General features: G+C 33.5%; 4 protein-coding genes and 1 long non-coding RNA gene across 10 annotated transcripts; 1 reads left to right on the forward strand and 4 right to left on the reverse strand.

Moving 5' to 3' along the window:
• Window positions 1-17,969: 17,969 nt before the first annotated feature.
• Window positions 17,970-21,396, reverse strand: LOC114405069. The gene is made up of 5 exons (XR_003665169.1): window positions 20,861-21,396; window positions 20,642-20,752; window positions 20,518-20,570; window positions 20,364-20,429; window positions 17,970-18,700 (listed from the first exon to the last, which is right to left on the reverse strand). It is a non-coding gene; the product is annotated as an uncharacterized LOC114405069 (long non-coding RNA).
• A 772-nt stretch (window positions 21,397-22,168) lies between these two features.
• LOC114415910 (transcription factor bHLH140-like) lies at window positions 22,169-27,361 on the forward strand. The gene is made up of 6 exons (XM_028380778.1): window positions 22,169-22,332; window positions 22,426-22,535; window positions 23,811-24,775; window positions 25,291-25,957; window positions 26,046-26,216; window positions 26,763-27,361. Exons 1-6 carry the CDS (start codon window positions 22,296-22,298, stop codon window positions 27,099-27,101), a joined length of 2,289 nt encoding a protein of 762 aa, XP_028236579.1. The 5' UTR covers window positions 22,169-22,295; the 3' UTR covers window positions 27,102-27,361.
• A 1,076-nt stretch (window positions 27,362-28,437) lies between these two features.
• LOC114415919 (G-type lectin S-receptor-like serine/threonine-protein kinase At4g27290) lies at window positions 28,438-38,357 on the reverse strand. Of its 6 annotated transcripts, XM_028380791.1 has the most exons (10): window positions 36,570-38,355; window positions 36,310-36,426; window positions 35,294-35,439; window positions 34,982-35,192; window positions 34,613-34,850; window positions 34,386-34,527; window positions 33,936-34,293; window positions 29,646-29,796; window positions 29,193-29,442; window positions 28,438-28,884 (listed from the first exon to the last, which is right to left on the reverse strand). In XM_028380791.1, the coding sequence occupies exons 1-7, from the start codon at window positions 37,855-37,857 to the stop codon at window positions 33,988-33,990; spliced, it is 2,448 nt and encodes an 815-aa protein (XP_028236592.1). In that variant the 5' UTR covers window positions 37,858-38,355; the 3' UTR covers window positions 28,438-28,884; window positions 29,193-29,442; window positions 29,646-29,796; window positions 33,936-33,987. The 6 variants fall into 6 exon arrangements, with proteins under 6 accessions (XP_028236592.1, XP_028236589.1, XP_028236595.1 ...); XM_028380788.1 differs by lacking the exon at window positions 29,193-29,442; XM_028380794.1 differs by lacking the exons at window positions 29,193-29,442; window positions 29,646-29,796 and having other exon boundaries at window positions 36,570-37,793; window positions 38,037-38,354.
• Window positions 38,358-43,039: 4,682 nt separating this feature from the next.
• Window positions 43,040-43,672, reverse strand: LOC114375925 (uncharacterized mitochondrial protein AtMg00810-like). Its single transcript, XM_028333828.1, has one exon. It carries the CDS (start codon window positions 43,670-43,672, stop codon window positions 43,040-43,042), a length of 633 nt encoding a protein of 210 aa, XP_028189629.1.
• An 11,394-nt stretch (window positions 43,673-55,066) lies between these two features.
• On the reverse strand, window positions 55,067-58,556 carry LOC114415946 (pyruvate decarboxylase 2-like). Its single transcript, XM_028380815.1, has 7 exons — window positions 58,155-58,556; window positions 57,653-58,012; window positions 57,121-57,284; window positions 56,223-56,873; window positions 56,014-56,131; window positions 55,480-55,668; window positions 55,067-55,390 (listed from the first exon to the last, which is right to left on the reverse strand). The coding sequence occupies exons 1-7, from the start codon at window positions 58,323-58,325 to the stop codon at window positions 55,220-55,222; spliced, it is 1,824 nt and encodes a 607-aa protein (XP_028236616.1). The 5' UTR covers window positions 58,326-58,556; the 3' UTR covers window positions 55,067-55,219.
• Between the last annotated feature and the right edge of the window lie 13,533 nt (window positions 58,557-72,089).

Here is a 72,089-nt window from a genome sequence, read left to right on the forward strand (position 1 = left end):
AAGTAGTTGGAAAAGTTGTGAAAAAAAATAGTTAAGAGGTTTAGTGTGAAACCTTAAGAAGAATGTAAGTAGTTAGTAGGATGTTAATTACCAAGCATGAAAGGGTTTGAGAGTGAGTGTTCTTGTGTAAGGTAGGTGACCTAAAGGATTATGGATGATAGTTGTATGATTAGCAAGATAAATCTTAGTTCTCTTTACCTTAATATGGGAAAAGTTTGCGGATGCTTCAAGAAATACCTTAGTACCTATTGTGACCTCTATGTGTACCTGGTCATGTCATAATATGATTGATGCCCATGTGTGTTCGTGGAATGTGTGACAGGATCTCCCACCCTGAGTTAGCTCTTGTTGTGGTTTCGATGATTGGTGTTTAGTATGTTTCCAGTTAAGTTGAATTATGGTATGTATCATAAGGTTGTTATAGACCCTTGGGAATCTTGTTTTGTGCTAAGAGTTTTGTTATACATTTTAGTTAGATGAAGATGACCCTTAGAGTATGTCACGTAGGTGAAAGATAACTTAAAATCCTTCTTGGGCAAAAGTTGTTTTGAGATGAGAGGAAACCTAAGATTAAGATGGAATTTCCTTAACTAGTAGTCGAACCAAAAAGTTAATTTAGGATTCCTTGAATTAACCTTAATTCTTGTTGGAGAGGACTCAAGTAAGTTTGAGTTTTCGAGTGAGATCCCTGTAAGGAGTAAGCCATAAGTTCATAGAGAAGTCAACCACTGTAAATTGTTGAGTGCTATCTTAGCTGCGTAGGTCCTTATTGGAGTAGTAAGATATTTGAAATAATTTTTAAGTTTAGAGGACTGCTTGTATGAGGACAAGTAGCGGTCTAAGTTTCCTTGATAACTCAATATTCATGAAAGGATTTATCGTACGTATGACCTAAAGTTTGTAGCCACGGTTTTCACTTCCACACTTTAGAGGCATTACTGTTAGTTTGATACGTTGTGAGAACCTTAAGAGTTAAATCTGAGGTAAAAGAGATGGGTAGAATTCTTAACAATCTTGTTGTAAGTTTAGTTTCAATCGTTAGAACTAGCTTAGTAGTTGGAGCTTGAGTAGGAAACCGACCAGTGTCCTAGTTATAGAGTTAGACATCATAAACTACAGTCGAAACCTCAACTTCAAGTGCAAAGTTATAGGGTGACATGAGTATAAAATGTGTGAAGATTACCCTAAGTTGAACAAGTTTATAGAAGTGAGAAGTGGTCTATTTTGCTTATTCGATTAGTACCCAGTAAGTATCAGGTAGCAAACCTTAGAGTGGAATCGTTGCAATTTCTTGAACCTAAGTGAGAGTTATGAGCTAAGTATACCAAAGTGAGAAAGATCGTGTTGAAGGAAGAGGCTTAGACCCGAGGGTACGCAAATCATGTATTCTCAATAGCCATTTGTGGACTAGGATTGATAGAACGTGATAGTCTCAAAACTAATTTTTTTTCCTTGAACTGTCCAATGTTCAAAAAAGAGTTGACCATGTGGTGAGTCGCGTTATCTTGTGTATGTTTGTTTGTTTCATATTGTCATCAGTGTCTCCCATGATATTATCCTACTTCAAATAGTATGTCATTCACATTCTATTATTGTTGAGATTTCACTCTCGTGAAAAGACTTAACTTATGAAATACTATCATTGAGTAAACGATGATCGCTGGATTTAGTTGCTAAGTGCAAGGGAGTCTTATGATCGAAGTCACGAAAAAGCGTTTCAATTGGACATACAGCTTGTTATGGTAAACCAGATGTGTAATATCTTTCTCATTCTTTGGGCAAAGTTTCGGGGATGAAACTTCTTTTAAAGGGGGTGAAATTGTAACATCCCATTTTTCGTAAGCTAATTTAAAAAAGAATTTCTATTTATAAATAAATAGAGTTTTAGAAAAAATGATGAGATTTTATAAATAAATAAATAAGGAGATATAATTATTAATTAAAATAATGATTTGAGAGAAAATAAAAAGGGTATTTTATTTATTTGTTTGATAGGGAATAAAATAGAGTTTGTTTTTACAAAATAATAAATAAATAAATAGAGTAAACCTAGCTATAAATAGCGTTAAGTCAGTTTTCACACTAACGGTGCCTCTTCTTTTCCTCATTTTCATTTTTTCCCATTCTCCTCCCCAAAACTCTTTCTTTTTCCTGCAACCCACCAAACCTGTTTTAGAAAAACAACGATCTCTGACTCATTCATTATTAGATCATCATGAAACTTTAGCACCACGTTTGCAACCCAATTCCGAGAATTCTCACCGTTGGGAATTGCAAAATCTTGTCGGAGCTAAGAGAAATACTCTTCGCATCGTAGCTTTCTCTTTTCCCGCAAAAACCCAAAACGGTCTCAGTAAAACTACAATCTAGGTTTTATTAACCGTTGGATTTTCATGAAAATTTGATATGTGGTTGCGATTCAATTCTGCACACCTTCAGCATTGGGATTTGTGAGATAATATTCATGGAGAGAGAAAAAGGAATCGCACGAAGACAGTAAAAATGGAGGCTTCAATCCCTTCTCCGTCTCTCTGACGTTTGAGAACTCTATTGGAGCAGTCAGAAGAAAAACTAGAGGAATCTCAAGGAACCGCTAGTGATGTCGCTATCGCTGTCGGAAGACACGTGAGTCCACTTAGAGGTAAGGGATGAGTTATTCACAATTGGGGGTTAGTGAGAACATGTGTAGGGATCCTTAGAGGATTAAATTGGGGTTTTATTTCGGGATGTTTATTAAATTGCAATTTTTCCTTTATAATTATAAATAAAATATTGATGTTCTGATGAGAATTGCTTGATAAATTATGCTCTTGATATTTGTATATTTTGACCTATGATTTTGATATAATTATGTAATATTATTTGAGGGGTTTTAGTCCTCAGGTTGTGATAGTCTTTTGGATAAATTGTTATATTGAGGATATGAAATGATGATTCAAATTATGAGTATGTGGTGAATTGAACATGTGATGAATGACGGAATACATGTATATTGAGATGTGTATTGTGTTGTGAGCTATGAATTGTGCAATCACACAACTGTAAGACCCCTTAAGGGCGACGAGTATTGTGATGGGATCCATTGTGGGAACCCGACGAGTTTAATCACAAACACGACGAGTTAAAATGATTTTGATAATAATTGAGTAGTTGTGTGTATTGCATAGTTCATAGGTAAAGTGAATATGATTCATGAGGTGTGATAACATGCTATTTTGATATTATACCATTGTAATTGAGATCGAGTGTATGTGATAAATTGAGTATGCACGTGATTAAGATGTTGTGTGCATTGAGTTGTAAACTATGGATTGTATAATCACACGACTATAAGACCCTTTAAATGCGACGAGTTAATGCTAAGACCCTTAAAGGGCGACGAGTTAAAAATATTTGAGAACAATTGAGGAGTCGTGTGTTTTGTACAGGCCATCGATAGAGTCTGTGTGCTAAACTGTTTTATGGGTTGGACCTGAATCAGGAAGGGGAGGCCCTGATGGACTCTTCGGAGTGTAGGCCTTGGGAGTCACCCGGTTTGAGTGCTCCTTTAAGCATATGTTGATCCCATATGGTTGGAGCATTCTCGCAAAACACTGTGACCCTGACTGGTCTCCCTATGATATTACCTAGTGAGAGTGACTTGACTTGCTAGTGTGTGGTTTGTCTTGTCATGTACTCTTAGGCGCCTGACGAGGTTTTTCACTGACATGGTACCACATTGCATATAGGATTGAGTCTTAGTGTATCTGCTGCATAACGCTTGTGTATTGTTCTATATTCATTGATTTGATGATATTTTGTTTTGACTATTGAGTATACGAATGTTGTGAAAATGAATGAGACGTGTGGTGAAATAACGTGAGTTATGCTCAAGCAAATTGTATTTTGTTATATAATATTTATACCTGTATGTTGTCTTATTTTTCTCTATTAGTTAGGAATGTGATAACTCACTCTCTGTGTGTTGTTTGTGTTTGGATCCTGTTATGATCTTGAACCTTGTGTTCGGGGGAGCAGATGGCTAGGTGAAGTGCTTTAAGGAACCTTGTGCTGAAGGACGTCGGGACACAATGCTCTGATAGGATGTAACAGTGGGGCATCAGTTTTATATTAATTGCATGATGTTAGTCTATTTTATTTTATCTCACTGATTTAACAAAATATTTTTGTAAATTTTGACGGCCTTATTTTGAGTCGAATATGTTTTAATAAGTTTTAATTGATAATAGTGAAGTGAATGTGAACATTTTACCTATGTGAATTTGATTACCGATATTTTTATATATTTTATTTATATACATACATACATATATATATATATATATATATATATATGTTGGGGTAAAGGGTGTCACACCCTCTACCCTGACATACATATAAATAAATAAAACATAAAAATATTGATCAACAAACTCAAGTGGGTAAAAGGTTCACATTCACTTCACTATTACAAAATAAGACTTATTAAAAACATACTCGGCTCAAAACAAGGCCGTCAAAGTTTACAAAAAATGTTTTGTTAAATCAGTGAGGTAAAATAAAATTAAATAACATTATGCAATTAAAATAAAAAACTCATCCTCAATGTCACATCCTATCAGAGCATTGTGTCCCAACGTCTTCTGGCACAAGATTCTTTAAAGTCATCCACCTAGTCATCTGCTCCTACTAACACAAGGTTCGAAATCATCATAGGATCCAAACACAAATAGCACACAGGGAGTGAGTTATCACACAAAAAAATAACAAAACAAATAAATAAGACGTAACCAAAATAAATTATTGAAATATTTATAAAATAACTCAACTTAATACAACCCACGTCACTTCACCACTTTATCTTTAAAATTCATTTTTCAATCATTAATTACATTACACATGAATCACACACTCGAGTCAAGATGCAATAACACTCATCAATTTCATAATAAACAATTAGCAAGTGTTATGCAACAATTATACTAAGACTCAAGCCTACATGCAATGTGGTACCATGTTAGTGAAAAACCACCCTGGGGCGCTTAGGAGTACATAACAAGACACACCATACAATGGATATGCCAGGCCACTCTCACTAAGTAAAATCATAAGGTGACCAGTCAGGGTCACTCCATTTTGCGAGAATGATCCAACTATATGGGATCAACATAGGCTTAAAGGATCACTCAAACCGAGTGTCTTTACCCCCAAGACCTAGACTCCGAAGAATCCGTTAGAGCCTCACCTTCCTGATTCAGGTCCAACCCCTAAAATAATTTTTGCAAGCAGACACTGCTCATGAATTATATAATACTCATGACCTCACACTCGTGTTTCAAACACGTTTAACACATTTCGCTACAATTTAACACTGGTTCCTAACTAGGAACCTACACTTTCTCTTTAACACTGCATAAACACTAGTCAGGTTATTGTATAATTCACAGCTCACAATACAATTATTGTCACATCAAGTGTTAAACACACACACTTATTCACAACAAAATATCATGCCCACAATTTAACATCTCATAATGTCACAATCCACCATCACAAGTTTACATATATCTCACAAATTAACACATGTTCAACTTTGTACTTATACTCGATTTCAACAATAATATTATAAGCAGGCACTGCTCATGAATTATACAATACCCATGACCTCACATTCGTGTTTTAAACACGTTTAATACATTGTGCTACAATTTAACACTGGTTCCTACCTAGGAAACCTACATTTTTCCTTTAACACTGCGCATCAACATTTTTCTCAAGATAAACACTGGTCGGGTTATTGTATAATTCACAGCTCACAACACAAGTAATGTCGCATCAAATGTGAACCACACACTTATTCACAACTAAAACTCATGTCCACAACTTCACATCTCATTATGTCACAATCAACCATCTTATATTTACGTGTATCTTGCAATTTAACACATCCAACTTTGCACTTATACTCAATCTCCATAACAATATTATAATTTCAAAGTAATATATTATTCTACAATTCATCATATATTCAATTTATCACTTATATACATTTTCAATCATAATTTCATAATCCCAATATAAATATTTATTACGCTAATCTTATTCAAAATACAAATAAATTATACAAAAATATTTCTCAATCCACGGGGAGTAAAACCCCTCAAACAATTTCACATAATCATACAAGTAGAATTTCAATACAATAAACATCCCAAAATAAATCCAAATTTCATCCTTTAAGAACCCCTACACATGTTCATTCTAACCCCAATTACGATAAACTCATCCTTTACCTCTAAGCGGGCTCACGTGTGTATTGTGACAACAATAGCGGCATCTCTAGTGGTTTCCTGAGATTCCTCAAGTTTTTCCTCTGACTGCTCTGATAGGGTTCCCAAATGTTAGAGAAAAGGAGAAGGGATTGAAGCCTTCATTTCACTGTCTACGTGCGATGAGTATTTCTCCATCCATAGAGGTTATTTTGCAAATCCCAATAGTGAAGATGTGCGGAAATGAATCTCGAACCACATATCAAAATTTCACGACAATCCAACAGTTAATGAGTCCGGGATCGTATTTTTACTGAGATAGTTTTAGGTTTCTGTGGGAAAAGGAAAATTTACGATACAAAGAGTATTTCTCTCAGCTCCGACATGTTTTAGTAATTCCCAATGGTTACAATGTTCGAAAATGAGTTTCAAACTTGTTGTTCAAATTTCACGATGATCCAACAGTGAATGAGTTCGAGATCGTCGTTTTCTAAGACAGGTTTGGTGGTATGCGGGAAAAAAAGAGGGTTTTGGAAGGGAAAAATAGAAAACGAAATTGAGAGGAAGAGGAGGCATAGAAACTACCGTCAGTTTGAAAACTGATTTAACATGTTTCTATTTATAGCTAGGATACTCACAACTTATCATTTACTCTATTTATTTATTTTTATTATTTTATAAAAATAAACTTTATTTTATTCCCTATCAAATGAATAAATAAAATACTTTTTTATTTTCTCTTAAACTATTATTTTAATTAATAAAGTTATTTCTCCTTATTTATTTAATTATAAAAATCTCATCATTTTCCTAAAACTCTATTTATTTATAAATAAAAATACTTTTTAAATTGGTTTACAAAAAAAATGGGATGTTACATTAGCAATATGGCAAGGGAAACTGCTAAAGAAAAGGGAATGAAGTAGTAATAACTAGTGTTAGCAATATGGCCTTAGTGAACCAAGAGGAGACCACATTGGAGCTATGTTAGATGACCCAACACCTAGGAACCCTAACAAGAAGAAATAGCAAACTGGAAATAGCTTTTGAAAATGATATATGAACTTGAAATCAAGGGCGACAGCGAGGACCAGTGCCGGCAACGGCAACAGAGGCCTCCAGACTGGTTTGGCTAGCTAAAATAAGTTTGCAACGGTGATGGACACAAACAGAGTTTGGACACACATAGCAGCAGCGATGGTGACGATCACGATAACGAGGGCAAGATGCTAGGGTTATACATAGTAGGGCTTTGGGTGAGCGAGAGATCTAAAATGAGAATATGAATGTTCTTGTTTTAATGTTAGGAAATTCTTGTGGATGAATATTCACTCTTTTGAATATTTACTCTTTTATTATCAATCAAATTCAGATGTAATGTAGGACATAACTCCTAAAAAATGGATTGTTTTTTGGTTTCTTTTGCCATCCCACCTAACGAAACATTAAGATTTGTTTTTAATAAAATCTTAAGTACTTTTTTTTAGGATCACTGAATAAAATGATATTTTTGTTTCACTTTTTGTCTCTTCTTCTCCCTCTGAATCACATTTTCCTTGCCATAGTGGTTAATTTCCTACTACATTTAAAATTAAAAAAGTCTATTTGGTCAAACAAAGAATCAGAGATTCATTGGATCATCAAATGATACATAGTGAGATATACATCAATTTACATTAAAACCATTGTAAACACGTGTGACACACAACATCAGTTTTTAATAAAAATGATGTTGAGTTTAATACTTGACATCTGTTCTCTTGTAACCGATGTTAACAATGTCCAATTATTTTCAAAAATTCTACCATGCATTTGTTAATATCAGTTTTCATAAAAACCAATGTTAACTGATTGATGTAATACACATATTTTCTAGTAGTGACATCTCTTCTAATATGGTTTGTGACTAGCCCAAATTTTAAGAAACGTGAGCAAAAGGCCCAAACAAGCTTAAGTCCTAGATTACAACGTAAATAAAAATAACCTTATTTTAGAATTCAAACATGGGCTCCTAATTAGAATCAAACAAGCCCATTTATTACAATTAAAATCCATCCAAAGACACTTAAATTAAATCAAATAAAATTTTGGTTGCAAGCCCATGTTGGTGCATTATTAGGCTGGGCCTTCTTCCACTTGAATCAAGTGCAACATCATGAACTCTCTTCTCTCACTTTGGTCTTGATATTATGGTGTGTTGATCACCACTACTACCAAAATTGTATATAACGATGTCAAATCGATGAGGGTTTCCAAAAACCGTCTTAAAATAAAATGCATGATAATTTTGTATGGCATGCTCATATCACTCACTTATCTTCCAGTAACACACATTCAGTCTGTTCACTCGCTCATTCACTCACTCTCGTGGTTTTCTTCACTCACTCACACAAATGGTATTAGAGCAAACCTCCCTCCTAGTACAGTATAGTTCGAGGATGAACCAGGCAGAAGTTGGTGGGAATGTAACACCCCAATCGAATCACATCAAAATGAGAGAGATCCAGAAGTTGTGCATGTATGGGACTATACAATTGAGGATGATTTAAAGGAATTAATTGGTACTACATATACACACAAGATGCATATACTTTTCGATAGTCCATCACTTAAGAACTTCATAGTTAAGCGTGTTTGTCTTGAAGTAGTTATGGGATGGGTGACCTTTTGAGAAGTTTCTCAGAAAATGTGTGAGTGAGGACATAATACACTGAAAAGTCTTAGGTTGGTTTGTGGGATTAGTCATTGATCCTAGAACTAAGCAGAGTTGATTTTCATGTTCTTGAAAAGGGCTACCTATGAAGGGTTTTGATCGGTGGAGGGTTATGACCAATAAGGATGTTGAGTGAAGTGTCACCGCGTTAAATGCCATAGTGTGAGAGCCACTGAGAAGTTGGAAATCAGGGATGTTACACACTCACTCACTAGCAACAACACTTCAATCCATTCATTGCGACATTCCCTGCGATGGCACTTCACTCTCCTTTGTGTGTGTCCTCGTTGTCGTCGTCATGTGCCATCATGGTGGCTTCACTCTTCTTCATTGGAACTCGCCTTCTCTGACAACATCTACTTCCAGGTCAGCATCATCAACAAGAAACTCGACGTTCACTAGGTCAAAATCTTTCAATGTCCAATTTAGGTTCATTCTTCCCATATTTTCTTGTTTAGACTCTCTATTTTTGTTTATTTCTATTTTTTTAGCCTTTTCGAACACTATATTAGGTTTAATTGGACTAGTCCAAAAACTACTTCAAATATAATTAAGTAAACATCAAAGCTAATCTGGGAAGAGTGAACATCAAAAGTTTGTATGTTGCCTTTGTAGCTTTGATGGTGTCTTTGTAGGTTGGGATCTCTGAAATCTACAACTAACTAGTAAAAAATGGGATGACATGTAAAATTTGAAGATATAACATAAGCATACCTTTTTCAGCATCCTTATGTTTTGAATTTTTCCACTTTCTTTTCTAGTATTTGCTCTGGCTCTGGCTTCAATCACTAATGGTTTCTTTGTTATACTCGTAGGAACAATTAAAGTTAATAGCAATCAATATGAAAGTCACATTTAACATTATTATATCCACGTACAGATATTATGTGACGAATGTTATATACATATGTTGTTGGAATCCACATTATAAAGTCAATTTCCATAAATGTTAACATATTACACTGAAGAAACTAAGAGACTAAAATCTCGAACACAATTCAAAATTCCCAAGAAGAACAAACTAGGAAAAGATTAATTTTTGTTGAACTTACTTCTACTTTGTGTATGAAAGCATACAAACAAGTTTGGCTGGATTCCAAAGAGAGTTGAATTCTTAAACTCTAGCATTTGAGCATTCACTTGAGCCATATTGTGCATGTCTTAAACAAGAATATGATTTATAAATGTGGATTGCTCAACCTCAAAACTTGATATATTAGTTTTCCTATTTTTGTGATTAAGAGACCTTTAATCTGATAAATTATCTCAGTTGTTTGATTGGAAGCTTATGACACTTAAGTCTCTAGTTTATTTTTAAGTAATATATTTGTTAGTGTAAACTGAAATACCAAGTTTAGAAGAGTTTTAGTTATTTTACAAAAAGATATTAAGATGAAAATAATAACTGGATTTAGTGGCTTGGCGAGTGATAGTCTTCATGGGATCAAAATCTATTGGATACTTTCATTTGATCACTATTTTGTTCTTTTTAAATTGTAGTTGAAACTTATATGACTTCAATGTACATTTAAGCTTCATACTTTTTGGCATCAATTTTCCTTAGGTTGGTTTTCTTAGTTTACTTTAATCATATCATCAGTTAAGAATATTATGCTTAGGTTTATCTTTTCTTATTGGACATATAATTTGTATTGGATCAATTAAACTACATTACCTTTCTCTTTCAAGTTTGGCAAACCATTAATATTTGTTGTTATTTATGAGATTATCTATTCTAAACTTAGATTGGCTACAGTGAACTAAGGTGCAAAGCATTTCAGAAACTTGTTTGTATGGCTTTACTTGTTTTTGTCTAAAATATGGCTTAAGATCAATAATTTGATCATCTATTAAGTTTTGGGATAGCACACATTGAATGTAAAATATATTAATCCATTCAATTGTTTTGCTTCTGCTTATGTTTTAAAACTATAGAAATTTACTACACTAATACTTTTACTATTATAGGCTTGTTAGATGCACTAATAATTTGATTTGTATGATTAACAAAACTTGTGAAATTTGTGGCTTGAATTCCTGTGTAACTTGAGGATGAAATAGGTTAAGATGATGGAGGAGGGGGGGTTAAAAGGTTATTAGACCAATCTATGACTCTTAACACAAGTATCAAACTCAATACCTACGCATGCTTAGTTGGTTAGGATTTGTGTATTTCTTTCCATATGATATGATGTTCATATGTGTATTTTTATTCGGTGCATTATGGTTGTTCTTAACACAGGTATCAAACTCAATGCCTATGCCCAGATGTTTATCACTATTTTCTTAATCAAATTTTTATATCATTCTAACTGCATCTTGTAAAAATTGTACTTGAATGGATGGTCAAACTCTTGGACATTTCTACTTTCTACAATGCACCTAAAATTTTTGGATACATTAGTGCACCACCTAGTTTTAACCATTAGCTAAAATATTAGTTTTTTAATAGATAGATTATATCATATCAGATCTAATAGCTTTCAAAATTACATTGTTGTCCTTTGTATGAAAACTTATTTCTTGTTCATGCTTGCTCCAATTGTGGTCTAATTTTCTTCGATATCTAACTCCAAGCAATAAAGAACATGCAACACTAAAAATAGAGTGCTCCAAGTATGGATACAAGTTCGTTCCCAGGAGGTTTTTTTTTTTACACATTCAAGGAAGCTTATACTTGATAACCTTGAGCGATCCATAAGTTAATTTTTCATTAGGATAGATTAAGGTTCGTTTACTTTATCATCAAAAAATTAGTTTTCTTATTTTTTTTAAGAGACTTGTAATCTAGTTATAGAACGACAGGATAGAGTTTTTTCTTGTTTGTTGAGCTAAAAATAACTGATGTTTGCTATGACTTTGTTTGTTGAGTTGTAAATAACAGTGATCAATTGGATGTTGTTATAACTTTTTCTACTCGACTATTTTTGCTACTTTTTTCTATTGATATATATCTGCTGGATAGAATTTTATTTTTCATTGTTTCCTCTATTGTGTTGTGCTGGTGCAGGCAACGTTCAACTTTTGTATAAGTCTTAACTTTTGTATAACATATCACCATCATCACCATACTCTTTATTTTTGTTAGTGGGCATCCTCTGAGGTCGGCATCTTTTTGTGACACATCTATGCTTGTTACAAGTGTGAAATTAATGCATAAAATTTGTGTCTAGTAGTATCTCAATCCTTAACTTAATGCTTTATAGCGTGTTTGATGATAACTGAGTATTGTTTTATATTAAAGTTATGTGCATTATGAGTAAACCTTAGTTTTCCGTTTGAGATTGAATACAATGATTAATGCAGATAATTTGGATTAATCATTGTATTCAATCTTCAATTGTCCGTTTGGGCAGTCTGAAAAGAGTCATTTTTTATACTTGATTCTTCTGTGAAGGTCAAGTCTCTTGTTAAATTTAATGAACCTTACTTGATTTTTTTTATAATTGAATTTAGTCATATTGAAACCTGAGGTTGGAATGTGGTCATTATGTCATGCATTGGATGTGGACCATAGTCATGGGGGGTTTGAAGAATGAATGGAATACAACGCACTATTTTACTTTAAAAACTTTCAATTATTAGACTTTTAATTATAAAATGTCATTAGCTTGTATTTAATTTTATGCTAATTTACTTTGATGTTTTTAATTATTACATTTTTCATTATTTTATGAGGTTAACTTGTGTTTATTATATGTTGCAGTGGTTTAGTGATGGAATATCATTGAAATTGGAGAACATTACAACAATTCGTAAGGAATGGGCAACAAGCTTTTAAAATAAAAATTATGCATGTATTTGAACAATGTTCGATATTGTACATCATATATCATATTTATTGATATTAATTAATTAATTAATAATTTGGTGTGGACTGTCTGAGTATATTTCCTATATTTGTTTTGGATTGGATTGCATGTATTTGTTAAATTACAGGTTGAGTGTTCTTTAAAACAAAAGAAACATTAAAAAAAATTAAAAATGATGATGGTTTCAAAAAAACCGCCAAAGAAATATTGATATTAATGATGATGATCCAGAAAACCATCATAGAAACTCCATGTTCTATGATGATTTTGTGGAAAATCGTCATTGATGTTGAGCTTTCTATGACGGTTTTCTTTCTATGACAGTTTTTTGAAAAAATATCATAAAAGTACACGTAATTATTTTTTTAAAAAAATGCAACATATTCTTTGACGGTTTTTAAATCATCTTCAAAAGTAGTCCATATTCAACAACGGTGGATTCCATGACGATTAAAAACCATCATGGAAGGCCCTATAGAATTGTCATCGAAGGCCTTATTTGTAGTAGTACACCTCTAAGTGCTCCATGGGTCTTTTTACTCTTTTCCTCATAGGTATTCCAAGTCCAATGATAAGCCATCCTCTATAGCTCTTTTCTCCTTAAGTTCTTTTGGCTTAATTTAGGGATCATTTATCTTAGGTCTTCCTTCTATTCTTGGAGGACTTCCTTGATCTTTATCATCACCTTTTGAAATACTCAATGTTTATGGTTGTAATGTCATAAGGCACAATGTTTATGTCTTTATGAGCTATGATATATGAATATTCAATTATTTTTTATGTTTCTTATTTAATTTATGCAATGAATTTCTAGTTGATGGATGCACGACGAATGCAGAAAGGAAAGCCTAGTGCACAAGCATGATGCTGCAAGGAGAAAAAAACATCAAGAACCTTCACAACCTTTTTAATAGAAAACCTCGAAAACTATCAAAGTTTCAAAAAATTCCTTCCTTATGACAAGAATTCCCACCATTGTTACAAAGCCCACTCTATACAAATAAATAATAAAAAAATATCAAATTTTGACACTAAATTCAAAGATATGAAACTAATGGAACTAAACTAAATTGGAAATAAACAAAACTCAAAAGGATTAAGGGAAATTCTTTGAAACAAAGAAGTGGGTAGTAGAAGATTTCTTATTTCCATAATTGACAAAGTCAACGATTTAAATTGAAACTAAACCGACAGCTTTTATGTAAACATACCCCCATTTATCTCTAGTTTAGGTTTAAAATACTTTCAAGGTTTAGATTGAATCCGCAATGTATGAACCCACAACATCAATTAGAATTGTCTAAACTAAAATTATGCATATAAATCAAAAAAGTTTCGGCAAATGCTATTTAAAATTTGATCACTGATTATAAAACTGGAGCAAACACTATATCTCACATTCAAGGTTTAGAAATGTAGTATGCACAGGCTCCACCCAGAAGCAAAAGAGAACAATGAAAGGGTAAAAGAAATGGGTGTAGGATTTGTGAAACTTAAAACTGGAGACAATAAACCTATTTGTATTGTTTTTAAAGGGCTAAATATCACTTTTGGTTCGCTATGTTTTGTAGTTGTTTCATTTTGGTACATTAAGTTTTAAAAGTTTCATTTTGATCATTTCTTTAATTTTTTGTCTGAAACATTAGTATTTTGTTAACATTTAAATTTTAAAATAATTAATTTAACATAATAATTGTTAAATGTCACTATCTTTATTTCACACAGTATCACAATCCCATAAAGTTTCCATCAGATGCAAGATGCACACACCAGCACAAAATGCACCGGATCGAGTAACACGACAAGAGAGAAGCAGTACAATGATGAGTCTTCGTGTGAGAAAGAAGTATCACTACACATAGAAACAACACAGCAACAAATGCGCACACAAGAGAAGCAACACAATAATGACTTTTCACGCAAGAGAGAAATAGCACAATGCCTCTTATTTTCATGGCCTACACAGTTGCCGCTTCATTGCACACACACGCACACAGTCTCTGTGTGTGTGTCATGCTTCATCATTCCCAAATCTGTAACTTGAAAAAAAAAAACTTGATTTAGATTTTTATCTCATGCTTCAGATTTGCCACCAACGGTGACATCGCTGCTAGGCACGACAGAGGGGATGACAATGAGAAGTGAAAGGAAGGAGAAGAGTGTGGATCGAAGGTGGTGGGTCACGATATCATAGAAAAAAGAGAGAAGCCAACACCCTCCTAAAACCACCAACGAGCCTACCCAAGTTTGTTAAAGTTGCAAAACTCATTTGGCCACTCCCCATCAAAGAGCTTGAGCTAGTAATTGCTACAAACTACATATATCCCACCACATACAATGAATTATAACCCCTAAATAAATACTTGTACCCATGACGGTGGTGTTAGTGGTTATGAAGATTGGGTGTTTGGATTGTAGTTGTGGAGATTAGGTTGGAGGAGATGATTTTTTTAAGTGGATATAATTTTTAAAATAAAAAATAAAGATAATAACAATTTTTAATCATTATTATGTTAAATTGATTATTTTAAAATTTAAATATTAAAAGAATACTAACATTTCAAATGAAAAATTAAAGAAAAACCAAAAATGATATGTTTTGGAAACATATAAGATCAAATGAAAATTTTTAAAGTTAAAGTACCAAACCGAAATAATTGCAAAACATAATGGACTACATTAAGCCTTTTTAGAATCAAGTAAAGGCATTTTAAAAGTAAGTAAAAAACCAATTCAGCTAAAATTTATTCAAACACATTTTGATTTTGAATTTTTATTTTAAAACAAAAAATCAAAATCTCCCCACCACTAGAACTAAACCTTATTTAAGTGTTAATTAATTAACATTACTTGTACAATATTTTCTTGAATAATTAATGCTTATTTATTACTATCTTTTTATTTATACATAAGAAAAAAAAATATCAATTCATCAACACCAATAAAAATAGTTAAATTAGTTTATTTTAATTAATATTGTCATCAACTTAAATTTTATTCAAAAAATACCAATAGAAATAATTGATTTAAGTGGTAGTTAGATATAATAACATTACTGAGAATCCAAAGGATAATTTTTTTCAACCAAAGAATATGAGTTATATATATTGTTAATAACTTACTAAATGCATTTCAAAATTTGTGATATTTTATAATACATATAGGGGTATCTCAGGTTATACCAATCAAATTTCTTTATACTTTTATGGGGAATGAATGATATCTCATTAATAGACTTCACAATAAACTAGAGGTATACAATGAAATTAGAAATTAGTGTTTTAGAAAGTGATCACATGTTTCTTATAATTAGAAACAAAATATACTACCATTTGTTTCTTATATATAGAAATAGAGGTAGTATTATTCAAGAAATTAATTAAATACATTAAGGATACAAAAAAATTAGATATTATCATTTAATCATATACTATCAATATAAAATTTATTTATTTTAAAAATTATATCACAATAATTTTTTTTTATTAAAATCATGTAATTTGAATAAATGATCACTTTAATCCCTATAATTTGTAGGGTGTTGTGACATTGGTCCTTGAACTATGAAAAATTAAAAAGAAAAAAATATTGAAAGTATAAAACACATAACTAAAGTGATAATATTAACATGTATTTAAAATGATAGTAAGTATTTATGTTTAGATACTTTTTTAATTTAGAAACTTATTTAACATTTTCTTAGTTTTCCTAAGTAATGCATCAACCTACCCCTTTTAGGAATTAAGTGACTATTTATTCAAAATATATTTACACTAATAATCATTTTTTTTTTCAAAAGATGACTTTATGAAATTTTTCGCTTTATTTATTTATTTTATTCAATTTCATTCCACTATTAATTTAAGGTATAATTAAGTTGTCCATAATTTTCAAAATTAAGTCAAATGTTATTCTTTGTTACTTCAATAACGTTCATTATTTTCAAAATGCGGTTACTAGAAAGGGTCACATTGATCAGGTTTCAAAAATTATGAGAACTAACACTACTAGAAAATAGGCTTTCTACATCGGTTATCAGCGCCTTTTTACATCGATTATCACGCGTCGTTGTAGCCCGATGTCGTTGAAACACAACAACGGTCGAGGGACCGATGTTGAAATCTGACATTCTACATCGATTATTAGGACAACCGATGTAGAAATCTGCCTATTTTAAGACGGGTTGACCTCCAAACCCGTCTTAGAATGCCAAATTTCTACATCGGTTGTCCTGAAAACCGATGTAGAATGTTAGATTTCAACATTACATCAGTTGTGGCCTGAACCGATGTAGAATTATTAATTATTTTAATTTTTTTTGCTTTTTGGAAGCAAGAATTATGATGACATAAAAATTGGTGACATGGTCATTTCTTTAAAAAAATATTTCTACAAACTAACTAGTAATTACTAAACTAAATTGTTCATACGAAGAGAGAACAAAAGAATAAAATTAATCAAATTTGACAAGATTTCATAAGTGTGCCATTCAAGTTTTACTTCGACAAAAAATTTAGGTGAATGAAACAAGAAAATAGCAAAACCAGAACTGTATAGCTTTCCATCTTAGATAATCAATATTTACCTTGAGCATGGAAGTTTGAATTATATCAATCAAATTTATACAACCGAGTAGTTTCAAGTTGAATTCTCTCCTGCAAGAAGACAATATATAAATCTTCATATTTGAACTATTTTATAGAAATCCATTGGTTAGAAATTTTCCTTATATAGTTGTATATTACCTAATATTTTTTTCGTTGAAACACATGGTCAAGGGACACAGACTCTCCAATCATTTCTGATCGGAGTCACCATATCCATAGTCAAAAGGGAACCTCCAACTTACAAAAATAAAATACCAATTAAAATATATGTTACTACCAATTAAATATGTGTTATTATACAATTAATTATGCAGGTATACTATGCATGTATATTTTTATAATATCACATTTAATTCTTAGAATATTTCTTATATAAAATTAACTCATAAAATACTTTTTATACACAATTAAGTTTTATTTAACAAAAAATTTAGGTGAATGAATTTAGAGTAAGTCTAATGTTCATTCAATATTCTCAAATCGAAAAAAGATTCAAATTCATTTTCTTATAAAATATGAGTCTGATATTTGTAAAGTATAATAATCATGCAAAAATAGTTTCTAAAATTTAGAAAAATTGATCAGTAAATATATAGAGTATAGACCAGATTTGCTCATATTTTTTTAAAAATGAAATTAGAGTCTCAAACTTTTTAATTTTATAAAAATTACAAATAGTAAGGACAAAAAGGAGATGAGAAGTGGGAAAAGAAAATGTACCATGAAGTTGTCAAATTCTTGTCTAAAAATAGTAGGCACAATATTTTAACAAAACTCTTTCATAATTTCATTTCTCAAGGACACGGTTAGCTTTGTTCCAGTGATTTCCTCCTCATCTTTATTGTTTTATGTTTTTTAAAGAGTAAATTTTATTAGAAGGAAATAAGGAAATAGGAGGAAAAGAATAAGCCATCCTATGTAATGAAAACTGATTCCAACATGAATGAGATAAGGTCAGTTGCATCAACATCTCTCTATCCTGCATCAAATTGGATGATGAAGAGCACTAGAAAACAAATGGAAAAAATATCATTAAAATAAAAGTTATAGAGCCAGAGTGGAAGCACTAAAATTAGAAATAAAAAGATATAAATAGTTGTCAATATTAAAAAGATATAAAAAGATAGAAATTAAAAAAATATCATTAAAATAAAAGTTATAGAGCCAGATGGTGCAGTCCATGCTTTTTACACTGATTTAATGACTAAAGTAAGACTTGAGGGGAAAGTGAAATTGTTAACTTACTTGTACCATAGGATATTTTCTCTCTTTAGAATTCAAAAACATACTAGAGCTAGTCCTGACATCACTCTTGATTCCCTGTACAAGATAGAAATATCATGTTTCATGAAGAAACACATGTTCATAGATGCCAATGACCACATATAGTACTACTGCACAATATGTCCACATTTGTTTTGATATGGATTTCCTTTTCTTAATTTGATTATGTGTGAATGAACGAAAGCTTCCTTTAATCTTAACAACATTTCTTTTATTTCTGCAAGGTGTTTTGCCAAATTCTTTTAGGCGTTTTATATGTAAATGCATAAAATTGATGTCATAACCCAAAAAGAAAATGGTATGATTGGAAAGCAAAGCAAAAGAAAAAAAATAGGAAAAAAATATTCTTTATAATATTTTGAACCTATTTGACCATTTTGGGAAATCAACAAAAAAACTTCTTTTATTCTTACAGCAAAACATATCTTTTTAACTCTTCATGGTGTTTTGCCAAATTCTTTTTAGTGTTTTTATATGACAGTAGAGTAGTAGACACACAAAATTGCTGTCAACGAGTGTACTCCATAATATTTCACAATAAGGCCAACACAGACAAGCCTTCATGTGACAGCAAATGCACAAATGTGAAAGAAGTGAGATTTTGTTATAATTAGTAAGCAACTCAAAGCAGTAAAAAAATCAATTCAGAAAAATTATTTCTTTCTATGGTTTTTTTTTGTAACAGCGTATTTTAAAAAAGCAATTCTCAAAAAGGCCAAAATTTCACAGCAAGGCTAAACTGACACATTGATCAAAGGAGTGCACAAAACATTTGTACCATACTCGTATGCTGCACACATCCCTCTCAAGTACAATAAGACTTAGATTGGATTTTCTCTATATATCTCTGTCTCTTTGGTTTCTACAAGCTTCATAATCTCCAATGTGATGTATTTTGCTGGGTAGAATCATAGAACTTGCCTAATAGAGGGTTAGTCCATAGAGGAGATCAAGCAATGATTTCTAAATAACTCTTAAAATGGATTCAGTTCTTCCTTTGTTTGAAGCATGGTATTCTTCTTTTTAAGTTTGAAAACTTCTCACTTATCTTTTTTCCTAGTTCTAAATTAGATATTTTCTGTGAGAAGGGTCTTCCCACCATCTGAAGCTATATAGTAGTTTACAAAAATATAATTTATTCATAAAAGAGAACAAAGAAATAAAAAAACAGAGAGGAAATTTTAGTTCATGAGGAAATAAAAAAACACACTTAAGAGATTTAAGCACCTTTTGCTCAGACCAACACATGTTGGTACCTCATGAGGAAATTTTAGTTTACTCTTCAATCTTCATTGATGAAGCGCTAAAATAGATCCACTCATCCACTAAATGGTACTTTGCCTATAGAAATTGAAGAATATGCAACTAAGTGAAAAAGGTCCCAGATGACAAGAGTGGAGGCTTGATAGGGTCTTTCTTTTATGCTTAACAGCCTTAACTCCAGTAGTTTATATGACCTTATACATATAGACACACACACAGTCCAAACATGCAGTTTCTAGTTTTCCCATGAATAACAGCACAAAATATAATGACAATTATAGAATGATGTAACTATTTGGATTTATACCTTAACTTTACAACCAAATTAATAGGTATAGGTATGTTAAAATTAACAAAGGTTTACCATAATATGGTTGTAATTCGGGGATTCTGAGTTTTAAGAGTGAAAAATTAGCATTTAGAAGGGAGGTCATACCTCCATGCTCAGGAAGTTATGAAGTAAAATAATTCATGGAGACCAGTTAAGCACTTCAGGTTTGACCTACGGGAAGGAATAAAAGGGTGAAACTGAGAAAACATGTAAATATAAAAGTTTAGCAGAAAAAAGAGGGACAACAAAACAGACATACATATCCAAGGCATAAGATTTTTGCTTCCTTGTCATTATTCCAAAAAGGAACACCTGAAAAACAGAAGAAAAGTTTGAAAAGGAAGTTCCAATCATACTGTAAAGAAAAGTAAAAGAATAGTGACCTCTTGGCAATTGAAGGTGACGATTAGTGTCGAGTCCACGCAATCTTCTAAATGGCAAAGAATTGGTGCCTAGACGGAGTAGTTAAGCTAACAGAGCATAAGAAAGTGTACCTACAATATTAAATCCTAAATTTAACCTATGAAATAATAATAGTCATGGAGTTGGAGATGAATTCAATTCAAGATCAAAATGTGAATCACACACACACAGACACTCACGCTTACTCTCTCCTTCCTTCGTCAATCATCAACTCAACAATCACAAACCGCTTTGTAACGCCCATTGCTGCTTTTATGCACCATGCCTTCGCGTTTCGTGGACTCAGCTTCACCGACTCGGTCAAATCAGCCAGCATTGAGTCAACGCACCGCTCGCTCATCGCGATCTTGAGCTCCGCCCTCTTCAGCAGCACGTTGCCCCTCTCTTCCTCGGCAAGGGACCCCACGGCGAGAGGGGACAATGCAGCGTCGAGCACGTTGGAGCGAAAGCCCTGGAGGTCAAGCGCCATGGACTTGAGGAGGTGCGAGGCGGCTTCCTTGGGGTCGAGCGCGAGGGCCTTCTCGGCCTCGACTAGGGCCTATTTGGCGAGGGAGGTTGCGGCAAAAGCGCTTTTGGATCTTCTGGCTTGGGCGAGGAGCTGCGCGCCTTGGACAAAGTGGCACTTGGCTTGGACGGCGCAAGGGTTTGGAGGACAGTGGCGGAGGGGGAAGAGGAGCCAGAAACAAAACCCTCGATAAAGCAGGTTAACTCCGGAGTGAAAATGAAAAGTCGTAGTTCTCTAGTAAATAAAAAATAATAGAATTAAAATATGATATATTCAAAGACGATGGTAACTAAAAATGCTGCAGTTAGGTTACAAACAAAAACGGTTTTTATTAAACCGCTTTCGAAACATTCAAATCAAAGGCGGTTTTATAAAAACCGACGTTAACACCTTCAAAAAGTTGATTTAAATTGCAAAAATACCACCGCATGTTTTACTACATCGGTTTTTTAATAACCGATGTAGATTTGACGATGTTGAATGATCAATTTCTAGTAGTGTAATTGAATTTTTTATTTATTTATAGAAATAAAAAATAAATACTAAAAGATTTACAATAATTTATATACATTCTTTAATGACCCAAACTAGATTCCTTTCTTCTGATTAAAGTAACTAAAGATATCATTGACTAAGTTTTAAAAATTATGGGATTTAATTGAACCTTAAATTAAAGGTAAAGCAAAATTGAATAAAATAAACAAATTAATAAAGTAATTAATTAAGCCTTAAAAAAATTAAGGCTTAAATATGAATTAATCATTGTAAGTTAGTGTTTTTTTTAAAAAAATTTGTTTCTTATAATTTTTTTTAGTTCTCATAAATTTATGATTTTTTAAATTTGATTCCTATAAATTTTTTGTTATTTTTAGTTCCTCTAATTACACGTTTACATTTTTCAATTTTGATTTTCTGTATTTGATACAAATGAAAAAATTGAAGTCTTAAAAAAATTTAATACTGAAAAAATAACATGGCGCGTTTCATGATTGGCCACAACACAAAACCCAACACAACCCCAAAACTCGCTCACAACACAGCAGAATGTACCCATTGCTTGCGATCTAAATTCACAATGACAATGTGGTGAAAAACGCTCGGATTTGAAGATGGACATGGACGTGGAAGAAGCTTCTGCACCTAAAGGTTTCCTTCTAGAACCTTCACCATTTCGTGCACGAAATGAATCACAGAAATTGATACCCTTTTGATGATTCTGAGTGTTTGTGTTTAACGCAGAGAGAAAGCCCGTTTTGGTGATCTTGGTGGGCGCTCCAGGGAGCGGGAAGTCCACCTTCTGCGAAGAAGTTATGGGTTCCTCTACTCGCCCTTGGGTTCGCGTATGCCAGGTTTAGTTCACTCGCTTCTGCCTGTTCGATGAAATGTCTCACTGGGTTTCACTTTCACCAATTGAGTTTTTAGTTTTTACTACGGTAATTAAATGATAAGATGACAATTGAAGGGAAACTAATAAGGTTTCAGTTTTTTAGTTGCTGTTCATGTTAAGGGTTTTAAGGTTTTGCAATACTGTAATTTGGCTAAGGTTTTGGTAATGGTAACGCAATATATACTGTAATTTAAAACGACGAAAACAAGATAGGGGCGTTAGTGTGTCGCAGGGAATTGATGAAAAATTTTACATTTTTATTTGCTTGATTAGTCTGAGTTGAATAAAGGGTTGTTTTTTGTGCCTTATGATCTTGATCTTGGCCGTTTGCATATATGTGAAAGATCGTAGGGTATTGATGTGTTTTATTGGGTGTGTCAGTTCTTGCCTGAATGAGGGCTTATGAGTATGTTTTAAACGGTTGGAGGATAAGGGAAATGTATACTGTTTGGGATATTTTTATTTGATAGGGAAGGAAAAGGCAGGATTTTCACTTGACCCTCCAACAGATCAGCTATAACTTGATACGATTTTTCTCAATTTGAAGGATTTGGAAGAGATTGCTATTGTAACATAATACATATGTCCATATTTTGTGGTTAAAATATGTTTTTAACAAAGTATATTATTGATAACAAGTATAAAAAAATTTACAATGTATTTGAAATTTTTAACATTAGAAGTTTAGAACAATAAAAGGAAAATTGTCATTTAACACCCCTCCTCCCCCCCCAGCCAACACTACTCCCTTCTCTAATTGTTTTTTATTCCTTCTCTCTCCTTCTCAACTTCCAAACAAATCTACTTATATAAGATGAGATGTAATCAGTGTATTTGGTGAAAGTAAAGTTTAGGCCTTTTATTGATAATGTTTAATTTGTATAGCCATTTATATGTAAATGCAATTTGAATAATGCCTTGATAAAATCTCTTAGTACAGAGTCTGCTTCTTGGTTAAGTTATATTAATCTCCACTCTTGAGAACTATTATCTAAGGATATTCTATTTGGTATTTAATGTGAACTTGAGAAAGAAATGCAAATACTATTGTTTTCTGTTAAAGAAGTTGTGTTTTGGTCATGGTTAAGGGTTTGCCAAGTCTCAGCCTTTGCTTCTACCCTACCTCTACAGAGAGAGAGAGAGAGAGAAGAGGGGAGGGGGGGGGGGGGGGGGGGAGGCTCACCCAACATGACTTTGGATCTTATCTAACACTGGTTATACTGTTTATTCGCTTTAGGACACTATTGGAAATGGTAAAGCAGGAAATAAAGCTCAGTGCCTAAGCAGTGCAACTAGAGCATTGAAGGATGGGAAGAGTGTATTTATTGATAGGTGCAATCTTGACAGAGAACAGCGTTCAGAATTTATAAAGCTTGGTGATGGACCCCAAATAGATGTCCATGCAGTTGTACTTGATCTTCCTGCTAAGCTTTGTATTTCTCGATCAGTCAAACGAACTGGGCATGAAGGAAATTTGCAGGGTGGAAAAGCTGCTGCAGTTGTGAATAGAATGCTTCAACATAAAGAGCTTCCCAAATTAAGTGAAGGCTTTAGCCGGATAACATTTTGTCAGAATGAAAGTGATGTAAAAAATGCTCTTAACACATACAGCACACTTGGGCCACTGGATAGTCTTCAATATGGCTGCTTTGGCCAGAAGAATCCTGATTCCAAAATTCAAGTTGGTATAATGAAGTTCCTTAAAAGAGCAGAGGTCCCAGTTGCTGCTGCATCTAGAGAGAGTGGCATTGAAGACCCTACTTCCCAGACTCCGGGTAAAAATAACTCCTGCTGCAAAGATAAGCAAACATTTTCCTCAATTCCTGATAATGACAACTCAGAGACGAAGGAAGTAGAAAACCAAGCAGTTGGCTCTGTTGATTCCCATGCCAATCAAGTTTCTCTGGATGATATTCCCACTCTGGCATTTCCATCTATTTCAACATCTGATTTTCAATTCAACCATGAGAAGGCAGCTGATATTATTGTTGAGAAGGTTGCAGAGTTCTCAAATAAGTTTAGGAATGCCAGACTTGTTCTTGTTGACTTGTCTCATAAATCAAAGATTCTGTCCTTAGTTAAGGCTAAAATTGCAGGAAAAAACATTGATGCCCAAAAGTTCTTTACCCATGTTGGGGACATTACTCATCTTTATTCCAGGGGAGGTTTGCGATGTAATGTCATTGCTAACGCTGCCAACTGGTAAGGTTCTATTTCTATGATTTTAGTGTATATGTAATTCCATATAACATTAATTAATAAATCTGAATTAAAAATTTGATAAACTCAAGATGACCCTCACCCAGGAACATGTTACTGACCATTATGACTGTTAAATGGTATGCCAATTTGTATCTGTTGGTATTGCCTCAGTCTCTACTTATCTGAACTACATAAGGAATTTTCTGGCGACTGTGATTTTATGATCAAATTCTACATTATCTAACAGTTACGGATCTATTGTGTTTTCTTTTTATCTCATGTCATGCAACTCCAGCTGCCAATCAATCAACTTAACTGCCTTTGTTTTTTGGCATCCATTCTAACTATTTTAGTCAACACCAATGCCTGCTTCTTGATTGACATGGATCTCATCATTTTTAACTTGTTTCCCAGGCCCAGTTCTGCCCTTAAAACTTGTAATAAACTATATTTTCAGTCAGATAAACCTGCCATTTTTCAAATTTTCTCTTGGTTAAGTGAAAACTCCTTTGCAGGAGGTTAAATCCTGGAGGTGGAGGTGTAAATGCAGCAATTTTTAATGCTGCAGGTCCTGAACTGGAGTCTGCAACAAAAGAAAAAGTACAATCTCTTTCTCCTGGGAATGCTGCTGTTGTTCCTCTACCTTCATCTTCTCCTTTGTTCACCAGAGAGGGTGTAACCCATGTAATACATGTTGTTGGACCTAATATGAACCCACAAAGACCAAATTGTCTAAATAATGATTATAATAAAGGCTGCAAAATTCTCCAAGATGCTTATACTTCACTTTTTGAAGGCTTTGCATCTATTGTGAGGAACCAGACATGGCATCCAGTAGGAAAAAGTGAAAACCTTGAAAGGAAGTCTTTAGAGTTGCAGGTTCAGTCTGATTGTTCCAGAAATTATTTCACAAAAACTGATCAAAAGAGTAAGAGAGATGTTGATCATGGATTGGGAAAAAGTAAGAAATACAAGGGGACTCGGGATGACTCTGGATTGACCTTTACTGATTCTAGGAATGAAAATGTTGATTCAGAGCATAGAACTGAGAGGAGCATGACTAAGACATGGGGATCATGGGCTCAAGCTCTTCACCAAATAGCTATGCATCCAGAAAAGCTTAAGGATGACTTGCTTGAAATTTCCGATGATGTTGTTGTATTGAATGATATGTATCCCAAGGTTGAATTAGCCCCTTTTCTTCTTTTTAACTTTCGTGTCACGCGTGACTCTGCAAATGCAACAAACTGGATTTACCTGTGTTTTTCAGGCACGGAAGCATGTTCTGGTGTTGGCACGAACCGGAGGTCTTGATTGCCTTGCAGATGTCCAAAAGGAGCACCTTCAGTTATTGAACAAGATGCATGATGTGGGTTTAAAGTGGGCTGAGAAGTTCTTGAACGAGAATGCTTCCCTGGTATTTCGTCTCGGATATCACTCGGTATGCAGAATATATATTCAAGAACTATTTTTCCTCTCCCCCACCCTAAAAAAGAAAAGAATGTTCCTTGGCCTTTGATTAATGAGTGGCTTCGTTACTTTATGTTTTCTATCAAAACATGCAGCCATAATCATCATAAGTATGTTTCGATTATTGAAGCTATTAGAGAGTTTTTGCAGAGACAGTGGTGATGGCTAAATTGGATTTGTATTAAAAATTGAGAGTTTAAAGATGACTTCTTTCGTTGTTAACCATATTAATCAATAACTCAAGGCTATTACTAATAAATATTAGCAGTAATATTCAACAAGGAAAATTATTGAATGGAATACTCCATATTTAAAATTTGAAAGAAATAAGTTATTAAAAAATTTACATGATCGTGTTAGTATTGGATTGAGGTTTGAGAAGGTTCATCTTCATTTAACTTCAAGAGCAATGGTTAAGGTTTTTTTCATTTTGTTGGGCATGTTTTTAGGTGTATATCATTTGTAAACTGAAAGCTTCAGTAGCTGTTAATATCTTTTTCTTCTGTACCTTCTGCAGGCACCATCAATGCGACAACTACATTTACATGTTATTAGCCAGGACTTCGAATCAATACATTTAAAGAACAAGAAGCACTGGAACTCATTTAACACAGCTTTCTTTCTTGACTCGGTAGATGTAATGGATGAGATCTCTAGTGATGGGAAGGCAAAATTGAAAGATGATGACAAACTACTGTCTATGGAGTTGAGGTGCCACAGATGTAGAAGTGCACATCCAAACATACCGCGTTTAAAATTACATATTAGCAGCTGCCAATCCCCCTTTCCTGCTCACCTGCTTCAACACGGACGTTTGGTGCATGCACCAGGAGAACCTCATAGCAATGTCCAGTAGTACTAGTTTTCTGTCTACTCTTTTTTTGTGCTCGGCATTTTTTGTCTACTCTACTGCTGAGCAAGACTAGTTTTGAGCTTGTCTTTTTTTTAGTACATGAGATAAAATCACCAATGTGTAGTTAAAGATTGAAGCACTTTTGCACGATGATATTAGATGGTTTGACGTCAACTCCTGTAGGGGGAACATTTGCACGATGGACTGATCATTCCTAAAGACTGCATTCTCTATAAACATCGCTACAAATTGATTTGCTATCTTTAATCATGACAATTTGCATTTGCATTAATATTTATAAAGATAAAAAAAGAATTATGGACTGACAGTAGATGGTCATTAAACTCATTGAAACTTTTATCATTGAATTTTCCATTATTTAAATGTTATTAAAAATAATTCAATGAACTTGAATCAGGTGATTGGTTCAAATGGCACATGCGTAATTTTTATAAAGGTTTTTGAGGTTGAATCTTGAGTATGAAAAAATATTTTTTGGGAGTTAGTTGTACCATTGTGGATACTTTGAATTTGAATGTAATCTAAAAGATAACTTAATTATTTTTTTAGTTCCTCAGATTAGAGGATCTATTTTTTTTTTCTCCCGAATAAAAAATTTCATTTTATGGTCTTTTAAATTCAAAAAAATGTTATTTTTAACCCCTTAAATAAATTTTTGCATCTTTTAGTTCGGGAGTGAGGTATGCTTTTTAGGAAGGTGCAAAGAGGATGAGGTAGGCAGTTATTTAGTTATCTTACTATAAGGTTGACCTTGTTTTACGTCGTTAAGTAAACAAACATGGTAGAAAATTGGAATTCAAATAAAAGGATTAAAACAGTACGAGGTGAAAGATCCCAGGATTGTTCTCAAGGGATCTGTGTTAGCGGCTAATTCTTTGGGACTGCAAAATATCATTTAATATTCATACTAGTGCTAAAACTGCTCATTTAGGAACCAAATGAACAAGGAAAATTTGAAATTCAGATTCCCCATTGAAACCAGTGCCAATAATACGATTTAGTCAAGACAAGGAAATAACACCAGCGATTCTTCCAAAGGTTCAACACCAATCTAAGTCAAAATCTCAAGCCTTAACAAACAAACATTGCTAGAAACTTGATTCTTCACGTTTACATAAGTGCTTCATCAATGCGTTAAGTCGAGTAAGCCTCTCCTTAACTTATATCACGAATATATTTAGAGTTAAACACACAACGCAGTAATGAGTTCAGCACAAGCGGTTTCATTCATTAAAACAAACATGATTCTAAAGTTGAAGGTGAAGAAACCTTATTAACTAAAACAGTAAGTAAAATAAAACCATTGGGGCACAAGGTCTCAAGTCAGCAAACAAACGATATTAAAATCCAAAGATTGATTACAGAGTTTAGCCACTGATGGCAGAGAGTGAAAATTGAAAACTCTAAGAACAACAAAGAAAACTAAAAACTAGTTGAGAAAAATCAGATAACCAAACTCTGGCGCTGTACTTTCTGACAATAAAAATTTATCCTATTTATACTAAAGATAACTTGAACTTTTCTAGTCCTCTTATTTCTTTTTACAAATCAGCCCAAGCCTATAACACAACTTCGGATGCAGAGTCAGAGTAAAAAATGAAGCACGTATTGAGAGACTTGCAATTCAGCATCTTGCATCTGATTACATTAATCATCTGATAAGGCTTTGCAGCAATCTCCAATCGTCGTATCAACTTTCAGCTTTCGTCGCATGTCTTTAAAGCATTCTTCTAATCTTATTTTGGCAAGTGCAGCTCATTAAGACCTACAGATGAAACAAAATAGGAAAATACTTAAAACATGAATTACTACATTTTTTCTTAGTCTGAATAAGACCCATCATTACAAAATTCATCTGTTGAAACTGTGCCTGCAATAGATGCATGTGTGGATGTTTTAGCCAATTTTTAAAATTTAAAATTGTGTGTTGCTTAGGATCTATTCTTTAGGAGTTCTGATTCTGTTTTTTTATTAGACTAGAAACTGTTTTAGTCATGCCTAAAAATACGGGATTTTCTGTTTTGTATATTTGACTCTAACTCTATTTAAAGAGCAAATGAATAACAACTATACATCCTTCGAAAATATATTTGCTCTTCTCTGTTTTTGATCTAATCTTCAACAAATTGGTATCAAGAGCCATCATCTTGAGGGATCTGTGAGTTGAGAGAAACCATAATGAAAGTAGACACAACACACATAATACCACCACCAATTTTTGATGGTGAGGAGTACGACTTATGGGTTGCAAGGATGACTACCCATCTTGAAGCACTAGATCTTTGGGAACCGATAGAAGAAGACTATGCAGGTTGTCCACTACCTGAAAATCCTACAACAGCTCAGCTCAAGAATCACAAAGAGAGGAAGACAAGAAAGGCTAAGGCCAAAGCTTGTCTTTTCTCTTTAGTTTCAAAAATCATATTTACGGGAATTATGAATTTGAATTCTGCGAAGGACATTTGGGACTATCTCAAATTAGAGTATTAGGGTAGTGAGCAAACCAAAGGTATGAATGTACTTAACTGGGCTAGAGAATTTGAGATGCAGAACATGAAGGAGACAAAAACTATCAAAAGTTATGCTCACAAACTACTGAGCATTGCAAACAAGGTACATCTCCTCGGTAAGGATTTTCTTGACGAAAGGATAGTGCAAAAAATACTTGTTACTGTACCTGAAAAGTATGAATCCAAAATATTAGCATTAGAGGAGTCAAAAGACTTGTCAAATATCACCCTTGGAGAATTGGTAAATGTTTTACATGCACAAGAACATAGGAGAATGATGAGACATGAGGAGGCAGTACAAGGTGTTTTTCATATAAAAGCACAAAACTCAGGAGGAGGCAAAGATAAGTAGAACAACAAATGGAAGAACAAGAAATAAGCTGAAAGCTCCAACAAGCAACAAAATGATACTTTTCCGCCTTGTCCACACTGCAAAAAAACAAAACCACTCTAAAAAAATGTTGGTGGAGGCCTGACATCAAGTGCAGAAAATGTGGTAAGTTGGGGCATGTAGAGCGGATTTGCAAGTCACTGAAGGAGGCAAAGGTGTCCATGGAGCAACAAGAAGAAGAACAACTCTTTGTTGCAATATGTTTTGCTACAAGCAATAGTTTCAGTGATTCATGGTTAATAGACAACGATTGTACAAATCATATGATGAACGACCAAACGCTTTTTAAAGAGCTTGAAAAAACCATTGTTTCCAAAGTAAAAATTGGAAAAATAGTGATTTCATCTTAGTCAAAGGAAAATGATTTGTTACTATAGAAAGTTTAACAAGTTTGAAACATATCTCTGATGTCTTATATGTGCCTGACATTGACCAAAATTTGCTTAGTATGGCGCAACTAGTTGAAAAGGGCTTCAAAGTTATATTTGAAGGCAAATGATGCTTGATTAAGGATGCAGAAGGCATAAATGTGTTTAAGGTGAAAATGAGGGCCAAAAGCTATGCTCTAAATCTAATGGAGGAGGAGCAAATAGTTTTTTCAAACACCTGCAACAACATTGAATTATGGCACAAAAGGCTTGGACATTTCCACCTTGCGAGACTTCTATGCATGCAAAAACATGCCTTTGTGAAAGGTGTGTCATTTCTTGAAGACAAATTGGATGATTGTTTAGCTTGTCAATATGACAAGCAAATTAGATTACCATTTTCCTAAACAACGTGGAGAGCAACACAAAAATTGCAGTTAGTACATGCAGATGTCGGAGGATCTCAAAGAATAACATCTTTGAATGGTAATAGATATTATATTACATTTATTAATGATTATTCCAGATTTTGTTGGATTTATTTCTTTAAATCCAAGACTGAGGTAGCTAAGATATTCTAGAAACATAAAGCATTGGTGGAGAATCAAAGTGGTTGCAAGTTACGCACAATAAGATCAGATAATGGGAAGAAATATGCAAATGACACCTTTCACAAATTTTGTGAAGAAGCTGGCATAGAGCACCAACTCACTGTATTGTACACCCCACAATAGAATGGTGTAAGTGAGAGAAAAAACAGAAATATCATGGAGATGACAAGGTGTATGTTGCATGAAAAGGAGTTGCCAAAGAAGTTGTGGGTAGAGGCTGTAAGCACTGTAGTATTTTTGCTTAATAGGTTACTATCCAAAGTACTAAATAGAAAAACCCCATTTGAAGGTTGGTTTGGTTACAAACCAGATTTGCATAATCTAAAATTTTTTGGTTGTCTTTGTTTTTCTTTTGTACCACAGGTTAAAAGAGACAAGTTGGACAAGAAGGTAAAACCAGGAGTTTTTATCGGATACAACAATACTTCCAAAGCTTACAGAATTTTTCAACCACAAAATGGAAAAATCCTTGTAAGTAGGGATGTCAAGTTCATGGAAGGAAACCAATGGAGTTGGGAGGAGTCAATAAAGAAGCAACTACCAGAAATTCCACAATTCATTGATGATAATATAGACAACTTTTCAGTTAGAGGTACAAGACTCTTATATGAAATTTATGAAAAGAGTAATGTAGCTGTCTTGGAACCCGATGATTTTAAAGAAGCTGAGATGGATGATAAGTGGATAGAAGCAATGAAGGAAGAGCTAAAGATGATCGAAAAGAATGACACTTGGGAGCTAGTGGATAGACTTCAACACAAACAACCTATAGGAGTCAAATGGTTTTATAGAACTAAGCTAAATGCAGATGGTTCTATAAATAAGTACAAGGATAGGCTGGTTGTGAAGGGCTATGCTCAGGTGTCCGGAGTGGATTTTTCAGAAACGTTTGCTCCGGTTGCATGCCTCGATACAATTAGAATGTTGCTTGCTTTGACTGCGCAAAAGGGACAGAAAGTTTACCATTTAGATGTAAAGTTTGTCTTCCTAAATGGTTATTTGCAGGAGGAAATATTTGTGGAGCAACCAGAGGGATTTCAAGTCAAGGGACAGGAGGAGAAGGTCTACAAACTAAAAAAGGCCTTGCATGGTCTTAAACAGGCCCCTAGGGCTTGGTACAGTAGAATTGATGATTATCTTCAAAACCTTGGGTTTATTAAAAGTCCAAGTGAAGCTACATTGTATATGAAACTGATGAGTACTAATTTAATCATAGTTTCTATCTATGTTGATGACCTGCTTGTAACAGGGAATGAAGAAAAGTTAATAATGGAGTTTAAAGTTGAAATGTTGCGAGTGTTTGAAATGACAAACCTTGGCCTGATGTCTTTCTTTTTGGGTATGGAGGTAAAGCAAGATCATGGTGGATTCTTCATATGCCAAAAAAAATACACAAGGGAAATACTAAAAAAATTTGCATGGAGGATTGCAAAAACACTGCTACTCCAATGAATTTGCACGGGGCTGATAAGGTAGTTCATCAGTTCAAAAGTCTAATTAGTTGTTTAATGTATCTTACTGCAACCAGGCCCGACATCATGTTTGCAGGAAGTATGCTCTCAAGATTTATGCATTGTGCTAGTGAAGTGCGTCTTCAAGCTGTCAAACGGATTATGAGATATGTCAAGGGGATTGTAGACTATGGTGTCAAGTACACTTACTCTCAGAATTTTCAGTTTCATGATTATTTTGACAGTGATTGGGGTGGTTCAATTGATGATATGAAAAACACAATAGGTTATTGTTTCAGCTTTGGTTCGGGTATGTTTTCTTGGAGTTCAAAAAAGCAAGACATAGTGGCTCAATGCACAGCTGAGGCAGGATATGTGGCAACCACTGCAGCTATGAATCAAGCTATTTGGCTAAGGTGTATACTTGCTGATTTACATATGGAACAAAAGCAGCCTACACAGATTCTTGTTGATAATCAAGCAGTTATTTCCATTTCAAATAATCCCATTTTAATGGCAAGACTAAGCATTTCAAGATCAAGTTGTTTTTTTTAAGGGAAGCACAAAGAGAAGGTGAAGTCAAACTAATTTACTGCAGAACTGAAGATCAAGGTGCAAATGTCTTAACAAAAGCACTTCCAAAAGCTAGATTTGAAGCTTTAAGAAATAAACTAGGTGTCTGCAACTATTGAGGCAAGAAGGAGATCTGTTGAAACTGTGTCTGCAATAGCTGCATACGTGGATGTTTTAGCCATTTTTTAAAATTTAAAATTGTCTGTTACTTAGGATCTATTCTTTAGGAGTTCTGATTCTGTTGTTTTATCAAATTAGAAATTGTTTTAGTCATGCCTAAAAATAAGAGATTTTTTATTTTGTATATTTAATTTGACTCTAACTCTATTTAAAGAGCAAATGAATAACAACTATGCATCCTTCGAAAATATATCTGCTCTTGTCTGTTTTTGATCTAATCTTCAACATCATCTAATTCAATTTAAATGAATAGGAAGCTAAAAAAAGAAGTTTAACATCGAAAAGATATTAAAATATATGAATTATCATAGCGGTTTTCACTATCAGTGTGAGGTCCTAGAATTGTACTTCCATCACCTTGCGGTGGTTTTGGTGTTGATCCATGTCAGTGAATTGTTTCGCTTTATCTTCTTATTGTGTTTTTTTATTATTATTATTATTTCAGCTTCTAGCATCATGTTAGGCCTATCCTCCAGTTATTGTTTCACCAGTAAAAGACTAACATGTAATTTGTGGCTAAAGTTCTACTATGTAGTGATGCAATCTGCAGGGACAGTGAAGCCTTTACCACAACATGTATCTTTTATGCTATTAATATCAGTTGTTTGCCCACGGAAAAGAATAATATCACTTTTAAAACCTGTGATTAAATTTTATACGTAATTATGTAAATACATAAGCACAACTAAACAACTTTTGAATCAATAATCCTTTGGAAGTGAATGTACGTACTTGCAATGCAAATTGTGCGTCAGTGCAGTATGTTCAGCTGGCTCAATAACTTTCACCGGCCATTTAATGAGGTAATGGTTAATTCATCATTTGAAGTCATTAGGTTTAGATTAAAGCTTAATTTTCCTTCATCCAAAATCCTGCTTTGAAAGAAACTAAGCTCCTTTGGCTCAACCAGTTCCATCTCACTCCCTAACATTTGAATTACTGATGTCATGGTTGGCCTATCTCCCGGGTATTGTTGCAAGCACAAGAGACTAACATGGATGCATCGCAGTACTTCTGAGATAACACATGAGTCCTTTATGCTTGAGTCAATCAACTGTAAAGCATTTTTCTCTTTCCAAAGTGTCCATGCCTGAAACATAAAAGAAGAGAAAAAGGTTAATTTTTTATGTTTAAACTCCAGCATAAATAAATAATAAGTTTTTGAGTGCTTAGATAACCAACAAGGCTATGAATCTGGTTTCCATCACAAAGAGCTTTATTTTTTATTCCACATACAATCTCCAACAGTAAAATACCAAAGCTGAAAACGTCTGATTTGATTGAAAATAGTCCAGCAACAGCATATTCTGGGGCCATGTATCCACTACAGGAAACAATTAGAGAAAAAAAATCACATGCCACAAAAAAAATGTGGTGTAGTAATGTAGTATAGTAAGACGGACACTCACTAAGTCCCAACTACTCTTTTTGTGTTTCCTTCGATTTGGTCTCCTCCAAAAGCTTTTGCTGTTCCAAAATCTGATATTTTAGGATTGAACTTTTCATCAAGTAAAACATTACTTGCTTTGAGATCTCTATGAATAATCCTTAATCGGGAATCTTGATGGAGATACAAAAGTCCTCTAGCAATTCCAAGTATTATGTGGAAGCGTCGGGGCCAATCCAATAATTTACCTTTCACTTTATCTGTTTTTTTTTTTTGTTGAAAAGCAAATATGTTGTTTAGTATTAGATATTCAAGATTAATAAGTCTCTAAATAAGACTGCAGTAAAACAACACAAATTCACCTAATCTATGCATTCCTCCTAATACATACCAAAAATGAAGGTGTCTAGGCTGCCATTAACCATGTATTCATATATTAGTAATTTTTCTTGTCCTTGAAAGCAACAGCCAAGGAGCTTTACAAGATTTCGGTGTTGAAGCTTTGCAATCAGTTTTACTTCTGCTGTGAACTCATTTATTCCTTGTCCAGAGCTAGTTGATAGTCGCTTGACAGCAATTTCTCGCCCATCCACTAATTCTCCCTGCATAATTGCATTCATTTGAGAACATGTTTTCTATAACAATAAATCATCCCTTGACTCTAGTCATTATTTTTCTGTTAAGTGCTTAAATATCGAATTACCTTATATACAGGTCCAAAACCACCTTGTCCAATCTTATTATTCAATGAAAAATTGTTGGTGGCAGTAGTGACTGTTAGAAGATCAAACAATGGCACATCCATATCATCTAGCTGTCTTTCGATGTTCTCTTCTGTCTTTGACTTGTCTGGACAAGGAACAAATGAATAAAGCAGTCAATAATACTATGAAACATGAGGAGGGATTGGAACTTGGAAAAGGTTTAAATCTGCAATATTCAATTAGAGAAGGAAACAAAAAATATAATGCGTGCACTCAATTTCTTTAATATGTAGCAAGTTGAAACTCCGATCATTAAGCCCATATGAGATTCATGGCCATGCTAAAAGGCCACCTGGCCTCAAATTCCCCGTTAAGCTATGACTACACTACAGGTGCTTCCTGATAATTTCAAGCATTTCAAATTTTCAATTTTACAATATATATATATATATATATATATGTATATGTATATGTATATAGACAGAGAGAGAGAAGAAGAGCTATCATGATTTTAGTGACAAAAAGCTATGTTGCTTCGGACTCTGTATATGACAAAAATCCAAAATAGAAGTATCCCACTAATTGTGGTAGCAATTAGCTTTAGTTGTGTCCATGTCGGGGCAGAGATCTTCATGGTTTATTTTCATCAAACACACAATCAATCTTATTGTTAGTGGCTGCAAAAATTATCGACAAAGCAAGCAATGAGAGATCTAGATCATCCACACAATTTTCATAGTTATTTTCTGCATTAGACTTCTCTGGGAAAAGAAATCACAAGTCTTTTGTGATTTTTTTATGCCTCAACATTATTAAACTCTAGAACTATGAAATTCTTTCCAAGAGACACAGAACAGAACCCTGCTATAAGGCCACTTAACCAAGATTTCAAAGGATTCACTAAAAAGCTAATAACAGCATTTGTCAACGGTATTGACGACTAGCAGAATTTCCATTTAAATAATGATACATAAACTATACAGCCATATTGTAAGGGAAATGTGAGAAATTGTACCGGCAATTTTCCTTCTTCTGATGAAATAAATAGCAAGTGTCACTACCATCACTACCAAAGTTGCAGCAACGGAGGTTACAATTATTATTATAGAGTTCCTCTTGTACCTGATAAACTCTTCATGGTTGAATTCAATCAAGCAGAACAACAACGGTTAAATTCCATATTGAAGGACCAAGCCTAAATTCTAAAAGCATGATTGAAACTCTGGTGATAAGAATAATAAAAGGATTAATTGGAAAAGTTAATAAAGTATTTACCTAATTCTGAAGCAGGCAACCTTATATATAGACTCTGCCCATTCTCTGGATACAGTTTGATGTCAAATAAATCACCAAACCACATAACACAGCCACTGCCTGCTCCACTTATATTTGAATTGGTATACGCCATGCAGGAACATTTATTCAAGCACTTGGTTCTGCATTGTTTTAGATCAATAGTCTCATCCACAAACGTATCTTTAGTATCCGGCACTTTCAAGCCTTCCACTAGTACAAACCCATCACTGAGCTTATTTTTGCAGCTAAGTGGATGTTTCCGGACACATCCTTCAGACCAGTTCATTGAGTTCCATTCCTCAGGAGACTTAGGCTTGAACCCTTTTAAACATTGACACATTGGTAATGCAGAAGTGGTGCAGTATGTATTGGCTCCACAAACTCCATAATGGTCACAGTAGTCTTCTGGCAGTGCTGCATATAAAATCCATGATTTCCCAGACCATACATAACGCTGACGTTCCAGTGTGGTTTGGTTAAGTACCACTTTTGATATTGAACTAGTCTGCTTGAGGCTCCATCTGAAATAAACCTCTTCCTGGTTGCAGACAAACTCAGAATAGTATATGTGGTTATTAGGCTTCATAAGTGGAAAGCCACTGAAACGCAAACCATTCCATGGTCCAAGTCTATGGTACTTTTTTGTTCCCTTCATCATATAGATCTCAGGATAAGGGTGCAGGATAATGCCCCAAGATAAGTCTCCTTGGGTTGGATCATCGTCACTCTTCCAAGCTATCAGGCGAGTACTAAAATTTCTTTTGAGGTCCCATCCAACCTTCATTCCTTGCAGCATAGTATTAGATGGGTAATCAAAGCTTTGCCACATATATGCGTCTTCATTTCCTCCATTCTCATCTCTTATCACAAGATTGCCAGAATCCAAGAGCTCTGCCACCGGATTCTGTGCCTTTTCTGGAGAACTTGTGCTCCAAACAACTGTGTTGTTGTGTGTAAGGACCAAATTGCCAGAACTGTCTAGTTTCAAGATGGAAGAAGAATCCTTGATTGGACTACCACCGTTTGCAACCCAAACTATGTTTTGAAGTGGAATATTCTTGTTCCAAATTCCAAGGTAGATTTTGTTCGGATTTCCAAGATTGAAGAAACCGAGTTCGAAGATTCCACTTGGGGAAACTAGGGTCTTTCTGTAACTGAGGGACTGGGATTGTGTGATGGATGAAGTTTCTGCTGCTGTGAAAACTATGAGAAAAGGGAAAAACAGTATATAAACTATCATACTAATCAGAAAAAGAATAAACTTCATTGAGTCCTAAGCTTCACAATCAGACCTTACAACGGCCAAGCTGAAGACTAAGAAAACTGAAACCACAGTATATATATAGAGGAGTAACAAAATTTACTAAGCAAACCAAAGTATTGCATAAGCAGTAATGGAGTCAAATTGGGGTTATTTGCTAACTCTTTATAACCATTAAGACTTACAAACGCATAACCAATAAAATAGCATCATCAGTGCTGAGACTTGCAGAATTTTCATTGTAGATGATGATTATGTGTGATAATTGCGATTACAAGAAGCCAACACCAGGAGACTCAGACATTTGCACTCAGTATCAGCAGAAACGTCACAGTTTCACTGACAAATATCGTTTTCATTGATGCTGTTCCATCTTGACTTCAGCAATTTGAACTTTAAGACATAATATTAACTTGTAAACGCAAATCTCCTAAGTTGTTCAATAGATTTTTCAGTAGATTTTTATTTCGTGGTTTATGGGTTTGGTTTCAGTCTTTCTAGTCTGTGTGGCTAGAAGGACCACACTATTGAATATTGAGGCTCCTAGTCACTGTCCGGGTAAACTACCCTTTGAGACTTCTGAAAAAGACAATGTTAAAGTCAAAAAGTAGCATGGAAAGTTCGGGTGCTCATAGGGAGGACCATAGTTTCGTGTCAAGAATGGAGTTGACTTCACTGGCTATTAGAAGTTCCTTTCAGTTTTTAAAGATTATACTTCTACCTAAAAAAACATTATAACTTATAAGGTATAGTTATTCGGTAGCAACTTTTCATTTTAGTCTATCTAGGCTAAAACATAATATTTTAGTTTCTATAGTTGCAATTTTTCAAGTTTCAACTAATGCTGCCGTTTGAAATGAATGTGTTCTAACTCATTTAATCCACATCAATCTCAAATGGCATTAGACAACTTTAGCCAGTGAAGATAGAAAGGCAAAATAAATAGTAAGTTGTAACTATCTTGGTATGACAAGTTGTTAGTTGTAACTATCATGTTATAAAGTAGGTTAAATGAATATTTCGGTTCCTAAATGTGTAAGTCAGTTATAATTTAGTATCACAAGAACAAAAATTCTAATTTATTTTTTGAATGTAAAAATATGAGATCATTTTATCACTAAGCTATAATGTTTGAACATTTAGGTTATAAAGTTAGAGACTAATTTTTCATTAAATTATACACAAAATAGTCATAAAACAGTTGTTGACTTATAACATACACAAGCATCATTGAAGTGATCCCAATCCTCCATACTTTCTTGGATGCATAATCTTCTTCCATCCCACCATATGAAGACCTTTCTCATTTGATCCCTTCCAAATGAACGATCTTATCGTTCTATCCATGAAGTCACACATATATCTCAGATAAAATAGTTTCGACTGATCTTTGTCGAAAAATTTCACAGAAAATGTTAGCCTAAAGATTATAGTTTTTCAGTCAATATTTTACTATTTCTTTTATCAATGTTGGTCGATAATTTTTTTATAAAAATTAATTATTTCTAATAATAAAAAAAGTATGAAAAAGAGAAGTGAGAAAGGTTCTCTCTTAACATTCCGCTTTAAACTATATAGGCGAAATTCGTAATTAAATCAAATTATAATTACAAAAAGAGCATGTAATATTTATTTCTGAATAAAATAAACAGAAAAAAAAAGGTAAACTCGTCATGTGCATCCACGGTTAACGGTGGCGCAATCAAGCTGATGCTCATGGTGTATCAAGCCTGTTGTGCATAACTCCTATATAAGCTCCACCAAACCATGGTGTGAAGAATTTTAACTCTCTCTCTTCTTCTCTTTCTCCCATCAGTGTTTCAAAATCCAAATACACTCTCAACGTTTCTTCGTCGCCAAGCTCGGGGACGACAACGGCGATGCCGACGAAGGTGATGTTGTCGGCGGTGGTGCCAGAGCTTCTTCTGCCGGCGAAGTCTCCCTACACGGAGGAGCATCCGAGGCACCGCTGTAGACTGTTTGACCGCGACGGCAATCGTTCATCACTTGCTTCACTGCAAGACTTTTTAATTATTTTTTAACAAATCATTATTTTTTTCCCATGAAAATTACTATTTGGTAAAGTCTTTTTTTTTTAATTACACTTTTACTGCCTTAATTATCATAATGATGTGATTTTAGTTTTTTTTTATAATCATTAAGAATTTCAGTATATGTTGATTAAAAATTAGTTTGGAGAGAGATTAATTACTATTATATAAAAATTACCAATGGAAACTACATATAAATTACAACTCACATGTAATCTTTTATTTATTTCAAATAGAAATATAGTTAATTCTTTCTTTTTAAATAAATTCAGAATAATATATACCTTTACATCGTATATTCTATCATTAATTAGGAATAAAATATTAAAATGTGAATAAATAAAAAAACAAATAAAATGCATAAATATTTTTATTTTTTAAATATAATTTACCAAAAAGTATTATATAAATAGAGTTCATGTATATATTCTAAAAAAATCCAATTTGTTTGTGGTTAGCAATATTTGACCATTGAATTATTAAATTAATATATCAAGTGAAAGATGAAGAAAAATAAGAAGTATTCAAGAAATATGTGATGAAACTAAATTATAAATGATTTGTTTTGTCTTTTTGTTGACAGTACGCCTTTAATCATTGATGAAACTATGGAAGACAAAAGGTGTGGACAAGTCATAGAGAAAGAAATTAATATCATCAAGAAGAATGATACTTTGGAGTTTTCAAAACGTCCTAAGGGTCATGAAATAATTGGAATCAAGTAGATATTCAAGATTAATAAGAATGTCAAGGGAGAGAGGTGGAAAGATATAAAGCAAAGGCTACAAGTAACAACATGGAGTTGTTTATGATGAAGTGTTTGGACTTGTTGCCCGTATGGAGATAATTCGTCTTCTTGTCTCCAAGGACTCAAATGGGATGGAAAATTTTTCAACTTTATATCAAATTAGCCTTCCTAAACAACTATCTTGATGAAGTTGTCTATGTTGAACAACCAATGGGTTTCGTATTCAAAGGAAAAGAAGAGAAGATATTGAAATTGAAGAAGACGTTGTATGACCTAAAGCAAGAACCAAGGGCATGGAATAGTTGCATTGACAAATAGTTTCAAGATAATAGGTTTGCTCATTGACAACATGAAAATGCTCTTTATGTTAAAAAATTTGATAATGGAGATATTTTTCTTGTTTTCTTAATGTGGATGATCTTATCTCTATTGACGATAATCGAATTTGTTTGAAGATTTCAAGGTTATGTCTTGTTAATTTGAGATGACATAGATATAGGGCTTATGGACTACTACTTGGGACTAGAAATGAAGCAAATGGAGAATGACATTTTTGTTTCTCAAGAGAGCTATGGAAAGGTGTTAAAGAAATTTCAAAAGTTTGATTGCAACTTTCTGAACACACCGATGGAAGGTAACTTGATATTGTCAAGGCTTGATGGTGGAAATAAAGAAGATCCTAATTCGTTAAAGAGTCTTGCAGGTAACTTGAGGTACTTAATATGTACAAGGCTAGATATTATGTATGTGGTTGATGTTGTTTGCCGCTTTATGGAGTCTCTCATCCCTACTCATATGAAGGAAGAAAATAAATTTTTTTGTTACCTTAGGTACACTTGATTTTGGCTTGTTTTATTCTCCTTCAAATGAGTTCAAGCTTACAGGGCCTTCAAATGAGTTCAAGCATACAGGGTTTTGTGATAGTGATTTTGGCTTGTTTTACTCTCCTTCTATGATGAGTGGCCGAATCAACTTGGAGTCACTAGCATCTCCTATCAAGATTCAGATACAAAATACAACCTAACAAGGTAGACATGTTGAAGACCGGCCTTTTCAAACCACAGAAAAAGAAAAGAAAAAGAAAAAGAATAAGCAACAAGGCTAAAGACCCCAATTTCGTTTGAAAGTTATTACATTGATTGGATATGCACATACTTGCACCCAAGGGAAGATATCTGGAAATAGACCTAGGAGTTAAAATGTTGTACTGTTCTATTTTTTACTTCAAAGAAAGTTAAATTTGATGCACGTCATTCATACATGATCATTGTTGTATGTGCAAGAAAAAAGTCTATTAGCATGTCCTATGGCATACCACTAATAAAGATATTTCATTATTGTAATGTCCCTCTAGATAGAGATCAAGTAACTCTTAAAAAAAGAAGTTATGGAGAAAGGAACATTTAGTGCTTGAAGTTTGAAGGCTACATTCCCAAAGCGAGAAAGATTTAGCAGAGTTTTAAAGAAGATGAAGAAGAAGAAAGTTACATCTAAGACAATTAACCCAAAGAAAAGTACTTTGCCACTGTACGTAGTAGCAAGGTAAAAGGAAAAAAACCATAAAAATAAAATAAAAGAAAAACAAGAGGTGTGCATTTTAAGAAGGTGCAAAGAGGTTGAGGTAGGAAGTTATTTATCAATCTTGCTGATAGCTTGAGCTTTGTTTATGCAATTAAGTAAACATAGCCAAAAGTTATGTTGGTTTTTAGAGAATAAATGCAGTAGAAAAACAGAGAAATAAAATATTGAACAATATATAATTTGAAGGAAAACAAATTGGGGGAATATATTATTCAGCTGCCAATGTAATACATTTATAATAGCTGCAGAAAACAGAAAAAAACTAACTTAGATAAATCATAATTACTTTCTCCTAAATTTTAGGAACAACTCTCTAGTAGTTGCAATAGACTTATTCAAAAACAGAAAAAGTGAAAAATAATGATCCACGTGCAGTCCAAAAGCAGTTTCTTAACACTTCTCCTTGCTTTAAGATTTGCAAAGTCCTAACTTCTGTCTGAGAAACTCAAACTTGCTAACTGGCAATGGCTTGGTAAACAAATCTGCAACCTGGTTCTCTGTTTTGCAGTAGACAAGACTAACAACTCCACTTTTCTGTACTTCTCTTACAAAGAACAACTTGATATTAAAATGCTTAGTTTTCCCATGAAAGACAGGATTATGGGAAATAGCTATGGAAGCTTTGTTGTCAACAAACATATTTGGGCTATCATTCTGCTCCATGTTAAAATCAATCAAAAAAAATTTCAGCCACAAAGCTTGATTGACAGCTGTTGCAGCAGCAACAAATTCAGCTTCTGTTGTACATTGAGCAACATTCTATTGTTTTTCGAGCTCCATGAGAAGACACCTGATCCAAAGCTGAAACTTACCCTGAAGTACTTCTCATATCATCAATTGAACCACCCCATTCACTGCCAGAGAAGCCTATCAGCTTGAACTTTTCAGTTTTCTTGTACTTGATGCCAAAATTACAAGTTCCTTTAACATATCTAATCACCCTTTTTGCAGCCTTGAGATGCATTTCACTTGCACAATGCATAAACCGAGACAAAATGCTTACAACATTTAGGATGTCAGGCCGAGTCACTGAAAGGTACAACAAACATCCAATCATGCTTCTGAAGTATGCTTGATCTATCTTCTCAGTTCCATCTTCCTTGTAAAGCCTTTCCTTTTGATTCATTGGAGTGTTCATTTCTTTGCATTCTTCAAGTTTAAACTTCTTTAAAATCTCTTTGGCATACTTCTTTTGGCAAACAAAGACTCCTCCTTGTTTAATTTCCATTCCAAGAAAGAACATCATTAAACCAAGATCTGTCATCTCAAACACCACCATCATCTCTTTCTTGAACTTCTCCACAAGACTTAAGTTGTTACCTGTCACAAAAAGATCATCCACATACAGTGAAATGATAAGAATATCAGCTCCATCTATTTTGACATATAATGTTGACTCTAACAGACTTTTAGAGAACCCCAAGTTCAGCAAAATGCTCATTTATTCTGTTGTTCCATGCTCTTGGAGCTTGTTTAAGCCCATAAAGAGCTTTCTTGAGAAGATAAACTTTATTTTCTTCTCCATCCTTTATAAAACCTTGAGGTTGCTCAACATAAATTTCTTCTTGTAGGAAGCCATTTAAAAATGTTGATTTAATGTCAAGTTGATAAATTCTCCAATTCTTTTAAGCAGCCACAGCAAGCAACAACCTGATGGTGTCTAACCGAGCAACTAGAACAAATGTTTCTGAGTAATCTACTCCAAAAACTTGAGCGTAGCCCTTCACAACGAGTCTTGCCTTATGTTTATTGATAGAACCATCGACATTAAGCTTTGTTTTGTATACCCATTTGACTCCAATCACATTTCTATCTTGAGGTCTTTCTACAAGATGCCAAGTTTGGTTTTTCTCTATCATTGATAGGTCGTCCTTCATTGTAACAACCCAAACTTGATTTTTCTTGGCTTCTTCATAATTTTTAGGCTCACATACAACAATTTTACATCTGTCATAGTTATCAGAAAGCAGTCTAGTACCTCTAATAGGAATATCATCAACTAACTCATTCTACCAGCCTTCAATTTCGGAACTTGGTGCAGGAAATTTCAAGTTTAGATGTTCAGAAGCATGATTTATCATCTTTGGATCATCCCAACTCCATTCTTCATCTTCTGCAAAGTGCACATCCCTACTAACAACAAATTTTCCAGTTTGTGGTTGGAAGATTTTATGGGCTTTGCTTGTTGTATTGTAGCCTATAAAGATGTTTGGTGATGCTCTTTTATCCAGCTTATCTCTCTTGCTGGCTAGAACATGAGTAAAACACAAACAACCAAATATTTTAAGAAATTTCAATGATGGTTTGTAACCATACCAGGCCTCAAATGGTGTTTGATTCATCAATGCCTTTGTGGGAAGTCTATTTTGAAGAAAAACATATGTATTTGCTGCCTCCGCCTAGAACTTCTTTGGCAAATTCTTCTCATATAGCATGCATCTTGTCATCTCTAGTATATATCAATTTCTTCTCTCACTAACTCCATTTTTTTGTGGAGTATAGGGATTCGTGAGTTGATGTTCAATGCCTGAATCTTCACAAATTAGATTGGATTTTTAAGACGTGTACTATGCTCCATTGTCTGACCTCAGAATTTGAATTTTTAGACCACTTTCATTACCAACCTTGACTTTAAACTTCCAAAAAATTTCAGCCACCTCTGATTTGTACTTGAAGAAAAAAATCCAACACATTCTGGTGAAGTCATCAACAAATATAATGTAGTAAATATTACCTTTTAATGAAGGAGTCCTTTGTGGCCCTACAACATCTGTGTGAATCAATTGCAACTTTCTTGACGCTCTCCATGTTTCCTTTGGAAAAGGTTTTTTGTTTTGCTTTCCAAATTGACAAGCCTTGCAAATTGAAATTCGATCATTAAGCTCAGGAACATCAAGTGCCAACCCTTTTTTAGTTAATTGCTGCAACCCTTGTCGATGATAATGCCCAAGCCTCTTGTGCCAGATTTCTAAGAGATATTCCTTGAGCGAGAAAACATCTTGCTCCTCCTCCAATGGATTTAGAGTAAAACTTTTCCCTTTCATTTTCACCTTGAAAATATCTTGACCAACTGCATCTTTTATCAAGCAATATTTGTCTTCAAAAATAACTTTAAATCCTTTATCAATCAATTGACCAACACTTAGCAAACTTTGGTCAATTTCAGGAACGAAGAGAACGTCAAGAATAAGCTTTGTGCCAACATAGCTTATGATTGCAACTGTCCCCTTTCCTTTGACTGAGATAGAATCGCCATTTCCAATTCTGACTTTGGTGATATTGGTTGGTCTCAAATCTCTGAAGAGTGCTTTGTCAAAAGTCATATGGTTGGTACAACCACTATCAATCAACCAACTTTCACTAGATTCATTACTCAAGTAACAAGTGGCCACAAACAGTTGATCTTCCTCCTCTTGATTAGCAGTCTGAGCTCCTTCACCTTGATGATTTTTATTGTGGCAAATCACAGCTTCATGCCCCATTTGGTTGCACTTATTGCATTTTGCATCTTGTCTCTTCCAACATCTGAATGGAGGGTGACCTATTTTGCCGCAATGCTGACAAGGTGGGTAACTTTTCTTTTTACCATTTCCTTTGTTGTAATTATTTGCATTGCTTTCATTTTTGGTTGGATGATTCTTCTTGTAGTTTTTCCTTTTCCAAGTTCCAGCTTGTTAGCTCTTCGCTGGTAGAGCACCTTCAATAGAATGTTCTTGCCTCATCAATCTTCGTTGCTCTTGGGCTTGTAAGGCATGTATCACTTCTGCCAAAGTGATCTTGGACAGATCCTTTGTGTTCTCCAATGAAGCAATAAATGCTTCGTACTTTTCCGGCACTGTTACCAGAATTTTCTCGACAATTCTGGAATCAGCAAAATCACTTCCCAACAACTTTATCTTGTTGGCAATACTCAACAATTTGTTTTAGTATTCTTTGATTGTCTCAGATTCTTTCATTCTTTGCAGCTCAAATTCCCTCCTTAAATTAAGTACCTACATACCTCATATTTTTTCGTCCCCTGCATATTCTTCCTTCAAAAATTCCCAAATTTTTTTGGGTGATTTGAGAGTCATGATTCTGGTCTGGATCATTTTTGAAACACCAACAAACAAGCATGACTTCACCTTTGCCTTCCTCGTTTTTCCTTCTTTGTGATTTTTTGTTTGGGCCATGGTGGGATTTTCAGGCAGCGATTGAACAACGTAATTCTCTTCCACAGCATCCCATAAATCTAGTCCCTCTAGATAAGACTACATTCTCACTAACCATAGGTCATAACCTTCGCCATCAAAGAGTGGAAGAGCGACTTGAGAGTAATTTCCTTCACCTTCCATTTCACAGGTCTCGTAAGAAGATAGCTCTGATACCAATTGTTGGTTTTTAGAGAATAAATGCAGTAGAAAAACAGAGAAATAAAATATTGAAGAATATATAATTTGAAGGGAAACAAATTGGGGGAATATATTATTCAGTTGCCAATGTAATACATTTATAATAGCAGCAAAAAACAGAAGAAAAAAAAAACTAACTTAGATAAATCATAATTACTTTCTCCTAAAGTTTAGGAACAACTCTCTAACAGTTGCAAGAGACTTATTCAAAAACAGAAAAAGTGAAAAATATAGATCCACGTGCAATCCAAAAGCAGTTTCTTAACAAGTTAAAATTGTAAAAAAATTGTTCAAACAATACAAGGTGCCACCAGGATTGTTCTCAAAAGATCTATCTTAGTGGTCAATTATAAGAAGAGTATTGCTGAAGAAATAATAAAAATAGATTGATTGAATGTGTAAAGTAATAATGAAATTAACATTCAGCTGTAGTGATTGTCCCAGACTACAAAATACTATCATTTAATTCATGTTACTACTAAATGCTCAATAAAGATCCAAATGAACAAGCAACAATTGAAATTCAGATTCTCCATTGAGACAGCAAGCATCCATATTATGATTTAGTCAAGACAAGGAAATAACAGAAGCGATTCTTCCAAGGTTCAAGACCAATCTAATTCACAAAATCTCAAACGTTGCCTGAGACATGTAGGTTGCCTTGTTGGGTATTAAATGATATACATGTCTAATTGTTAACGGTTTGACAAGTGTACCAAATGTCCAAATAATAACGACTCAGAAGTCTGAGTGTCAATTTCCACGGGGACTTTGTTTTGTACTTGTGTTGAATAATTTCCAATTTATAGGAGAAAAGATGAGATAAGGTAAAAGAAAAGATGAGTTTAAAAGAAACAATAACTGAAATAATAGATAAAAAGAGACGAAAGATATAAAAGAGAATTCAATGGGATGAGAATGTTAGGACCTAGCATGCCTTATTTACCTAAGATGTATTATTTATGATTTTTCTCTATCAATCAGGTGAATTTATCTTACCCACATCTATTAGAATACTTGCCCCTGATGTCTCACGATGATAAGCCTATTTTACCTATCTATCTCTCAATGTCTTTGCAAATAGTCAATAGATAAAATGCATGAAGTTCTAATTCTAGATGTTTGCTTTGATGCATGAGCATAATACACTCACTCTATGCCTAACAATGATTTTATTAAGATACCTCTTCCTTTTAGTTCTATTAGAAATTACCCTTTGTTGAACGACTAATTTCTAAAACAGATGCATGCAAGACCTTCCTTGTATTTCTATTAAGGATTATCCTTTGTCGAGCACCTAACCCCCAAAGATGATGCAAGGATAAATAATGCATGAAATTAAAAGTAAGAAAGGATAATAGGAAAAAAAAATACCTGTTTGTATTGATAGATATGAAGTATACAATACATCTTTTGGCTTTTTAGACCTGTTAAACCCTAACTATGGGTTTAGCCTCTCATAACCATAAGGGGTCTTACACTTGAAAAGGAGTTTAGAAACTGATGGAAGAGAAAGAATGGAAAAAGGAAATAGAAAATGATGAGAGAGAAGAAAGAATTCCCTAAGGGAGAGTTCTCAGACTTTAGGTGTGTATTAGAGTACTCTGAGACTTGGTATGTTTTTTCTCTTGGGCCTGACTTCCTTTTTATTATTGTTGGAGTGGACTTGGACTTGACTCCCTTTTTATAGTTGTTGGAGTGGATTTGGACTTGATGCCAAAAATATTTATCAATTCCTAACATTTAAGGCAAAAATAACTGATAAATAAATATTTTTAAAGATATTTCAATATATTTTTATTATAAAAAATAACTCATATTTAAAAGTTATCATTAATTGCTAGGTGAAATATGCCAAGTATGCATATACATTAGATGAGGATGTTTGTGTTATGTACTATCCAAAGGAGGGTAAGTGAGGGTTATATCCGATACAAAGGTTATGTGAGCCCCAGTTCGGCAAGTATGAAAGTTTAAAGAAAAAAGGTATGGCATGTTATCCAATGTGATAGGTAAGTAATTTCCAAATGAAGGGTCAAGGTTTGTGTTTGAGGTTCTAAATACTTAAGGTACTAGTGAACTTTGGCATTACCATAACTCTAAGAAAGAAAAGAATAAAGAACATTACAGTGAAATAGAGATAACATTATATTTGGGTAATAGATGTTAGAATGAACATACGAAGGTATGAGTTAGAGAAGAGTGAGACATAAGTTAGACAACATGGACTAGTGATAATTAAGTAAAACTAGTTCCTAGAAGCTTACTAATAAGTGAGACTGGGAGAGTTAATAAAAGGATCATTCAAATAATAGTCAATAACGTTCTTTTAAGTTTACATATTTTCGGGTTAAGTTAGTGGACATCTTTGACGAAAATCTTGGAGTCGCTTGTAGAAGAGATGTTTAAGTTAGTTACCTTCGACTATACAAAGCTAGTGTTTAGTTTTATTTATCTTTCTTATTTGGTGTACGAAACCTATTGCTAAGAGTTTGTAATGTGTTCTATTATATATTTATGCTTTATTTTTGCTTAATTTTATTTATTTAAATTCAAAGTTTCCATGTCCTTCAAATCTGCATACAAGTTAAGATAGCATCCTATCGGATGTTACACTTATTGACGGCAAAAACACCAAAAGGGGGCAGTTTTACAAATTATTTACCAAAAAGGGGCTTTTTGCAATTATTTCTGGGGGGGGGGGGGTATGTTTTTTTTATTGCAAAGCGCCCCCAGACAGGCGCCTCCACTGTGCACGTGACGCGTGGCACAGGCGCGGCACACGAGGGAACAACAGGGTAGCGCCCCTGACGCAGGCGCGTCTGATAGCGCCCTGCCACTGGACGCGACTGGTGGTGCCCCTGCACCAGGCGCCTAGGGTCCAAGCGCGACCCCCCCACCCCCTCCTCCATCCCGATAAAGGGTCCCCCCCCCACCCCACCCCACCCCCTCTTGGTCCCCCCCTCACCCTACTCCCTCCTTCTCCCCCAAGCTCTCCTTTGTCCCAGGCTTGTTCCCCCCCCCCCCCCCTCCCAACAGTCCATTTTTGTTTCCCTTCTCCCCAGCAAGGTATGTTATTTTTTTAATTGTTTCAAATTTATTTATTTTTTATAAATTGTTATATTTTATTATTTGTATGTTTTTTTTTGCAGGTTGTCATCTTGTGTACAAGAAAATTATATTAACTCACAACACAACAAGTTTATTTTTTTATCTTTATATATTTTTGCTGTTAGTTTAATTTTTTTTATTATTTTAGTTATTTTTTATTAATTATATAACAAATTGTTTATTTGTGTTACGGTTGTTTAATTTTTAGAATATAAATTTAATTAAGATTCATAATAAATATTACTGTAATATTGTTATTAGGCGTATTTAAAAAAAAGGCATATTATTATTATATATAAAAAATATATATATACGTGTTCTTATATTATTTTCTGAAATTGGTGAAATTGAGGAAAAAAATATATATATTTTCTGAAAGTTGAGAAAAAAAATCCTCAATGTGAAGAAATTATTTTTTATTATATATATATATATATTGAAATTGCTGAAATTGACCAAAAATATATATATATTTTCTGAAAATGAAGAAAAAAATTTTCTCAATGTGTAGAAATTATTTTTTATTATATATATATATATATATATATATATATATATATATATATATATATATATATATATATATATATATATATGTTTTTTGAAATTGTTGAAATGGAGAAACAAAAATATATATATTTTCTGAAAATGAAGAAAAAAAATTTCTCAATGTGTAGAAATTATTTTTTATTATATATATATATATATATATATATATATATATATATATATATATATATATATATATGTTTTTTGAAATTGTTGAAATGGAGAAAAAAAATATATATTTTTTCTGAAAATTAAGTAAAAAAATTCCTCAATGTGAAGAAAATTTAAATTACGAGTTTGTTTCTAAAATTTAAATTACGTGTTCGTTTCTAAAATTTAAATTACGTGCTCGTTTCTAAAATTTAAATTATGTGCTCGTTTCTAAAATTTAAATTACGCGTACGTACTTGACTTTATTTATTATTTATGATATGTGTGACTATTAATTTTTTTTTCTTTCTATACAGGAGTTTTAATATGGCTAGTTCGTCATCTTCTCATCATTATGACATGGCATCTGGACCATTAGAGGATGATTTATTGTGGATGCAAAAAAATCATGTATCCCAACATATTTGGAATGGTGCTAATGATAGGACGTTAAAAATTCGACGAGCCACACCACTGTACAATCATAGAGAAGCACCGCCCGAAGAAATTATTCCTCTATTACAAATTTCGGGTTTGTACCCGATAATGAAATTGGCACAGTTGAAAGTGAATAGAGCATTGGTGAATGCTTTTATTGAAAGGTGGAGGCCAGAAACGCATACATTTCATTTGAAGTGTGGAGAGGCAACTATTACACTTCAAGATGTTTCTGTGCTACTTGGTATTCCTGTGGATGGAAGACCATTAATTGGAAATACAAATATTGACTGGTTTGAGTTGTTTCATGAATTATTGGGTGTCATGCCTGACGATGCTGCAATTGATGGGAACTCAATTAAATTGAGTTGGTTGCCTTCTCATTTTGCAAATATTCATGATTTTACAGGCAACCAAGAAGGCCTTGAAAGATTTGCTCGTGCTTGGATCTTACGATTCATAGGAGGGATAATGTTTGTTGACAAAAGCAGCAAACGGGTGCATTTGAAATATTTGCAGTTTCTGAGAGACCTTAGAGAGTGCAACAGTTATGCATGGGGAGCTGCTGTTTTGGATAACCTTTATAGAGAGATGTGCATCGCAACAGACTATAATGCAAAATCAATAGGCGGTTTCACTCTCTTGATTCAATTATGGGCATCGGAACGATGCCCAACATTAGCCCCCTCAGTTATTCCTCCACAACAACAAAACGCGCCACTTGGTTACAGGTATACTTCCCTTTACTATTTTGAATTCATTATTAATAAACATGTTTGGTTGATGTTAATCATTATTCTATGTAACATTTTATTTTGTTATTTAATTTTTTGTGAAGATGGTTGGGAGGTGAATTGCATCACATAGGCAATGATAATTTAATTGAGATTCGTTGTAAATTAGATGTCATGAAACGCGACGAGGTAACAATTTTGATGTTTGTTTATTAAATGATGTTGTATTTCTTAATTAATTTATTAAATTTAACTTTTATATGCAGTTTGTATGGGTCCCTTATGCTGGACATGTGGAAATGAATTTGAGTCAAGTTTGTTTTTTTGGGTCTGTATTATGGACATGTATCATATCACTTATTTGTTTTCAAAAAGTGGAATGGCACCAGCCGGATAGAGTCATGAGACAATTTGGAATGCAACAACCTATTCCGGGACCAGTAATGCAACCCAACAACATACATGACTTGACATTAAAGGGAAAGGAAGGAAAAAATTGGATGCGACTAATGCAACCCGCGCTTAATGAATGGAATAGTCGCTATGAAAGGAGAGTAGAGCAGACGCCGCCACAAACAGGGACCCTCAGTCTGAACTCTGAATATATGAGGTGGTACAGGCGTAAAACAAAAGTTTATGTTGACCCAAAACATGCAAGAAGAGGACTATTGGTATACATTGTCCATTATAATTTAGAAAAGAATGTTGCGCTTATTTAAGATTATTTTAATAACTATTCATTTATTTTCTATGCAGGGTGAAATCGCCGAAACACTACATTTTATGGTGTCTCCTATTGGGAGAAGGGTTTGTACTTTTGACGATTTACTGCCATGTATCGAGAAGATCACTCTTTTGTCTAAGGAAGAGGATAGGATACTTGAGGCACATGAAGATGCTCCCCCTTCTCAGCCACAATTTGAACATCAACAGTTTAATATACTACGGCAAAGTGTGGAGACTCGAGGCTTAGCGCGACGTCAGGAAACTGTTGATGCAACAACATATAGTTTGCCTCCGATGCCAAAACGACAACATGGAATGTATTACACACCGCCGACATTCACCCAAGAACCGTCTCAGATGTCGCCGATGTATTCATACCCACATGATTTTCAACCATGGTATAGTTTTGCAGGCATATTTGGGTCCTCTCCTTCTTCAACAGAAACTCCTTCATTTACCCAAAGTGGTCAAGTATCGACCCCAAATGCCCCACTTGCTGGTCCGTGGAATGTACCTGGAGATATACCCGACATGGACGACTTATTAGGGGTCGATTTACGTCATGATTTCTCTGCCGAGGCTGACCAAGTGGATGAAAGGGCGAATCCTAGAAGAAGAAATCCTGATAGGGCAGCTAGAAATTGGGACCGGCCATGTGGGACTTCGTCGCGGCATCACAGACATAGTGATGATTGATTAATAATGAGTTTACATTTTTTTCGCATGGTTTAACATTTTCATGTACTTTGTATTATTTTTTTTCATGTGTTTCATATTGTCATGTACTTTGTATGATTTTTTTTCATGTTAATTTTATATTATTGTCACTTCAACGTTTCAATCTTATTGTGCAATGCTTTTAAAATAAATAAAAATAAATAACCATAATGTTAATGACACATAAACCAAAAGTGATCTCTAACGTAATTTAATGGCCAAATAAAAAAAGATTTGACCAAATCAAAAAGCATTTTAAAACATTTTAGGATTTCAAAATGTATTTTAGGTGAAAATGTATTTTATTGAAAATGTACTTATATATACTTCAAAAAGAGAGAATAATAAAATATAAAAAAATAACAAATAATACTAATAATTAAAATGAAAAAAATTTAAATTTTTTATAAACAAATTAAAAAATATACAATTTAGAGTATATAAAAAATAATCTTATTGAAATTTTGGGGTGGGGGGTGTGGGAATATAAAAAAATAACAAATAATACTAATAACAAAGATGAAACAAAATTTAAATTTTTGATAAACAATATAAAAAATATAAAATTTTGGGGTGGGGGGTGGGGGGTGTGGGAAGAGACTGGGGGTGTGAGAAGAAGAGGCTGGGGGGGGTGTGGGAAGGGGCTGGGGGTGTGGGAAGAAGAGACTGGGGGGGTGTGGGAAGGAGGGGGGGGGGGGGGGGGGGGGGGGCTGCCCTGTGCTAGCCGTAGCGCCTGCAGCAGGGGCGCCACCAGTAGTGCCTGACCCCTGGGCGCTATCAAAGGCGCCCGCGTCAAGGGCGCTACCTGCTGTGCCACGCGTCACGTGGACAGTGGAGGCGCCTGTCTGGGGGGCGCTTTGCAATAAAAAAACAGACCCCTTTGGAAATAATTGTAAAAGAGACCCTTTTTGGTAAATAATTTGTAAAACTGTCCCCTTTTGATGTTTTTGCCCTTATTGACACAAAAAGTGAAATATAAATAAGTTACTCTTCAAATCTCACATGTTAGAAAGTATTTTTTACTATAAAAGTAGCATAACATTTGTTGATTTTTCTATTTGAGAGAAATATTTTCAAGATATGTGTCTATATATAATAATAAATAAATAAATAAATAAGAGACAAAAGTTTTATATATATATATATATATATATATATATATATATATATATATATATATATAATATAGCAAATGTAATATCAACTATTTAATGTTTAAATAGTAATATTGCATATTATTTTACTAAACAAGTCGAATTAATTTTTATAGCAAGTTTAATTTCTCTTACTTTTCGCCCACAGACAACCAAAACTAATACCAGATTACCAGCTACTGCCCATTCATTTTTTCCTCCGCAAATAGAGTATTGTATCCTTACCCGATATATAGAAATCCATTCTGTCAAAAAGAAATTCATCTTTATGTACGGCTACGAGTTACAAACAAACAACCAATGTTTCTTTATTTTATTAATTTGGTTGGTCTAAGATGTGAAACATCTGTTAATGTCAGTGCTCACAAATGTTGCAGACCCTCGTATCAATATTTATTTAAAAGCCATTTGACCAGCATCTTGCAATAAAATATGATCCTTTTTCAACTTAGTAGTCCAACCATGTTATGTCCGGGGGGTGGAATTACAATTTTAAGGAATAGAAGTATAATTATTAGAATTAAATAAATAAGGATCATAAAGTTCACAATTTTAAATGAATAGTTTATTATGTTACTTATTATTTGAAACATAAAATTGCTAAAAAAAATAATATTAAAATTAATTCAAATAAAATTATATTATATAAGAAAAAAATGTATAATATATCACAATAATCATAAAATTAATCATTATGAAAACACAAATTTAGTTATAAAAAATAACTAAGACATGTACAGTTACTCTTACTGTATTTTTTTTATTTATTTACACAATTATATTTCTTTAAATTTTAATATTATTTAAAATTAATCACCGTATGTGAAAGCTAATTAAAAAACTCAATTTTATTTAAAAATAAATATAAGTAAATCTCATGGTAGTTATTGTCTCTGTTAAATAAAACATGAAATTAAATTGTTCTATTTTCTTTTTTCTATAAGCAAGAGTAAGTGTTTGAAATATGGAGAAACTCCAGCAAATTTGTAATGGCATGGCTCAATTAAGTGTTTGAAATTCACTGAGGATTGGGAGGACGACCGTTAGCAGCACAAACCCTTGAGCCCCATTCAAGCAATTCTTTGCTTGTGTCATCCTTGTGAACAATCACTTCAATGAAGCACAAGCAATCTTTCTTGTCACCTGTTGCTGTCTGAATTGCCTCAACAAGCTCCTCTTCACATGTAACCTGAAATAAAGCATGCATAAAATAATTATATTAATTAACAGCTATGAATTTTTCAGAATAATGTGTAAGTACTATGTTAAGAATCTCACCTTAGTGGTCCAGCATTTTCCTTCACCATTGTGGATTGCATCAACCAAGCCAGTGTAGTTCCAGTTCTTAATCACATTGTATGGCCCATCATGAATTTCAACTTCAATGGTGTATCCACCATTGTTTATCAGGAAGATGATGGTCTTCTGCTCATTTCGCAGCATTGTGGACACATCCTGAGCTGTCACCTACACAGAATTTAAAAAGCAAGATAAAAACACCATAACAGTTCAAAAACTGTTGGGTAAAGGAAAAAAAAATGCATCAACTAGAATTTAACATTAAATTTCCTTTTTTATTTATATTTCCTATAGATATTCTTCTTAGGCAATCCTATTCAAAGTATAATGAAGATACTAAATGTAGACCCTTCTTCCAATAGGAATTCAAATCATAGTCACATTGTGGGGACTAGTCTCTTCTATTAGACTCGGGTTGGTTAAAATTTGGAAAATTATTTGAGTATATCTAAATAAAAAAAATTTTCTTTATGATTGAAATCATGCTTAAGTAGTTATATATGCAAGACAAACCTGAAAGCTTCCATCACCAATGCAAGAAATCACTCGCTTCTCAGGAACCGCCTGAGCATAACCAAGTGTAGCACCAACAGACCAACCAATTGAACCATATTGCATTTGGAACTCATACCTGTCAACATATCTTTTCTTCAAAACTGAAAAAAAAAATACTACATAAAGTAAAGTGACACACCAAAAAACACACTCTCTATTGTACTTACCCACACCCCTTTGGCAACTTCAGCTTCTGGCAGTTAAACCAAGAGTCCCCTGTCTCAGCAATCACCGCGGTTTCGCCAGACAGCATATCTTGTATATGCTTAAACAGAACATTAACCCTCAAAGGCTCTCTGGGTTCAGCTTTCACAGGCTTTCCCTCAGGGACAAAAATCCTTGAGTAATTTTCATAAGCAGTGTTGTTGTGCTTGAGACGCTTTGCGAGTTCCCTGAGGAAGTCCTTCATGAGGACACACCCGAATGCGGGTCCATTGGAGATCACAACGCGCTCCGGCTGCACGATGATGGCCTTCTCCTTCTTGAGGAGGAGTGAGTACCCAACAGAGCTGTAGTCATTGAAAATGGGGCCAGCAAACAAGTATGCATCAGCAGATTCGACGATTTCAGCACAGAATGCGGTGCTCACAGCACCCCAGAATGTGCCAATGAAGTGGGGTTTGTGCTCCGGGACTAGTCCCTTGGCTGATGGCATCACAGCAAATGGATAGCCACATGCATCAGCAAGCTCAACAAATGCATCACATGCATTAGCCACCCTTAGTTTAGGACCTCCAACCATTACAGGCTTCACTGCCTTGTTTAGGAACTCTGCTGCTGCTTCCACTGCAGCCTCCAACCCCATCTTGTTACTCAATCTGCATAAAACACCAATAAATAGAATCAATGTGACAAAAATAAAACCAATCATTAAAGTTTCACATGATTGGATTGTTCACAAAGTCATCCCAGAGAGAGACCACTTTGTGTTTATGGTTTCAATCAATCTTTGTATGACACATATACTAAATTTTCAATTCATGACAAATAATTGATAATATTTGATTATGTGTCACGTAGAGATCACATAAAAATTAAATAGAAAAACTATATACAAAATCTTACCTTGGAGACAGAGAAAATGGAACCGGCTCGCGACTGAATGTGGGGTGAGGAATGCCAGGCAAGTTACAACTTATGCTTATGTACACAGGCTTGCTTTCTTTCAGGCAGGTTGAGATTGCAGTATCAATCAATTCATGAGCATCTTCTATGTTATTCACCACAGCCTATCAAACCATATGCACAAAAATTAAAAAGAAAATTGCATTGTCTTTATTTCAGTGTTCATGGAAACAAACAGACACTAGTAAACCAAAACATACTACTATAAACTGGCAAACCATTCATATTGAGGGCACGCATTCCACGTACAATAGTAAACCAAAACATACAATTATTTTTATAGAGAATACTATTCTAATAGAATAGGATTAGAAAACAGATTTAGAAACACCCTTAAACACTAAAATAATCCTTCTAACACTCATTGATGTGACATAAAATTAAGATTACTGGTTAAAAAGCTGATTGGTTAAAAAAAGGAAAATTAATAAAAACAATTAAAAAAAGATAAACATAGATTTGAGATATTGACCTGATAGCATGTAACTGTTTGGAAGCACCTGAGCTCCTGGCTGAAATCGGACAATCCAATGGTGTGATGCAAGATTCTGTTGGTACCAAAATCGTTCGTATTGGGCCCACCCACAATACAGATCAGCGGAAGATTCTCGCTGTACGCGCCCGCAATCGCGTTGATTACACTCAGTCCTCCAACAGTAAACGTGACGACACACGCGCCCACGCCCCTGCACCGCGCGTAGCCGTCAGCAGCGTACCCGGCATTGAGTTCGTTACAACATCCTATGTTTTTCAACTGCGGCTCCGCGATGAGGTGGTCGAGGAGGGTGAGGTTAAAGTCACCCGGCACGGAGAAGACGTCTGTCACCCCCACCTGCATTGCATGACCAGTTATAAGATTAGATTAGTGATTGATGACTGAGTTATAATTAAGATTCATTTAGTAAATTTAAATTTTTTTTATTAACAAAAACTAATAAACTAACAATTAATTAATATTGATGAATAAGATTAACCTGCACGAGTCTCCGTGCTAGGTGGCGTCCTAGCGTGGCATCCGAGGACGTCATCGTGGTTGCGGGGACGGAGGGTTTGATTGCTGAAACGGCTCCGTTCGGGGGACAACCGACGTCGTTGTTAGCAGGCTTGCACGCGTCGAGGGATAGAGATCCAATGTTAGTGTCCATGAGGAAACAGTAGAAACGAGATGATAGAGAAAAATGTGAATGAGTTAGATGATGATGAGGTTTTGTTTTCAGAGAGTTTGGTGTTAGTGTGAGAGAGAAAAGAGGGAGAGTGAGAATTTATAGGGTTTATTTGTGTGGAGTGGAATAGTGGCACGAACTAGACAAGGGGGAGAGAAGATGGTGTATGGCATTACAAGGGGCGGTTTTCGGGTTTTGCATGTTGGAGCCATTTGGAATGGGCAATGGTCTTTGGGGTTGTTGTGTTGTGATGTTCTCCTATTTTTCCTTTACAGCATGTGAAAGGTGACAAAATCAAATTCAATTCAAACACATAATTATGGGGGCTTTTCGGGTGTTAAGGATTCGGTGGGATTTTCATTTTTAGTTTAGTTTCTCTGAGTGTGTTCACTGTTTAGGGTAAAGTTTTTAATTAATAAAAAAAAATTCTTGTATATGTTATTTTTAAGGTATTATAAAAGTGAATAATTTTTATACATGCATGATCGTTTATGGTGAGATGATATAATATTAGGGTCTTTTAATTATTATTTTTTTTTTTTGTTTTAAGGGAGGGTCAAGCACTAAGTCTTGAGAAAAGCAGGAAAGGATCTAATGGGAGGGTTAAACTTGTGTACTCTTATCGTAATTGAGTTGTTTTCGAAATTTTATTCCGATCGATATAGATGATGAAAAGTAAAATTAAATTAAATTAAATCGGATAAAATAAAATATTATTATCATATAATATATATTCAGATACTTTTGGTAGAATGAAAAATTAAAGTTATGGTTTCATTATTTAAAAACAAACAAAATATTAAGGGAATATAAGTAAATAATGAGTTTATTTTATTTCTCAATTTAGAAGAGAGAAAAAAAAACCAAAACTGTTAGAAAATGGTAGTATCATTTAAAGTGAGTTTATTTTTAAGTAACATATATATATATATATATATATATATATATATATATATATATATATATATATATATATATATATATATATATATATACCATAGATCAGTGGAAAAGGGATCAAACGGACAAATAGGAAGTAAGAATGCAGTATGACAAAACAGAAATCGAAATATAAACTTTTAAAAACAAGTATCAAGGGCACACCGGAGACCGGCTTACAAATCCCAGGTTTTCACAAACAAAGAAACCGAAGCGGCGGCAGAGCCACACAGGATCGGTAAAGAGAGAAGACATGTGAAAAGAAACTTTAAGTTTATTCAAATTGAAAGAAGAGCTTACAAAGATTTTTTCCTATGCAGAACGCCTCTCTCTAAAACCTGAAAATAAGGCTATCTAAAGGGTGACTCACAAAGGAAACGAGGACTCCTTTAAATAGACCAATTGATTATTGTTTCTACAGTGCCGGTAATGTCTACCGGAACTATTACAAAGTTGGCAAAAAATTGATCTTTTACCGGATTAATTAGTTACAATAACTCTTGATTATTACAACTAATTAATCATCTTCTAGTGAGATGCCAAAACAATCATCCTCATTCTGATAGAAAGGATCATCATGTTGGTCATCAATGTCCTCTGACGATTCGGCCTCCTTCTTTGAAGGTTCTTTGAAGGTTCTTCTTATTCTTCTTGTTGAAGCAGCTAGAGAACTTCCTTGAGGTTCTGGGCAAGACTTTCTTTGGATTTTGAGCTTGCCAAGAATGCCGCGAGTTGAGATTTCTGATTCAGAAATAATGATGTCTCTGGATCAACAGGTTTGAGGAATTCAGGGTGGCTCTGGAACTAGATCTTGACTTGGTCTGGAGCAGCCTTTGAGGTATCAAATTGTGACCACCATTTTACAAAAGCATGTCTTTGTAACGACAGATATTGCTTGTTGTTTTCGGTTTTCCCATACCTGTATTGAAATGAAAAGATCCATGACAAAGCAAAGCTGAAAAAGTACTTTAAATCGGCTGGAATTCTTGATTCCTTGTTGTTGAATAATTTGTTGAACTGATGAAATCCCTATTGGACTTCTTCTGGGAATATTTGTGGTATTGGTCCAAAATAATTCCACCATTGGAGAAACCAGTTTGGAAAATTGTAAACAATATTGTTTTTGAAGTAAATCAACCACGAATACTTGAATTTATTATTTTGGTGCCAAAACACATTGGTCCAGGCGTCAATGTAATCCCAATAAGTGTATCTTGTTGGGTCAAAAAGTGCAGAAAACTTCTTGGGTTGGTTTAGATTGGTTCCGTAATGCCGTGGCTGCATTACTTTCAGGATTTGGATTGTGGAGTGGGTGTTTAGGCTCGGGTCTTTTGAGTCCTTGAAATGTTTGATGGATACTAAATTTGTATCCACTAGAATGAATTCATAGAATTTTCTAGTTTTATTGAGGGTTGTTGGCCTATAATGAAACCCTTGGGGGAAGACTTTGGCAGTTGCTTTGAAAGGATTCTTATCCCAATATTCTGGCTCCATTTGTAGGACATTAAAGAATTTGTTTTTTGAAATATAGTTGTTGGTGGGTTGTGGTGTTGGGTCTTGTTGAGCCAACGTTCGTTTTTCTTTCTGGTTACAAACTGTCTTAGTTTGTTTGGTCTTTTGGATTTGTTTTTGGAGGTCTATTTCAGAATCATCGTCTGATTCTGAGGCCATTTTTGCACAGGTTTTCTTGGCTAATTTTGGGATTTTGGTAAGGCCTATGTCTTCTAAGGCCTGAAGAGTTTGAATTGACCAGGCATAGTCAGCCACAGTCTATTTTGCTGTTACTGGTTTGGGGGATTCCTGAGTGGATGACTCAGGTTTGACAATAGCTATTTGGGTTAATGACCCTTCAAATTTTGGTTTCTAGGTTGATGACCCAGTCTGGGTAGGTGAACCAGAGGATGATGAGGTTGTTTTCTTGATTACTGACTCTGGTAGAGCCAAGAGAACTTCTTTTCCTTTACTACTTGTTCTACCTCCTCTCCCGGAGGAGCTGGACACCTTAGGAGGCATTAGTATTTTTCTGTAAAAATTCATGTGTGAGGTAGTCAGGTAGAGAATTTGAGGTGCCCTTTATATATTCTATGTCAAAATCAAAGACACTTAAAATTGTTTGCCATCTTGCAAAAATTTGTTTTGAGACAAGGTTTTTAACATCTTTTTGTAAAATATATTTGGCTGATTTACAATCAACTCTGATTAAAAAGTTTTGGTTTAATAAATCCGATTGAAATTTGGAAATGCACAAAACAATTGCTAAAGCTTCTTTTTTAGCAGTTGAATATTTTAATTGTGCAGGATTCTAATGTTTTAATGTATATGCAATGACATGATCTTGACCATGTACTCTTTGTTTGAGGATGCCACCATAACCTATGTCTGATGCATCGGTTTTGACAATTTTAAATGCTTGTGGAATAGGAAGATACAAACATTTTATGGATTGGACCTTAAGTTTGATTTCTTTAACTATTTTTGTATGGAGGTCAGACCAAGGAGACGGATTTTTCTTCAGCCTGTCATGTGACGGCTTGACAATATTGTTTAAATAGGGGACAAATTCTCCTACACAATTTAAACAACCTAGGAATCTTTGTAACTGGTTTTGTCTAAGATTTGGTTGGGAAATCTGCTAGCAAACTCTATTGACCTTTCTATTGGAATGATTGTACCTTGATATATATGGTGACCAAGGAATCGAATTTGAGTTTGGAAGAGATTTATTTTTGATTTGGAGACTTCCAAACCATTTTGTTTGATAATATGGATGAAAGTCTGGAGATGTTTGAAATGTTGGTCAATGTTTTGGGAAAAGATTAAAACATCATCTATGTAGACAATGACAAATTTTGAATAAGGATTAAAAATATCATTCATAATTTTTTGAAACTCTGAAGGGGCATTCTTCAGTCCGAATGGCATTACATTCCATTCATATTGCCCGAAAGATACAATAAACGTTGTTTTGTACCTATCTGACTCTTGGATTTGGATTTGCCAAAATCCAGATTTCATATCAAATTTTGAAAATATTGTTGCAGAATTTAATCTGTTAAGTAAATATTTTTTGTTAGGAATAGGGTACCTAATCCATTGTAATGCTTGATTTAGTGGTTTGTAATTTATGACTAAGCGGGGTGTTTCATGCTCAAGCTCTGATTGTTTGTTGACATAAAAAGCCGCACAGGACCATGGACTTTTGCTTTTTCGGATTAAACCTTTATCAAGCAAATCCTGAATTTCCTTTTGACAGTATTGAAGAAGTTCTTCATTCATTTGAATTGGCCTGGCTTTTGTGGGAATTTGTTTTTCCCTAAAGTTTTTCTCATAAGGGAGTAAGGGAGATCAACAATATGATTCTTTCTATCCCAAAATGCATGTGGCAAATCAGAACAGACATTAGATTCGATATGACTTAATAAAGATTGAATTTTTTCTTTTACTTGGGGTTTTCCCAGTTGTATTTGAATATTATTAAAAGATACTTCTTCCTTTAAGAAGTTAATTTGGTTAATTTTATTCTCTATAAGATTTATATTCCTGGAGATTGGTTAATTAGAAAAATTAAATATAACTTTTCTTCCTAAATAATTTGTAGTTATTCCTTCATTAGATATTTGAATGGGAAACAAGGCTCTAATGAAGGGAGTTCCTAAGATTACTTTGTTTTTAAGGTTTTTTACCAGAAGAAAGTTTGTGTTAATCCCAAGACCTTGATTTTCGATGATTGCATTTGATAATTTAAAACTAATCTTTAATTTTGAGCCATTTGTTGTGCTTAATTTTTCTGAGGTTTTCTCAAAGAATTTTGTAGGAATTAACCTTTCTAAGATACAGTTTGAATCAGCCCCTGTGTCAAATAGGGCCATCGTTTCTAAAACGAAATCATTAATAATTATTTTTATGTTTATGTAAAATTTTTGAATTTTAATCTTGTTGAATAATCCCATAAACATATCATCTTCTAAATTTTCTGGTTGGTTTTCTTCATTGTTGTTGACGCTTTCAGTATCACTATCTTCCTCAAGTTGAGAAAGAATGATCTGATGAATTTCTTGTTGTTGGTGAAGTTCTTTTACTTCTCTTTTTAGATTGTTTATCTCTGTTTAGAGATCTTGGATTGTCGTTGGTTTGGTTGAAGAATTTTCTAATCTTTTGAATATGTTACTCACATCAAAATTTATTATTTGTAATAAAATCCTTTTGCCTGGGTTTTACCTCTAATGTCTTTTTGAGTTTTTCCAGAAAAACCTTCTTTTCTTGGGGGTTAGGTGTAGAATTGATTGCTTCAAACAAGAGATCTTGTTCTCTTGTTAGAGTATTGATTTGTCCATCATCATCTGTTGACGATAGTTGGTCATCTTGTTGAATTAAGTTTAGGTTTTCATCGGAAAGTACGGAGGATGAAGTTTCTGTTTCTTCTTCCTCCGAGGTTTCGATAAGCAAATTGTTTATTTGCTCTTCAATTGATGGTTCTAAGTTAAGGTTTCTTAACTTCTTTTTAGTCTACAATATTTACTAATGTGGCCTTGTTTTCCACAATTGTAACATGTTATCTTTGATTTTGCCTTTTGTCTAGGATTTTCCATTTCTCTACTGGTTGAGGGTTTGTGTGAGTATCTCCTTCTTGGAAATCTCTTTTTATTGACTGGTTTATTCTCATGGATTTCTTTTCTAGAATTTTGTTTTTTCTTTTGTTTTGGACAGGCCGGTAGACCAAATTGTTCGTAGAAGGAACCTAAATCTTTCTTTGTTTGAGCCTTTTCTTTGGCTAATTGCCTCTGAATTTTTTCATCCTAACAAATCTTTAAGGCTACCTTTTAGACATAAGAAATTAATTGACCATAGCTTAAGCTCTCATATGGAATATCTCCATTGGCAGATTGACTACGGATTTTATCTCTAACCTTGTCTCCTAATGATCTGGGAAGACCGGCTATAAATTTTTCTTTCCAAAAAGGTTGTTGACTATCTTCTCTGGTGTAAACCCTAGTTAGAAAAGTATCTTTGTACCACCTAAAGTCTGCTAAGGTTCTACACTTAAGGTTTGACAACAACTCTGCAGACCTATCTTTCCACAGAGATGGGTCTCTAATGAAGTGTTGCGCTATTGTAAAAATTAATGTATTAACAGCGTCAGGAATCTCCTTATCTTTGTCATTATTAATGACTTTTCCATTGAGATCCGTCTTGATCGCGCTGTAAATTTTTTATTTTTCCTCGTTCGTGAGATAATTATCCCACCAACCTTTTAGAAAATCCTGCCACTAAGATATCTATAATGGTTTCTTCTTAACATTCATGGGAGGTTTGGTAAGTTGTAGCTACCATGGTCATATGTTGGAGTGTATTCATGATGTTATACTCCATTTGTGTATCTATGTTCCATTCATAGATGTTGTTTGCACTAAAACTTTTAAAATTGTTTTCACCTCTTTCTTCTAATAGAAGGTCAGGGGCAGTTGGACGTTGATAATATAATTTAGAGGTTGTTTTCCAGTGCTTGGAATTAATTGGATTTATATTCTTTTCCGATACTGATCCTATCTCGGTTGCATTATCTGAGTTTTGGTCACTATCTTCATTAATAACATTAATTAATTTGGAGGTACTTCTTGTTACCATTTTGGAAGTATTTTCCAAGGTTTAGGGAGTTTCTGGAATGACCTTAAGTAAACTACCAATTTTGTTTAGTAATTCACTATGATTATCACCTACCCCTTCAATTAAGGATTTAGTTTTTCTAAGTTCCCTAATTTTTCGTTTAGCCTTCTCACTAACTTTGAAAGGTTTGAATAATGGTTTTTCAATGGGAATGCTTGGCGAAGCTTCCTCAACTGATTTTTGTTTAGGAACTACCTTAGTTTTAATGGTTTCTCCTAAAGCTTCTAAATATTTATTGGTGTAATTTGCCTGTTCCATTAGGCTCTTAATATCTTTGGAGGTTACTTCCTCATTGACATATTTTGTCTTGAATGGAATTGCCATGACAGGTTTATTGTTACTGTCTTTGACATTTGGTAGTTGATATTGTGTTGCGGGAAGTAATTCCGATTGGATTAACTCACCATCTTTCATTTGCCAGTTTGTTATGACATTTGTTGTTGGATCACCTATGATGTCCTGCTTCCATGGGTAATCTATATCCTTTCTGATGGTATAAGCATGGAACCAATCAAAGAAAAGGACATTAATTTTTACTCTTTCGACAAATTCATAGAACTTGTCTTGGATTTGTTTTCTGTTTGCACCCTTGTAATGTTGGAAAAACCATCTCCTTTGAAGTTCATTCTCCGGAGAATAGAAGTCTTTCTTAAGGGTTTCCTTATCAATGCTAAAGTTGTCAGATAACATCATAAGGTTCCATAGAAGAATAAGTTGGGGATTGGATCGACTTCTGGTCGTCCTCCTATTCTTGGTTGTACGTAGTTCTAGGTATACTAGAAGTAGTATCTAATCCTTGGAGGTTTACAGTAGGGAACTGGTTATGTGACTCAGATCTGGTTAATCCTATTGGAATTGAATGAGTTCTAACCGAAAAAGACCTTTTGGATGACTCATATTCAGACATAGAGGCTTCTATTCTTGATGAAAAAGAATTTCTCCTATTGAAGGTTATTTCTACCTTACCGAAGTTATCTTGCTTAATTTGCTCTATGGTTGGAGCGGGTCGGGGAACAGACGGTGTGGCCTTATCCATAACCCATTTTTCGGGAAGAGTTACCTCATCCCATTTTATTGTTCTTGGGAGAGAAACGTTAGCCTGTCATATCAGTGATAAACAAAGTTGTATCTCCTCTTTGAGGTTTTAACAGGACTCTAGAAGCACAAGTATTCAAGACCTTGTACTAAATCCTGTAAATCAATGTTGTTGGAATTGATCCTTCTTTCATGTCGAGGCCATGAAAGTGGGTATTTAGAAACAGAGAGTCAAGAATGTTTCTGTCCATCAGACTCACGGTTTTGTTTGGGTAACAATTGAAGTATATTGGACCTTGTCTTAGGCTTGTTTCTATTGTTCCAATTAAGGAATCTTCAAACTTGTTATGCCTAATATCTCTAAGGCACATTAAGACTGCAACATCGATGCCCATATCAATTAAAGGCTTGATGGCTACTTGGACACAACCTATGTGTAAATATTTGTATTTACGGCTATGTTCATAAATTGAATTTTTTTAGAGCAGATGAAATTCTTCCCCTATGTCTTGTCCTAGAGGAATATTATTTTCTACCATTTTGATTATATAATCAAAATTATGTTTGTCTTTAATTGTCTCAGGAACATACAAGGTATCCTTAGGGATTTCTGGGATGTTCCAGTCATCCATGTTTTGGTTTATGTCTTTGAATCTGACTTCTTCATCAAAGAGATTTGTTTTGGGGCGACCTCGTGGGTCTGGTTATCTTGTTCATTGAGTAAATTTTTGGGTGAATTCATTGAGGATGAGGATGAAGACGAGTTTGATCTAAAAGAAATTCAAGAAAATGATCGTAGAAGGCGAGACATATTAGATATATCCTCAAATATCATTGTCATCATATGGTTCCATAGAAATGCTTCCGTAGGTATATATGTAACTAAATTTCTTGGATCTGGAAAAATTTCTTAAAAACTCTTTTTTTTTTATGACGAACAATATAGTTTGAACATATCCCTATAGTCACCAGTATATTATGTCTCAATATTTTATTTGAACAATACACATTAGCCTTACTGCCTTTTCCATCTACGGGACTTACTGCTACAGTATCATTCAATTAAAACATCGGACTGATGTACTTCCAGAAGATGTTGTTCAACATATACTGTTTAAATTAAAATAATTGTACATCGTCCAGATCCATGAACTTAGTTAACATATTTCCTTACGGAATATATATATATATAAAAGTAATTTTCTTTGTTATTAAGTCAAATTGACCTTTCTTGTATTGAGTGTTTAATTTTATTTTTATTTAAAAACTTTATTCAATTAAAATGATGTTACTCAATTTTAATTTCAATTTAATATTAATTTCTAGTTTAGTTAAAATTAAAATTTTGAATTTTAATATAGTTTATGAATTAAATATACATTTCCATTTTTAGATTCCCTAAGTTTTAGTATTATTATAATATTAATTAGTATATTTTAATTTTAATTTATTAAAATTTTATTATTAACAAAAACATGATGTTTCTATTCAAATAATTTATTTTTATAAGTTATTCTTCAATTCTAATAATTTAATATCTTTAATTTGTTTATATAAAATAAAATAGAATTAAAAAATTCCTAATCTAATGTAAAATAAAAATGACTATTTTACATTAATTTATATAGAAGCCTCTTTTCTTACAGAATTATATAGAAGCCTTTATCTCTAATAGAATGAGATATATATAATAAATATTATGATATTCATTTTACTCGATATGAAACAATCAAAGCTAGCCTACTAAAATAAAATAAAAAAACAATTCAAGCTAAGGTAAATAACTACTAGCTGTCATTTATTTTATTTAATTTGATTATATTTTTTCATTGATTTGAATACGGAACATTATTATAATTTTATTTTTGTGTTGTTTTGTTTAATTAGGACAGTGAGCTATTGGAAAGGAGCTGTGCGTGTTGAGTAAGTCATGGCTTTCCTCAATAAACGGCAAAACTGAAGAAGCTGAACCTAAACTTTGCCTCGTATTCATAGGATCCTCTGAAATCTGAATACATTTTATTTTATTAATTTCCGTTTGTTTTATTTGAACCAAAAAGTTTGGCAACAGAAGCTAATACATTTTATTTTATTAATTTAAAGTTAAACTGTTGTTTCAGCTATAACTTCTTCTTTTTTACATAAAAATTGAGATAAGTTGAGTGTCGGGGACTTGCCATGTTAAACATACTTTATTATTACTTTAAAGCTAAAAAACACTTACATAATGTCAACAAAACAAAATACTCACATAGACTTAATGCCGTTTAAAATGTGGCAGTCTTTTTTTTTTTTTTTTCATTTTTAAGCACATTCTTTCACTTTTAGACAAGAGGCTGCTCTTTGAAATGCTGACAACACTAAAATAGTTATACTTCCTGATTGTACGTACTTTTTCGTATACAACAACACACAATTTTGAAATTCAGCTTAAAATTAAGAGTATATTTAAATAGACATTTCCATTATTAAGAAAAGAAAATAAGAAAAAATAATTTTTTTAATAAATTAAAATTAATTTATGCATAAGTTAAAAATAAGTTTTTAAAGAAACTATATGAGTGAGCTTTCATAAATTAGCTTATGAATAAACTAATTTTGATTTAAGGAAAAAAATTATTTCATTTTTTCTTTCTTGTTTTGTCTTTTTTATTTTTAGCTCATTTTTTTACAAGTGCTTAGTTATGAAGAAACTTACATATTTTAAACAATCAATTATAAATTATCTTAAATAGGAATGTGAATAAGTATCAATTAATTTTTAAATTGTATAAAAATTTATAAATGTAATATATTTTTGTGGAATCTTTTTGGATTATAATAAAATTTAATTTATATAATTATATATATTATATATAATAATAATAATAATAAAGGAGATGATCAGATTAGGTTTCCAGTATTTTGCTTCAAGACAAATTCACCCTTTAACTGCTATAAACAACCCGGCTATTATTGTGTTTTAATTCAATTTTCATATGTTTTAGAGAAAAAATCTTAGAAATTCATTTATTGTAAATTTCAGTCATTCATTAGTTTCTCTTACTATAATTCAATTTTTCAAACATTAAAAGATAATAAAGATTTTAAATTCAAGAGAAAGTATTAAAAAAAAAAAGAAAAAGAAAGAAGGAATATATACACTACATAACTACAAAAAGACTTTATGTAACTTCTTCAATTCTACATTTTATTATGTTTAAATATATGAAAAATGTGATTTATGAAAATAAAATTAATGAATTTTATTTTTTAAATAAATTAAATGATTGAGATTTCACCACTAGAAAACCGTGTTTTAACGACAGTTATTTAGTACTTTCAACGACAGTTTCTAAATCGTCTTTAAAGATATCATCGTGGAAAGTATTTAATTTTCACGACGATCCTTGAGCCGTCATAAAATGTATGTATATGATATTTTCATCCAAAAACTGTCTTAAAATCATAATATTCTAAGATGATTTTATCTCAAAACCGTCATCCCAAAACTAGCTTAGAATCATGATATTCTAAGACGGTTTATTCCTAAATCGTCTTAGAATGTCATAATTCTAAGATGGTTTTAATTGATAACCGATGTTGATTTTTTTTAAAATATTTATTTTGTTTTTATATCAAACCAAATTAAACTTGTAATTTCAATCATTCAAACCCAAATAGATCAATTGTTATAAAATATTACAAAAATAATTTTGGTAATGAATTTCAACATACGTGAGTTACATTGACAAATAGTGTAGGCGTACATGAAGCATATATATGATAATCCATATTCCAATAACATGAGGATTCTGGTTCACACAAATGAATAATAGATAAAAGTAGTTACTGGATCAATACATACATATAAGTAATAAACAACTCATGCACAATATGACATTCATAATGGGCAAATGAAAAAGTAGCAACCTAGTCTCATTACTTGGATCAATTAGCAATCCAAATGGTAGCATGTCCAAATTGGGCTAGGAATTTCCCTTTAAACCTTTTCCTTCTATCATGTTAGTTGGTAAAAAATCCATGGTTCAGAATTAAATGAACAAAAGTTATGTAATTTGGTGATAGCATAATGTATACAAAGAAGTAGCATGATTGCAAAATACTGCAAGGCTGGAAAAAAAACTTAAACAGAAATATAGACAACTTAATCACCTCGTTACATCAAAATGAGCCTTGATGTCCTCCCGTAAATCTCATTCATCTCCTGTTATTCTATACATGCTGACTAGTCCACTAATGTCCTTGGCAATGGCTGGTGTGACACTGGTTCTGGGAGACATAGAATACACAATAGGGTGATTAAGTTCGCCGAGAACCTGTCATGACATGCCATATGATAAATTAGCCAATAAATCATTGGAAAAATATTACCAATATTAGTGTTTATGTGAGAATGAGAGGTAGTGAAAAGGGTAAGATGGAGAGGAAACTGCAAAATACCTTAGACACATAGCTTATTTCATTTAAATCCAAGTCATCACCAAACACATAGTCATGTTTCACTGCAAGGACAACAACAAATCTATCAACATAGCTGCCAAAGCATAACCAAAATGATATATGTGTGTGTGTGTGTGTGTTCTCATAGATCATAATGAAAATTCAATTAAGAGTCCACTAACTAATTTTTATTGCAATTTTTTATGTAAATCTTGAATTAGCACATGAGTGAATATTCCATCAATGCCTAAAAGGCTGACAAAATTTTAGAGGTTTAGAATGGATGAAAAAGGAAATTGTAGTAAACTAACTTTTGTAAGTGTCACCCAATGAAGTAGGCTGTGTTGTTTTTATCTTTAGTGAAAATAGAAGTTCCTTAATATGATAACATTACTTGAATACCTATGAAACATATCATAGATGCCCATTGACAAACCAATAGGTTGTCAAGCAACCATTACACATGAAACAACAAGTACCTGTCTTGAGTTAGCTAAAACAAATAAGCAACATGTAAGTTAATAGACAAAATACAAAAATCATAACCCTAAGAATCAGTCAAAGCTAGGTTAGAACTCCTTTTGCAGTGTCTTACACCTAACTAACACTCTATGAAGTAATGTATGTATCCATCACCTTAAATAATATTTCATTGTTCAGTAATATTTCACAACTCTGGAGACAAACTCTAAAGCATGCAATCTTTCAAGAAGTTACGTTTAATCTTCCTTTAATAAATATCCATCATCTTAAATCCCCAATTTTCATTAGAATTCTAAGAAGCACATTAATTGTATAATTCATGTAACATCCCGTTTTTCGTAAAATAAATTAAAAAGGATTTTATTTAAAAATAAATAGAGTTTTAGAAAAATAATGAAGTTTTTTTGTAATTAAATAAATAAGGAGAAATAGTTTTATTAATTAAAATAATGGTTTTAAGGTAAATAAAATAAATGTGTGTTTTTAGAAAATACAAAAGGATGTTTTATTTATTTATTTAATAGGGAGTAAATTAGAGCTTTCTTTTTATAAAATAATAAAATAAAGAAAATAGAGTAAATAATAGGCTCAGAATAACTTAGCTATAAATAGAGACATATTAGGTTAGTTTTTACATTTATGATATGTTTCTATGTTCTCTCTTCCTCCCAAATTTGTTTTCCCTTCTTCCTTTCTCCAAACTCTCTCTTTTTCCAGCATACACCCAAACATATCTCATTAAAACTACCATCTTGGATTCGTTAACTGCTGGATCATCCTAAAATTTGGATACCACATTTGAAACTCATTTTCTCACCTTTTCACCATAGGGATTTGTGAAATAATGTTTTTAGAGAGAGAAATATCTCTCGCATGGAGATAGTGAAATTGAGACTCTAATCTATTCTTCTTCTCTCTAACGCTTGGAAATCCTAGCAAAACGACTAAAAGAAAAGCTTGAGGAATCTTAGAAAACCGTTAGAGACATCGTTATCGCTGTCAGACTACACATGCGAATCCTCTTAGAGGTAAGGGGTGAATTATTCATAGTTGGGGAGTAGTAAGAACATGTGTAGGGGTCCTTAGAGGATCAATTAGGATGGGTTTTGGGGTGTTTATGCAATTTTGATTCTATCTTTACAATTATAATTGTGAATTATATATGTTTGATGAGTCAATTGA

This window comes from Glycine soja, chromosome 1, assembly GCF_004193775.1.
Source record: "Glycine soja cultivar W05 chromosome 1, ASM419377v2, whole genome shotgun sequence".
NCBI classification, from domain to species: domain Eukaryota; kingdom Viridiplantae; phylum Streptophyta; class Magnoliopsida; order Fabales; family Fabaceae; genus Glycine; species Glycine soja.

Excerpts from the sequence above, each read along its gene's own strand:
- LOC114415910 (XM_028380778.1), top strand. The coding sequence starts at position 22,296 with ATGGACATGGACGTGGAAGAAGCTTCTGCACCTAAAG. Across the intron at positions 24,776-25,290 it reads ATTGCTAACGCTGCCAACTG|GAGGTTAAATCCTGGAGGTG; the intron begins GTAAGGTTCTAT and ends ACTCCTTTGCAG. Across the intron at positions 25,958-26,045 it reads TGAATGATATGTATCCCAAG|GCACGGAAGCATGTTCTGGT; the intron begins GTTGAATTAGCC and ends TGTGTTTTTCAG.
- LOC114415919 (XM_028380788.1), bottom strand. The coding sequence starts at position 37,857 with ATGAAGTTTATTCTTTTTCTGATTAGTATGATAGTTTATATACTGTTT. Across the intron at positions 35,193-35,293 it reads GTTTTGGACCTGTATATAAG|GGAGAATTAGTGGATGGGCG; the intron begins GTAATTCGATAT and ends GCAATTATGCAG. Across the intron at positions 34,294-34,385 it reads GAAACCAGATTCATAGCCTT|GCATGGACACTTTGGAAAGA; the intron begins GTTGGTTATCTA and ends TTTATGTTTCAG.
- LOC114375925 (XM_028333828.1), bottom strand. The coding sequence starts at position 43,672 with ATGAGCATTTTGCTGAACTTGGGGTTCTCTAAAAGTCTGTTAGAGTCA.
- LOC114415946 (XM_028380815.1), bottom strand. The coding sequence starts at position 58,325 with ATGGACACTAACATTGGATCTCTATCCCTCGACGCGTGCAAGCCTGCT. Across the intron at positions 56,874-57,120 it reads CCATTTTCTCTGTCTCCAAG|ATTGAGTAACAAGATGGGGT; the intron begins GTAAGATTTTGT and ends TGTTTTATGCAG. Across the intron at positions 55,669-56,013 it reads TTGGTGATGGAAGCTTTCAG|GTGACAGCTCAGGATGTGTC; the intron begins GTTTGTCTTGCA and ends AATTCTGTGTAG.